At 35.4% G+C, this 65,750-nt stretch overlaps 1 protein-coding gene across 1 annotated transcript; it reads left to right on the top strand.

Moving 5' to 3' along the window:
• The first annotated feature begins 5,727 nt into the window (after window positions 1-5,727).
• On the top strand, window positions 5,728-64,006 carry LOC149802014 (uncharacterized). The gene is made up of 8 exons (XM_089956414.1): window positions 5,728-5,980; window positions 26,597-26,765; window positions 36,314-36,409; window positions 50,169-50,416; window positions 57,247-57,319; window positions 58,536-58,773; window positions 59,150-59,264; window positions 59,745-64,006. The coding sequence occupies exons 1-8, from the start codon at window positions 5,816-5,818 to the stop codon at window positions 59,880-59,882; spliced, it is 1,242 nt and encodes a 413-aa protein (XP_089812540.1). The 5' UTR covers window positions 5,728-5,815; the 3' UTR covers window positions 59,883-64,006.
• Window positions 64,007-65,750: the final 1,744 nt, after the last annotated feature.

Raw genomic sequence — 65,750 nt, 5'->3', positions numbered from 1 at the left:
CGTATTGAATTCTGACCTTGTCCGTCTGTTCGTCTGTTACCGATTTCTGCACAATAATTTAAGTAACTGTCAGCTACATTTACCAAACTTTGTGGATGGCTAGCATATGGGCTAAGGAAGAACTGCAATTGAACCATATCGATTAAGATGTCAAAAGGTCAAAGGTCAAGGTCATTGTGATTGAAAGACGAAACATGGTTTCTGCAAAACATTAGCCCTAAAGCACATACATGGACCAAAGTTTGTGGATGACTTGCATTTGGGGTAAGGAAGAATTCTCTCTGAGGCACCATTAAACAATTTCGCTAGCCATGGTTCCGATATGATAATCCTATCTACATCTTGGCGGATCGAACATACGTACTGGTGCTTTGTCCTAGCGACATCTCTTGGATCTCATGAGTTGCCTCTCTTAGTACATAATGCCAACTAACCAACAGCGTGGTGCATTGTACATCGGCCGAAAATGGCGAGGGCAATTGACATAAAAAGGATACTATGGAACTGTAATATCGAAAGTATGACTATGTAACAGAGGGAAACCATCATAGGTGTATTTGAGTGAACGGTATTTGTGCAAACATGGACTGGCACTGGAACATTGCTTATTTATCATTCCATTCAAGTCGTGTACTCCCTTTGTCTCGATCGTGTAGGAACGGTGTTCAAATTTGAACAACTTATCTTTGACTGGTTGCGGTGGCAGACCCGAAGCACATAATTATCTGATCGAAACGCCAAGGTGTAGATAGGGATATCACATCGGAACCTTGGCTAGCGAAGACGGCACGCAATGTGCATAACATTCCGTTCACGGTACTCTTGTAGCGGTTCATGGTCATTCGTAATGGTCCACAGTCTGACCTCTAGTAGGAATTTAACACAAAGGCTAAACTATTTTGTTTCAAATACTATCCTAAACAATGACCTCTAAAGGGAATTTACCAGGGGGATGGCACCATTGGACCAAAACGGAAATTTTACATGTGAATGGCGATCGAGACCGAAACAGGAATCGTTATTTTAAAAAAGAGTCTTTGGATTTTAGCGTCGAACGGGAAATTAACATTTGGCCGCCATTGTTTCTTGGGTTTTGGTGTTATTGTTGTTGTTATTGTTGTTGTTTGTGGCAATATGGCGACAAGGGGAAATTAAAATAATCTCACTATTTTTGTGGGTGTATTGGGTTATGGGGAAATCCTATTTTAGAAATATCCATACATAGATTTGTCATCTTTAAATCCTGTATGAAGCCGAAGAGGAGTTTAAGATTTTCAATTACTAAACATTGCTATGTGTATTATACTGGCAGTAAATTGTATTTCAAAGACTTTTAGTGTCAATCTCAATATGTTCATTCATCAGGTTTGTGACAAATGTTACAAATTTGCCGGCCCTACACTTAATTATTGGTCCATTCAACATTATGTTTCTCATTAAAGGCCACAAAGTCCCGCAATGTCAGATTCCCGTTGAATGCCATAGTGCTATTCCCACGTTAAAGTTCCATGGTCCGCAGACAGTCCCCACACATGCTAAACTATTGTTAACGTTACATTTCCCTTTGTCCATGTGAATCACAGACGGCGGCCCATTACCGATACCTATCTTCAGGTCTATAAAAATAGAACAGGAACAACCCTTGTACTTTCCAAGTTCTAAAATATATTATAGGGATGGGTGATGAATAGTAGATAGTCAATAATAGAACTTGAATAAGCTTTGTACCAATAGGTTATTTCAAACTTGGGTCTCAGGTAGCATTAGATGGGCTTATTTCGTTTTAAAATTTATTTTATTTAAATGTTGAGTTAGATAAAATGTGTTTACTGTTTTTGTTATAAAAAATGCTTTAACCTTTTACTCTCTCTCCCTCTCTCTCTCTCTCTCTCTCTCTCTCTCTCTCATTCTGAATATACTTTCTCTTAGATTTAGACTTAGAAAATATATTAGAAATACAATTAAGCGTTCTGTAATACCGATAAACAAATTTCATGATATTAAAGAGTGCATGATGCATGTTTGCATAATCTGGCTACTTCCGGTCCTTTCCAAATCACTGAAGGGTGACAGGTCAGCTTTGCCCCCCCCCCCTCCACCTTTCTCTCTTTCTCTCTCTGCATTTTCTTCGGGTCGTCGACCGTAACTTGGTTCTTGTCTGCACTCATTCCGGCAGACGAACTTGGACTGCCGAATTTCACAAGAGTAATGACTTAGAACATTGAACTCGGCTAGCGTGGGTACGTGGGAGAGCCTGCCAGTAGCTTCTCGTGGGTCGGTGGTTCTTTCCTGGGTTTTCCAGGGTTCTTCCTCCACCAGTTATACTGGCCGCCATATATGGCCTATCTTGTGCTGAAAATGGCGTTAAACCCCAGAACAACAACAACAACAACAACAACAGAACATTGAATTTTATCTGGGAAACACATCGTCGTTCAGTATTCTCTAACAGCCAAAATTTTAACACTCCCATCAAAATCAAAAATAATTTTCTTTATTCCGCCTTTATTAATAACTATTCTGGAAAATATCATTTTAACACACCTATTTGCAATGGCCGAAGACTTCCCAAAAATTGTCTCTGGCTTGTCTGAACTTTGTAATTTTCCTCTACATAACCTTACGCTAACTTTGCTCTCTCCAGTCTGTCTCACCACTATCCGAACGGACTCGACTTAAAATCTAATCATGCCGCCCAAACATAGCATGTCTCATCCTTTGTAGGCAGCAATGTATTTTGAGCCTTGCCCATATGTCAGTCTAAATGGTTACGCATCACGCTGACCACGATATAATGTGATGTGATGAAACATCTGTAAAATTTTTAAACTATTACAGGTGGTCTAATGTTAATTTTCCGTTTGATTCCTATTGTGTTCTGCATCGCTATTCCCATTTTAAAATCCGTCTGGGTCTAGAGTCCCATTCCCATATCCAATTTCCGTTAGATGCCAGGGTGTCATTTTTTTAAGAATAGAATGCCGCATTTGAAATCAAATATTATGGAGTCATTTTAAAATTTCCGCTAGATGCTCAACAGACCCATAATGTTATATTTCCCGCCTAACATACGTGTAATGTTACAATGCTGCATTCCCCACCCGTACTGTTAAACCTAATGAAACATTTTTAACAGAGAATTTCCCATCTTGTCCCCATAATCCCAAACCCTTATTAATATAGGATTCCCGTTTGGATCTCCATCGCCAGCCTATACAACTCGTGTACAAGTAATTCGTTTGGTGTTATACGGACCACCAAGACAAATGTGTTGGTTTTTTTAGGTTCTTGGTATTTAGAGTATAGTGTCTTGCCCCAAAGGACATCTGGGTAACCGACACGGTCTGATCTAACGGCAGGATTTGAAACAGGACTCTTTCCATTGTGAGTCCGACAGGCTAACCACTGAACCACAACAATTCCCGTCACCATTAGTCGCATTTAACGACATGGGTCCTATTTCTTTGCCCCAGAGTCGCAAGGGGTTGTACAAGGAATTCCTACGAAAGGACTTCTGTACCTCGTTACAAATAATTAAAGACCAAATTATCTTCCCGGAAAATGTCGACTTTATCCACGTATTGATATATAATCGTGATGAAAGTCTGGGAATTGTTTCTTGCGTGTAAAATGCCTGATCCAATATGGCGTAAACACGAACAGAATGCACATGTAATTATATGAAACACAAAACTCTAGAAAGGAAATGTGGCTATTGATTACACATAATTATGAATATGTTAAGAAAGTTCATATAAAAAATAAATTTGCAAGAACATTTTTCATACTAAACCTTCCGTTTATAATCGCCTATCAGTCCGGTCCAAGGATAACTTTCCGTATATAATCGCCTATCAGTCCGGTCCAAGGATAACTTTCCGTATATACTCGCCTATCAGTTGGGTCCAATGATAACTTTCTGTATATACTCGCCTATCAGTCGGGTCCAATTACAAACAATATAGACCCTGCTCTACCGTCGCATAATGCGCTAGCAGACCAGGTTCTACGCGACGGCACATTTGGATCAATGCAGTTTGCATTTGGATCAGTCTTTCACGCAAGTAAAGTCGGTATTTCTCATATATTTATACAATAACAAAATCTTCTGTTTACTGACAGTGGAGTCGTTGCCGTCATATTGTGAAACTTCCTTACAACTTTTCCTGGTTCTTAAGTACTAATTAAAACTTAATAAACGAGTTATTGTGCCCGGCATGCTTGTCATAGATTTGCCAGGAAATATAAGGACAAAAAGACCGTTAGGAAAAAGAGCAGACTCATATTCTGTTAAAAGCTGGCATAGCAAAAAGTGATAATACGTGAATCTGCTTAAGCAAATTGCATTTTATATTGGTCTTTGAGTCTTTTGTTTCTTTGTTTGTTTGTTGGGGGTATGTTTTGTTAGGATTTTTTTGTGGTGGGGTGGGGGTGTTTTTTGTTTTCTTGTTTCTTGTTGTTTTTTTGGGGGGGGGTGGTTTGTTGTTTTTTTCTCGGGTGTTTTGTTTTTTCCGCTGTTAACGGTCTTCCTCGATACAGAAATTTAGCAATCAACTTTGCTACAAGCGGCGTAAGTTCCAAACAGGATTCTTTAACTTGAATACCTACATCAGACAGAACGATTCCTGTCAAGATTCCACGCCTCCACCCGTCAAGAACTTTATTTAAATATTCATGTATTTATTTATTTCAGTTTTAATGGACATAACACTTTGAATAAACACGCTGACCACCTGGCTTTCGCAAAACCCCATTGTCCACATAAACTATGAGATAAATTCTTTTCCTTTTAAGTAGGAAAATCTACTCAAGGAATCTACTATGGATAGAAATGGAACAGCTTGCTATCTGTGGGAGTATTTGTTAGTACTATTAATAGCGCGCGTCATACATTTCACAGTCTAAGGTATGCAAACCCCGATTAATTTCCGAAATGACTTTAAAAGCATTAATTTCTCCAAATATTGCCTTATTTAAACCGATGTTTTCGTTTCTTTGAAACTGTTCGTCCATATTTCTACAGCTGAGAAATAAATATACGAAAAATACTTTAAATAACCTTTTAAACAATTATGTTTAAATCTGATCAGAATACAAATATAGTCTGCATATCATAACGGAACCACATTAAAACGGCACTGAGAATCAGCGATTAATACCATATCCCAGTACTCACGGTTGCTAATATAATTTGTTGTATTGTTCAAAGTATGCCTCACGTAAGTCATTCTAAATACATTGTTTTGTTTTGTCCTCTGCAAATATAAAACTCATAAAATAGCCATATTTCCAGAGGCTCCTAAATATTTATGTATTTCCAAATGGACTTTATGACTGTTTGTTAAACGACTAAATATAAAAAGAAACACAAACCTGTCAACGAACAACAAAAGGCAAATGAATTGAACGCTTGCATAGGTTTATCAGGCATTGAATTGACACAAATATGAAATGAATTTAAATCCTTTCACGGCGCATGACATCACGACCTTTCCTTTACCGTTTGTGAAAATTGCTGTAAATTACCACAAGAGCGAGCGAGTGCGACATAGTTATTGTCGTTGGAGAGTCGTAAATAAAACAAAATAATAACGTCATTTCTGGTGTAGATGGAAAGTATATGTGTTGTATTGTGTGTACACAATGAAACGCATTAGAAGTTCAACAGACATTTGCTGTTTGAAAAAGTTCATATCGATTAAGGCATATTTCATATAAAGTAATTGACAAGGTAGACAGGGAGTGGCGAAGAGCAGACGACATCGAGAAAAAAGCATATTTGTGTGTGGTGAAGGAAAAGGACAGGTGTCCAGAAATGCCCACTGCATCGCAAGCCCGACCCCGTTCCAGCCGAATCCCCACATGGCCTCAACCTCGCCCCTGGTCCACACAGTATCATGACGATTATAACAAAAGACGGCCCGGGTCAAGGATCTGCTACAGACCGCGGGGACATGCTCAACGTCCACAATCGAGACAGGTAAATTATGATTCATTATCATCATTTTTATTTTAGTTGTCGTTGTTGCAATTGTCATCGTCCTCACTACTATAGCCATAGCTTTCGCATCATCTCCATCATCGTTGTCCTCATCGGCATGATTATCATCGTCGTTGTCATCGTTAATGATTACATGAAGACAAATAAAACAAAATTAAATTGATGTCCTTTACATATGGATGCATCAAGAGTTGTACATGGTCGTATGGTGGAGACCACAGGGTCAAAGGGTGGGACGACAGGTCGCAGGGTGGGGATCGAGCTCAAATGAGCGTACAAAATGTAACCTAGATAATGATGTAAAGAAGAAAAGAAAGAAGTTGATTGGGTTTCCTTCCAACACGCGCTTTACTATCCGTACACACACGCACGCACAGAACAATAACACACAGTTAAACAGAACCGCTGTGGCTCAGTGGTTAGCGTGCCGGACTCACCGAAAGGGTGCGGGTTCGAATCCTACTATAAGATCCGCCTTGATCATTTACTGTGGTGTGTCTATGGGCAAGGCACTTTACTCCAGTTGCCTCGGCACTAAATACCCTACCTGTGTTGCTGTGTCGTTAAACACTAAACCAAATCAAATCAAACAGTTTACTAAGCAAACACTTTGACATCAGGACAGTACTTGTTTAAAGCACATGAATTTTTTCACTTTTTTCGAAATAATTACCTTGTTACTGTCACAATTACATAATATCAATGGACACTAATTTCCAACTGACACGTGTTTTTAATGCCTGCCTTTCTTAAAAAGTTCATTGTCAATTACTTTTCAGCCTTTCTTTATGCTATATTATCTTCTTGTTTTTCCATATTTTTTTTAGAAATTTTATGTTGAAACAGGAAAGCATTTGCTTGTTTTGTGTCTTTTGTTTAAGTAAGGACACACTATTCTCCTAGTCCAGACTTTACTATGCAAACAATTTAAACGTGTAAATTATATCAGTGTCACGAATGAAAATGTGACAAAAAGCAAAACCGTATATACTGTCTTATAAGTTGAGCACAGCTGCAAATTGCACATATTCAGATCTGCCTGAAGATTTTAATATATGCACTTTTTTAAGAGTCATCAGTAAATCAAACATCTGCCAGCACATAATACGACAGTAAATCATGGTCAATGTTATTTGCAGTTGACTCGATTTTTAAGCGAGTGTAATACATATGTAAAGCACCTGTTGACATGCATTGTAAAATTATGGTTGCTATAAGATAATAGATTAGAAATTTAAGAATATAAGTTTGTCAATCACATGGTATTTGTCCTTTATCTCAATTTCTTAATTTTCATTTAATATGTGACAAAGAATATGCGCATATCATTTCTGAAATATCGGAAACTATGTTGAGTTCTATATCCCCGACCGACCCCACCCTTAAAAAATATAAATAAAGGATCAATTTCTTTCTTCTTCATTTTTAGCTTGAAGGAATGCATATCACTTTTATTAAGTATTAATGACAATTGTAAGAGCTATACAAACGATATACACTTTTGTTTGTGCCTATTATTTCCGTAGCAACAAAATATATAGGGCAGATTAACAGGGCATATTGGCGGCTAAATTGCTTGATTAGCAAAATTAAAAATAAAAGCGAGAGTTATTAAACTAATGTGTTAATATTTGTTTTGAAAACAAAACAGCGTATTATGGCAAGACTAGTCATATGGTAGGTTTAATGGAGCTTTGTAGACTATATTTTACCAGATAAGTTTGAAACTTCTGCCCACAATTTAAAGATTGCCGGTACAAAATATTTGGCGATTGATACTACTTGGTCATATCAATAAACTCACAATCGAAAATGAATTATACATACAGGTTATTGACTAAGTATTGAAAAATTTTGGTTCCGAGTGCACGAGACAAAGGAGCATGTGAGGGCATCCTACGCCACATGTACGAGGGACCAATATTTTTCAATACTCAGTCAATAACCCTTTTATTATATACTTCTAACAATCATATTAATCCTTCTGGTATTTTTTTTTAAATGCAATTCAAACAATGCAATTATTTGTTTTATTTAAAATTTTTACGTGTTCGTCAATTTATGAATGGAACCTGAGCACCGCGCATTAATATACACTATTTTACTCCTATGAACGCGCGCTTCAGCAGTGAACAAAACGTAGCTTGCTAAAGAGAATGAAATGTTATGCAGCCAAAGAAAAACAACGAGATATTGATACGAAAAACAATTGATAAAATGTTTTTGTGTCCTGTGATCTGCATGATTATACTTGATGGCACTCCGGCTTTTGAGTGCGGTAACTGTTGTTTTCCTGATGGAGCGATTCGCGATTATACTCTTAAGTCCCTCATTTTCAACAGCAAAGTTCCTCAACGTCCCCAGGCAACTGCGTCCAATTGTTTTGGGAAATACATTAAAATAAGGAACGATATTCATTTTGAAGTCGCTGTGTTCCGCGAGATTCCAAGTTCGGTACAAAACTATGTAATTCAGAGTGAATGAAAGTGAACCGTTTACGTGAAACAGAACACGCTCATGCGCCTGATGACTGATACATTGTATCAAAGGTTATATACAGTATGACTTGCTCGCTCTCTCTCTCTCTCTCTCTCGTTTTTCTTGGAATTTTAAGTCGTTGAATATAGAACTATTCATGGTTTCTTTATTTAATTTTGGTGGTGGCTACATTATACATATATATATATTTTTTTAAATTTCAATTTGGACGAGAGCTACCTAGCCGTCACATTTGCGTATAGAAACCAAAAGTTAATTAAGACAGTCATTCGGTAGATCTGGGTGGATGTTTTATATTGTCCTATGGACTCTGTTCACATTCCATATCTATAGCTGGCCATCTTTAACATCTCGCTGCGTCGCCGCTTTATGGTATTGTACTTTTGCTGATTTTATATTTTTATATTTTCCACGTCACCTGGATTTATTTGGAGATCTCTTGCCTCCACCTTTGTCTCTTCTTCAAATAGTTAAATATATAACTGTAACTGTTCTGGGCTCATCTCGAGTAAACCGTTGAAAACGTCAAAATTTTGGATGCAGTCAGCTTTTGTTGCCATTTTTTATTTCAACATAGACAAAAATAGTTATTCGAATACGCGTACGTTATAACCATATAAGAAAATGGTGAATACTTTTACTTAACTCCGGTCAATACCGTTGGGTATTGACCCGTAGCAGCAATGTGAAACTAATGGGATTATTTATGAAGTATATAAATAAGTTTGTATATTCCCGAATCCTGCCTTTATTAAAGTGAAATCAACTTCTAAATACGCGACAACCTTTTCTATTTTTTCGGGGGTTAGGGGGTGGGGGTGGGGTGGGGCGTTCATATATCTGCTTGTTACATTTGTTTAAAACATGTCCGAGCACTACAGATAATCTGCATTATTAAATTGTTAATTTGTGTTTTGAAGTTCATACATGCTGAGTGATTAAAACATAGGTGTTTGAAATATGATCTACTGTGGTAGATGATTTAACTGCCAACACATTAGGCCATCAAAAATTAAATTTCTTTTATTCATTGTATAATTAGATGGAGAATGGTATTTACGGCATTATCGTTGACGTTTCATCGCCCTTTTTACAAATACTGAAATGTATCATAGATCAACACTCTTTCCCTTTTCCTATGACCGCAGTAATAGCCTATCCCATGTCCAACTCTATTACCCCAATACCAAGCCCCGCTCTATTAAACCTTACCCCTGCGGTCTTAGAAATGTAGAATAGACCAGTAAAATCATCTCGCATGTCGTATTAGGCGACTGATTGAGACGGGCAGCAGTGGTTCAGTGGTTAAATCAACGGTCTCGTGACAAAGGGTGCGGTTCGGGTCCTACCGTTCGACGTGTGGTGGGTCCTTTTGCAAGGCGCTTTGCTTAGATTACCCCTGCATTAAATAACCTACTGGTGTTGCGGTGCCATACAACACGAAACCGAACTATTGCCCCATATCCCACCACCATACTATTAACCTCTAAGAAACCTCCCCCCTCCCACGCTATCTGTAATCCCACTATTATAATAGCCTATGCCAAGCATCGTTCTGTCGGGAAACCCTCTTCCATAGTAACATATATCTGAGAAGCCCCTCTCTATCAGCAATTTCAATACCTTAATAACCTAAACCAAGCCACTCTCTATCCACAATCCCACAACCATAATAACCCACATCAAGCCCAATCTTCAGTAATCCCACAACCGTAATAACCCACATCAGGCCCAATCTTCAGTAATCCCACTACCGTAATAACCCACATCAAGCCTAATTTTCAGTAATCCCACTACCGTAGTAGTCCATACCAAGCCCTGCGCCATAAAGACAGAAATACAAAGCTACAATTCTATGAGCAATCTAGCCACCACTGTAATAGTCTGTATTAAACCCCACACTATCCGCAGTCCCACAGCCGTGGTAATGATCTCGACAAATATCTACAATCTATAACAAGTTCCACTCTATCTGCAACTCCATCACACCAATATACACGTACACCAAGACACACTCTATCCACAATTCCACCACAGGCGTAACAGCCTCTATTGCATATCCATTTAATCCTACATGATTGATCTGGAGTTCGATACAGCTATTCAGTCCTTATTTTCGCATATCACACCAACATTGGAACTATTTAGATGTTGTTCTTTTTTATGTCGGAGCATTGATAATTTTAGAGGCAATGAACCGAACTTTTATAAATCATCATTCCATTCCATTCAGCAAGAGGACGCCGCAGAGCTAACATCGTGGAGCACTACATATTAGCGTCCGCGTGGCGGCTATGCATTAGATCACGAAGATTGAAGAAATGATGAGCCACCAGTCAAACAAGGACTGATATGTTTGCCTGGGACGGCTAAGAATAGTGCAAGATTACTTCGCTGGAAAACTGCCTTTGCTGAACCATGGTTTTCTAAGGCGCCATTGAGGGTTTATTTCGGAGCCCCAGCTGGTGCTGTGACGAAGTTGCATGATGGGGGCATGGAAAGTATGCTGCACGAGCGGACAAAGGGACCTGCAAAACTGTGGCAGAACAAAGACAGTTGTCCGTCAATACCTACATGACAACGGGTCTCTACTATTGAATAAAAGTGGAGTATGCTGCTGTTAGTAAAAGGAACCTTACTCTGCAGTACTCAAGCAAGTACATACCAGCTGGGAAGTAGCGGTCCGGTCGTCGATATGGACCCTCAGGAGAGGCCTTTTCAAGAGTGGGACCAGCGACGAATGTGGGACTGGACGATAGCTCACGGTGAACCAAATGTTGCCTTACTTCTGAATACCCCGGGCATACTCGATATTGAAAAGTTCGAGCAACCTACCAGAATTGCCTCAACAAATTATGCAGTTTCCATTTGGCTGGAAACTGAATTCGATAAAATTTCTATCTTAGAACCTAATTCGATCATTTTGATACCGCGATAAAAATTTCATTACTATTGTATTGCTTATGCGTAATTCAAAACATTTTTTAGTCATTTTGATTTAACTGATTGGTATATTTCAGTGTTACGATGTACACTTTGTACACAAAATTCTAACTTTATTTACGAATCATTTTTGAACATTTCAGACTCAGTTTATTGGATTAATTGCACAGGTGCCTTAGATATTATTGGCATTTTTATGTCCATTATAGGGGCCCCGAGTGGCCGAGTGGTCTAAAGCGCTCACCGTTACGGATCACTGCCATCTCACCTCTGTCCGCGTCGGTTCGAGTCTCGGATTCGGCTAATGTGGTTATGTGAGAAAGCTTGCCAGTAGCTTCTCCTGGGTCGGTGGTTCTTTCCGGGGTTTATCCGGGTTCTTCCTCCACCATTAATACTGGCCGCCATGTATGGCCTATCTTGTGCTGAAAAGTGGCGTTAAACCCTACAACAACAACAACAACAACAACATGTCCATTATAATAACTGGACAAGATTTGGTTAAGTACAGGCTGGTGTTTGGGGGCCCTGTGTCGTTTGTGCCTGTTTCCGGGTACATCTCCTCCCTTGCCTCTCATGGACTATTGTACCACGACGGAGATGGGGAACTATTTCCACTCGTCTAACCTGGGTGTCCCGATGTGACGTTATAGTGGCGAAAGTCCTTTATTTAGGTCGTTAGAGACTTAAAAATAGTCGTATGACCTGATGGCTGAATGAAACAGTGTTCTGAGGCACTTATTCCTTCACCCAGGAGTAATTAAGCATCCTGATTTGCAGAAATAAAACCGACGTGCATGCCCTTGTTGGGTGAAAACGTCGTTAATTCAATTTAAGTAAGTAAGTAACTTTTATAAAACAGTCATTTTGAAACCAGCTAGAACAGCACATCAGTGATGGAAAGCAGTACTGCATAACAAGGCGCGGCACCAAGATAGCTGCCAGACATTGCAGTCATACCGGCACCAGTCATAAGAGCCATTAAGGCACTTGGGAAGAAACAGGCTACTAATTGGAGTCAGCCAGCTGCAGTTAAGAAAACAATGCTTCTATTAACCTGGGACACTAACATCGAGGGTAAGGACCTAAACGTCGAGGAATTAGGAGACTACGGTATCGTCAAAAGGAATAGCAATAGGAATCGTATCAGGAGAAGGAAACCTGCAAAAGGCATGGCGGCTATCCACTCCCATACACCGGCTAGGGATTTTGGCAATATACATGGACACCTACATCGGACGCAGGCTCCCCAAATGCTTAGTACAATAACATCTACCAAGACAGTTACTCGGCAGAATATACAGAAGGACACAGAAACTCAAACATACAATACCACTTCGGAAGCTTCTACAGAAACTGAGACACATATACAGCTGGACTCGGAAGAAGAGCAGACCTTAGAATTAGAGGCGGAAGAAGTGGGAGATGAGGATGTAGCTGATGAAAACCAAAAACTTGTGGAATGCTATGAAACGCTAGGAATGGTGGAAACCTTAACCAGCTATAAAAAAATCTAAAGATTTTATTAGCTCAGTGCAGTATATGGCCTAGAGGTCATTAAGGACTAAAAGAAAACCTAGCTCGCAACAATGGCTTTTTCCTCAGAAATCATCTCTCGGCATTATGATACAGCCTACCATGAACTTCCTCTCAGCACCCTCATAGAGTATGCCAAGGAGTTAACGCAAATGTCCGGGTTGGAGGCACTACCCGAGAAAACATACAAGGAAACACACACGGCGGCAGAGATATGGGACAATGAAAACCGCCAGAACACCTTCAGGCTGCCGACCTAAAAGTACTTCTTAGGGCTCCAAAATTGCCTCTTTTTTAAGGGAACAATTGTTGGTTGGTATCACAATTAGATAAAACCACTACATCTACTTGATCCTTTATCCACCAGTTCAAAATTAAAACATTTTACCTAATAGTGACGAAACGTTTTCTATGTCGCTTCGACATATTAGTAATTAGAAATTTGTAGGGAACTTACAATGTACACTATGTACTAGAATTCTTAGATTAGTCAGGATGTAGGAAAATTTTAAGACTCGTTTGCTTTGATCAAATTGCATAGGTGGCTAGCACATTATTGATATTTGTATTGTCCATTATAATAACTTGATTAAATTTGGTTAGGTACGGGCTGGCGTTTCAGGGCTCTATGCGTTTGCGCCTGCTGCCGTGTACCTCTCTTCCTTTGCCTCTCCCGGACTTCCTGTACCATGAAGGAGATGTGGAACCATTTTCACTCGTCTAAACCTAGGTGTCCCGATGTGACGTCATTGTTGCGACCAATCGCAACGGGCGTGACATACTGCTTTGGTAGACACCTGGCTTAGTCGACAGACTGACACATTCTTATTTTAACATGAGTGTGTGTTGGGTCCATTCTCACTCATGAAAGCTCTACATTCAGATCGTTAGGGACTTTATAGTCCCACTATCTGGAGCTAAATTAAAAACACTTATTGATTGCATTAACGCCTGTGGGGTGTGGCTCAAATTCCTTCCCCCCCCCCCCCCAGGAATATATATCAGCATGCGGTGCAGGCATTAAAAAGTGCCACATGCACGTATGTGCGAACGCCACTATAATTCAAACAAACAAACAACAAAAAGTTGTATAATAATTCATTTTGAATTTCATTCACACAGTAAAGCTAATACTATTATGAAAGCGTACAATAGGCGTGTTTTGAAAAATATATGCAAAACCGCAGTCGTGTTTTATTCCGAGTCGGGTGAAAAAAACTCGTATGATATGGCTTATGAATACGTCTTGGTCTGACGGCCTCGATGTATCCCTACGCCGTATCAAACTCGTTATTTCCGCCGACTCAGAACAAAACATGTATACAATTTGGTGTATATACAGTACTTGTCACGTCCTTTGCAACTATATTTGTTTGCGATATATAACAGGTCCATTTCCATAAAAAAAAATTTAAGTGAATCAACTGTCTATCGTACCTTCCCCTCTTCGTAATGTTTCTGTAAATCCATCAATTGTCGCTGTACCGTTTCGATTCGTATTGTATGATTTCGTGCCGAATTGTATGGTTTCATGCCGTATTGTATGGTTTCGTGCCGTATTGTATGATTTCGTGCCATATGAGACAGTTTCTTGATATTTGTCCATCTGCAACTATTGAAATTCGGTGGATGCTCTAATTCATTTGTAAGAAGTTCATCAATTCCTCGTAAATTTTGTTACAACTAGTATAAGTTCTTCACACTGTAACCGGTTCACATTTTTTTCTTTATGGTACTTGGTCACCTCATCGTTTCGTATCGTGTTGTACTGTTCCCAACCGTTCTAAACGGTGTAATATTTCCAACCGCTTTTGTACAAAATCAAACCGTTTGCCTAGGGTATCGTCTTCGTATCTTTTCCAGTTTTGTAGAACACGTTAAATGTACTGTACCAGTTCCACTTGTTACGTGTTTAGACTCGAATGAACAGTAACACAAGAAAGAGTGAAAACAACAAGCTTTGAAAAATATAACAAATAATTTATTTTCCTGGAAAAAATACTGTAAAAATGAAAATAAAATATGAGAACTTAGGGTTTCCAGAATCAAATCCAAAAATAATACAAGAATAACCCAAGAATAAAATTTTTGAATTCCTAATATTGAAATGTTCTAATGATTCCAAGTTCGAGTCCCGACGAAGAATCCAGTATGGAAATCCAAATAAAATTTTAAGAAATATCCTTGTTCAAAAATTCTGCATGAATGCAATAATATTTCCAGAGAAACGAATTAATCTTTTAGAGTTCAAATAATCTGAAGAAAAATTAACAAATAACTCAAAAACTCAACAATTCCTATCTGGTCACAACAGAAAAAACAACTTGACATCAAGTGTTTAAAAGCTCGGACTCTCTAAACGTCACTATTAATACTAAGTATTTTGCAATTTTGGAAATGCCTTATTGCGAAATAGAGGATCACGTGATCATGTTTACATATAAAATAAAATCACGTAGCCCCTTTATGTCCTTGATGAGAACCAATCATTTTACTCCGAGAAAAAGTTGTTTACTTGACCCTCAATCAAGGCCAGGAACTAAGTCAAAACTTGAAACAAGTGTTTCTATTTTTAGGTATTTAAGGAAAAATTCAGATCAAACTGAATTTTCTGGAAAATGTAAAATCTCATTTAAAAAAATTCATTACATTCATATGTAAAGAAAATAAAAAGAGTATAAAGCCCATAAACACTCAAATCAAATCAAACACAAATTAAATAAAAAATAAATTAAATCAAATATATGTAACACACTCTATCCGCAATCCCACCATAATAATAATCGCTTAAACCATACCATCGGCAATAGCACCTTCGTACTGGTAGCTCACTCTTCCTCTAAAGTCACAACCGTTTCTTTATGTTTAATTAGTACCAAAAGTATTGCGTTGCAAACAAGTATCCAGGGAAATACAAAGGCTTTCTTTTTAAAAGATAGATTCTAGAATATTTTGGAAATGTTATTCTTAATATTTGTCAAGCTTAAATTGTGCCTGAATATTTTTGATTTTTTATTTCGAAACTCGTGCCTTTTTCACATAGCAGTATAGATGATATTTGTTGTACAGACAGTCAGCACATATACCATTGTTACTATTATTAATAAGTAAGGTGTTGTACCAGTGATAAGTATTCCTCGATAAATCAAATAACATCCAACTTACAGCGATTAGTGTTGCCGTGTATATATGAATTGGTCATTACATTTTATATAAAAAATATTGAATCAATGGATTATTGAGATTGTTTGTGAAAAGACAGACTAAGATATGAAGGGGATAGCATTAAGACTTGAAAATCATTTCATGGCTGCCAGAACGTAAAGGTTCCTGACAGACGTGTTTTGCTCAAAGCCATTAGCAAATCCTCAAAACTGTTTCGCTAAGTTTACCTTTTTAGCTAGATGTAAATTGAAAATAATAAAGATTGGACTGTTTTCTATTTTCGTATCACTTAAAACGTATTACTGGGAATGTTCTTTAATAAGTTCAAACATGAATAATGTTGATTCAGCAGAAAGCACTGAATTTAGTAATTACTGTTTCCTCAAATGCAAACACGAATTGCAGTATAAATTCATCATGCTTGCAGGTGAGGCTAGAAAAAACACCGGCATTCAATATTTAAGTATTAAACTGAAATAATTGTAATGCAAAATCAGTGTAACAATTATGCAACATGTGATTCATTTTTAAATAAAATATTTTATTTTGTAAATTTTTCCGAAAATGAATTGTTGGGACTGATATAACTATTACAGTATTACTCCTAAAAGTACAATGTGGTGCCAAGCATTAGAGTTTCAGCTCACAAGGATCACAGTTATTTAAGAAATATTTATAGAATGGGAACATCAATATTTCTGACATTTTATAGTTTTGATTAATCTGTCTAAATTTATTTACTTTAAATTCTTTCCTCTTAAACAATAAACTTAGATTAACTTTTCATCTGGCTGACGTGATTAACTAATTGACGTGATTAACCTGATTAACTGATAGACGTGATTAACTGATTGACGTGATTAACCTGATTAACCGATTGACGTGATTAACCTGATTAACTGATAGACGTGATTAACTAATTGACGTGATTAATCTGACTGACGTGATTAACCGATTGACGTGATTAACCTGATTAACCGATTGACGTGATTAACTGATTGACGTGATTAACCTGATTAACCGATTGACGTGATTAACCTGATTAACTGATAGACGTGATTAACTAATTGACGTGATTAATCTGACTGACGTGATTAACTGATAGACATGATTAACCGATTGACGTGATTAACCTGATTAACTGATAGACGTGATTAACTGATTGACGTGATTAGCCTGATTAAAAAAGACGTGATAAATGGATTAACCTGATTAACTGATTAACTTGATTATTCGATTGACATAATTAACCTGACTGACGTGAATAGCAAACAATTCCAAATAATCATAAATACTGAATAAATACAAATGGGGATTATATCACTCTACATCCCCGCCCTCCAAAAAAAAAAACGAATAAAAAAAGAAGAGAAACAAACTTGATATAAAGTTGCACACTTTACAAATGATAGTATCAACATGTAAGTACACATGAAGAGCAAAAGGTTTAAAAGTGTTGGATGACATCGCAAGCAAAATCTGAACCTACGAACCAGAACCTTACTGGAGACGAGATGAGAAACATTAAACTAAAAGAATCGCTTTGTGGTTAATATAAGCATTTTGACCGCACGGACAATTTCTTCATTTGTTCTAAGTGACAGCAGGGGATTTTACAGTAGCGGTGTAGCTATTTCTATACTTTAGGATACGATTGTATATAAGCCTTGTCATAGTGCAATTAAATCATCTAGAAAAAGCAAATACAAAACAAAAATAGATTCCAGTCTAAAATTTGTTACAAAATTCATAGATTTTACATTGATTTCAAATTGAGCGCGTTCAGGATACAAATTGTATTACTTGTACAAAAATTACGCTGGACATGTACTTTTAGTTTTTGAATAATGATCGTATGAACATCTGAATTCCACAACAAGAATAAATACATCTCAGTAATCTTTCAGATTATGCTTGTCGGTATAAATACACACAGAACCTGAATTCTCATATCTAGATTACTGATTATATACATAAAACATACAATAACTTTTGATTCATAGCAGAATATTCAAAAGAATTGAAAGTTTAATGTCTGAAAAGCAATTGTAAACCTGAAGAGATGATTAAACTATGCATTTCAAACATTCCAAGTTTCGTAGGTCCATTATTACTGGGAGACTAGTTTACGGTCATTTACCGCACGTAGCGTTTTCATTTATTTTCAAAGGTCATGTTCAGTGAGAAACATGTGATTATAAACTGAATTGGGATTCCTCCAACCCGTTATAAATGGGATTTAACGATAACAATCTCTCAAATGCTACAATAAAGAAATATTTCATAAATATGTAATACAATTGGAGTGAAAGCCTGTGTAATGAAAGCGTACCAAAAGGATAAATAAAAATAGGATTCTTTGTGTCAAATTAATGGCAGCAGATATATCAAATGGAGACCTTTTGTTTGCATGGGGTAGATATCAGTTTATTTATATGGTGTCGAAATCGGTTCTGATTTAAGCAAACAGCAACGGAAACAAACGTCTCAATAAAGTGCAGGAATGCAATACTTTCTACTCTTTTAAATGTACAATATTTGACCCACTTCAGAGCTAAGTCATTTCCCCCATATCCACTTTACCCATACATTATTCCTTTGTAGCTTGCTGAGTTAGTTAGCTAACCTAATATACATCGGTAGTTACTTTGTTATATTCTCTCTCTCTCTCTCTCTCCATATATATATATATATATATATATATATATATATATATATATATATATATATATATATATATATATATATATATATATATATATATATATATATATATATATATATATATCAAGGTTAATATTTTGCTCTAAGGACAATCCGTTTAATATCCTCGTTTAAAACGGTCCGTTTCCGTTTAGGACTTTCGACAACGATTCCAATCAATATTTCCCATTCCATTTGGCTGGGTAAACGTATCTCAGATAAATATTTACTTTACTGTATGTAATAAATTGTAAACTATTTCAATGCAAGATTACTGTTGTACATTTTTAAGTCTCAAACATGATAGTTTCGTTAATGCCAAATTACTCTAAAAGGAATACAAAATGCTATTTGAGTCAAAGTGATGCAATTATTACTGACATAACCGTCAGCACTTCGTGACAAAGGTAAAGCATGGATAGTAGATGCACCTGGATTACTAATTTTGGACACAATGACTACAATACTGAATGCGCTCAAATTACGCAAAATAAAAGAAGGAAAAAAACACGTTCGGAGCATAGGGTTTAAAGCTGGTTCAACGTAGAAATGTTTTAGCCAAAAAGAGAACAAAGTCATTCTGATCTTCGAACAGTCAGCTTCTTGTGATATACGTGTTGCTTTGTTTACAATCTCCTTGACACAACAGCCTGTGATGTAATTTTCATGTTTGTTTTTCTCGATAAAGTTTTAATGCTGTTGACAAATGAGATTGTAAACGTTTCGAAATTACGATCGGTAATACATCCTTTTGGTTAGGTAGGGTATGTGGTCAAACGCGATTTGTGTTTTATATAATTTTGGGCATTATGGTAACATCAGTAACGTTCATTAAAGCATAGCGTTGAATAAGCAGGGCCGTCGCCACCAAATTTCTTTTGGTGCCACTACCCAACTCGCAGTGTTGGAGGAGAATTATAAATATATGTCTGTTATAATCGATGCAAAACCAATTATTCAACCCCTTTAGCTGGTGTAAATAATACAAATGCCCGCAGGCTCGGCCCAAGGATGTGCGGGGCCCAAGGCAGCATGTGACCAGCGCGGGGCCCCAAGCAAACAAATTGCATTGCGGAGTTGATTTCCTGAAAGTGCGGGGCCCAAGACGGTTGCCTTTCGCCTTGCCCTAGGGCCGGGCCGGATTGCCCGTAAATGTTACGGCTGATACAGACCTATATGCATACATGCGTGATTTGTTTGCTGTTTATATCTTTGCGAATTGCTTTGAAAATGGATAACTTTCTACCAATCTGATTAAAATCAGATCTCCACCATTATACATGAAGATCTGACGACCTATATTTTTACCATGATGTCGAATTTTATCAGCCAATCGGATGAAATCTTATATCATCGCGTTTTGAGTCTGAGCAGTGTGGATGAAAGCATGAATATGTACCGAACAATTTGATTCACTTTCAGATTTTTGAAAGCTGGATTTCTATTGGCTAAATTAATGGTCACCAGAACACGCCCCATAAGCGGTCGTCGTCAGATCTTTAAGGTAGGACAGCGGAGATATGATTCTAATCAGATCGACTTTCTACATATTGGTCTAAAACGGCCAAAGCAGTACTACCCGCAACGGCCTTGCTCTTACCAACTGTCATAAATGAATATCGTTTACTAATCAATGATTCCTTATAATTAGTTAATGATTTTGAAAGATTTAAATATTTCAGAGGTATAAAAGTCCAGAAATAACCACTACAGAATTTACATGGTAACCAATGGAACGTATTACCCAACGTTATTTCACAATTGTTATTCTGTCGTTTCTAATAAACTATGCAAACACTCTTTACAGGTCTTGTCTTCTTTTTCATGTGACATTCATTTATGTTAAGAGAAGAAAAATACATGTATCGAAATAAAGAATTCGGATCACAGTCTTGCATAACCATAGCTCAATATATCAAGTAATCGTAAAACACGTTATAAACAACTAGCACTTCAAAGGCTAGGGTAATTGTATTGTTCTGTGGGCCATACTGTTTCTGCAAAGTGTACAAAACTCGAAAAGAAAATAGGTCATCCAGTCAAGTCTTTGGAACGTATACGGCACGTAATTAGAGCCCATTCTAAGTATAGAAAATGCATCTGCAACACCTTCGGTTACCCTCGGCAAAATAACCGAGGCACCTTGAAAGTGGAGCTTTGCTGCGATTTGTCTATGTATGTATGTATGTATGTATGTATGTATGTATGTATGTATGTATGTATGTATGTATGTATGTATGTATGTGTGCGTGCGTGCGTGCGTGCGTGTGTGTGTGCGTGCGTGCGTGCGTGCGTGTGTGTGTGTGTGTGTGTGTGTGTGTGTTTGCTGCCTTGGGCCCCGCATGCTGCCTTGGGCCTCGCACATCCTAGGGCCGGGTCTCTGTGTGTGTGTGTGTGTGTGTGTGTGTGAGAGAGAGAGAGAGAGAGAGAGAGAGAGAGAGAGAGAGAGAGAGAGAGAGAGAGAGATTTGGATCTTTAAAGTAGCTTTAAAAAAATTCAGTCCTATTGCTACGATGTCTGCGGTGTGGCAGTTTATAGTGATGTCTAGCACTGGGGCAAAATTGACATGTAGCATGATGTCCCACCCAGTCACAGTATCCTGACACTGGGCCGACCAGTCCTAACACCAACCCCTTAATGCTGAGCACCAAGAGAGGCAGCTACTAGTATCACGTTTATAAGTCTTTGGTATGACTCCGCCTGGGTTCGAACCCGCGACCTCCCGCATCCGAGGCGGTATGTATGTGTGTGTGTGTATGTATGTATGTATGTATGTATGTATGTATGTATGTATGTATGTATGTATGTATGTATGTATGTATGTATGTATGTATGATTGTATGTATGGATAGATGGATGGATGGACGAACCTACGCTTAATAGCATACGCGTAGGTATATAGATCGGTAGTTTGGTAGGTGAAGAGTATAGACAGAAAGTTTTTATATATAGTTTACGAAGCCCACGCGTCGTCTCTAAATTTCAATATGCACACTCCAACACAAGTATCCCTCTGCACGTTTTAAAACCCGACTACACTTGTAACCCAGACAGTTGTTGAGACGTGTATGCAGTATCCAGGCACCATATCATTGCATCCATCCATTAAAATGCAATCTTGAACGTAATAACAAATAGGTATGTTGATATTCTTTCAAAAGTAAATTTGAATAGGTACAGTTTGTGGCATTTAAAATGTGGATTACGGACCCATGTATAAATTTGCAAGTAATTCTCTAAGAATAGCCAATCCACAAGAGAGAGACAATCGTCAGTGCATCATGTATCGTCTGACTTCTCGGTGCATTCATATTGAAAGGTAATGATTACCGGTCCAGGGTCTGTGTGTTCGGAACCCGCCTTTCCATGATGCTATTATATTTATCTGTCATAACTATCCCCACAGACAGGGAGTAATCTAGATTCTAACGGAACTGTTTACGTATTTTTCGGACACTTTGAAGCAGAAAATTTGATGGAAAACATATTATCTTTAAATAGGTCCAAATAAGGTATGAACTTTATGGTAATAATACATGTACAAAGCGCATCATGGTAAAGACTTGGCGTTGAGAAGATGACAAGATTTATTAAAGTAACTTACCTTTGTCTCGATTCGATAGAAATGTAAATGTTGATGCAAGCATATTAGCTGCGGGGTCAATCGTAAATAAATGAGCAGGATAGATATGGAGACCTGCAGGCTTAAGAACAATTGGGGGGTGCGTTTACCTCTGCATGTTTTCTTCACTGTATGGTATAGTGTATTATCTTCGCTACCTGTACGGATATCGTGCAAATTATCTATATGTTATCTTCACTACCTGTACAGGTGTAGTGCAAGTTATTCGTATGTTATCTTCACTGTATAGGTACAGTTCATGTTAACCGTATGTAATGTTCACTACCTGTAAAATAAATCTTCACGATGATTATGTCCACACATCCATCTAAAATACTCTTTCCATGTAATAATATTGATTTAGATTGTGATTAAATATCAGTACCAGTATCGTTTGCACACACAGACACGTGTTTGATTTTGTGTATTGCTCTCAGACTGCGCATGGGGCAACGACACGGGAAACCCATATTTATGTTCAGAATAAGTCGAGAAAAAAAATAGGTTAATTTTTTCATATCACAGCACAGAGCTTAATATAATGCAGGAATAAACAGGCAGTTGTCTCTCTTAAATTCTATGTCAAAATCCAATTAAGTATGCACACAGCCCATTTTCATTTATATATCAAAATATGTCAAGCATGTACCCAATCTCCTTTTATTTCTATGGCAAATTTAATCAATTATGTACCCATTCCCGTTTGATTTCTATATAAAAATTTGTCAAGCATGTACCCAATCTCCTTTTATTTCTATAGCAAATTTGATATTATGTAACCAGTACCGTTTGATTTCTATATAAAAATGTGTCAAGCTTGTATCCATTCCTTCTGGATTTCTATTGTCAGAATTCAATCAAGCATTTAGATTTATATGGCAAACTCAGTCAAGCATGTACCCAGTCCTTCTTGATTTATATTGTCAGAATTCAGTCTAGTATGTACCCGGCCCCATTTGAATTCTCTTGTCTGAATTTAGTAAAGTACGTACCCAGTCCCTTTTGATTTATGTATCTACTACTGCTTATTGTGCCGAAAAATGTGCTTACTCTTCAAAACTTCTGTTTTGGGGCAAGTCCAGTATATAATAAAAAGACAGTTTTCTTTTCCTACGTTAGTACCGGACACATTTCTTCTTTTGGTACCAAAAGCTACATATTGCTTCGCCACCGTTAAAATGTCATGTGCCATTCGATGATATATACCGGTATTGACGTACGAAAAGAAAATATCATCTATATATTACACCGACCGAATACAACAATTATGCTACACTAATACAATGATAAAATAAATATATAACACTGGTTGAATACAATAATTATATAACACTATTTAATACAACAATTATATAACGCTGACTGAACACAATACTTTATGTTACACCGACTGAATATAATAATCATATAACACTATTGAATACAATAATTATATAACACTATTAAATACAATAATTGCATAACACTATTGAATACAATAAGTATATAACACTACTGAATAAAATAATTATATAACACTGATTGAATACAATAAATATATAACACTGTTGAATACAATAATTACATAACACTGACTGAATACAATAATTATGTTACTCTGAATACAACACTTATATTACAGTGACTGAATGCAATAATAATATTTCACTGACTAAATACAGTAATTGTGTTACTCTGATTAACTACAATAATTATGTTACACGCTGAATACAATAACAATGTGGTAGACTGAATACAATAACAATATCATAGACTGAATACAATAACTATGTCATAGACTGAATAAAATAACTGTCACAGACTGAATACAATAACTATGTCATAGACTGAATACAATAACTATGTCATAGACTGAATACAATAACTATGTCATAGACTGAATACAATAACTATGTCATAGACTGAATACAATAACTATATCATAGACTGAATACAATAACTATGTCATAGACTGAATACAATAACTATGTCATAGACTGAATACAATAACTATGTCACAGACTGAATACAATAACTATGTCATAGACTGAATACAATAACTATGTCATAGACTGAATACAATAACTATATCATAGACTAAATACAATAACTGTCATAGACTGAATACAATAACTATGTCATAGACTGAATACAATAACTATGTCATAGACTGAATACAATAACTATGTCGTAGACTGAATACAATAACTATGTCACAGACTGAATACAATAACTATGTCATAGACTGAATACAATAACTATGTCATAGACTGAATACAATAACTATGTCATAGACTGAATACAATGACTATGTCATAGACTGAATACAATAACTATGTCACAGACTGAATACAATAACTATGTCACAGACTGAACACAATAACTATGTCATAGACTGAATACAATAACTATGTCATAGACTGAATACAATAACTATGTCACAGACTGAATACAATAACTATGTCATAGATTGAATACAATAACCATGTCACAGACTGAATACAATAACTATGTCATAGGCTGAATACTATAACTATGTCATAGACTGAATACAATAACTATGTCATAGACTGAATACAATAACTATGTGATAGACTAAATACAATAACTGTCATAGACTGAATACAATAACTATGTCATAGACTGAATACAAAAACTATATCATAGACTGAATACAAAAACTATGTCACTAAATATAATACAAAAATATCTTGCTCTAATTAAATGCAATAATTGTGTTACTCTCATTGATTTCAATAATTATGTCGCGTATTGAATACGTAAGTGTGTCACGTTGACTAAATACAATAATTATGTCACTGATTATGCTCTCAAGTGTCATAGGTCATCATCCAGTGTCTCACCAATTGTACGCTGATGACACCCAAATATACAAATCTAGCCACCCAACTGAAGCTGATGCTACCATCCAAGGTGTGGAGAGGTGCATTTCGGATGTGAAATCATGGATGACATGTAACAAGCTGCAAACGAATGATGATAAAACTGAGGCCATTCTGATCACAACACAAAGACTTTCTCATTCACATCCTTTACCTCAAACAATAAATATCAGCAACACCAACATTAAATTCACACAATCAGTTCGAAACCTAGGTGTTACTCTGGACAGTACTCTCACATTGCACCAACATGCCATGAACATATGCAAGGCTGCATATCTTTAGCTGTGACGCATCAGTTTAATTCGCAAATATCTTTCAGTTGATGCCACTAAAAACTTGTGTATTCATTAGTACTTTCAAGACTAGACTATTGTAACTCAATTCTGTCAGGTTCATCTCAATATATACTCCAAAAACTTCAAAAAGTTAAAACACAGCTGCTTGGATCATAATTAGAGTACCACGATCAGAGCACACCTCCCCGCTGCTCTGTACCCTACACTGGCTATCCATTCGATCCAGAATCAAACACAAAATTTGTTCTCTGTGCTACGTTTTCACTGTCGGACTCTAGTCCAACATACCTATCCGACCTCACCCATATGTACACGCCAACAAGATACTTACGCTCCTCTTTTGACAGTCGTATACTCATTATTCCCACTATGAAAACAAAGTCATATGGACAGCGTTCTTTTGCATACCACGGCCAGCAACGTAGAATGAATTGCCCACTGAACTTAGACACAAAGACACAGTGATCCCATTCAAGAGTGCTCTCAAAACTCACTTATTTCGACTGCAAGAACAAACTTAAAGACCTAATAATGTTTCCTACCTTCACTATTCTCAGCATGTTTTTTTTCTTTCTAATTTCATGGTGTTTGTTTTTGTAATCATATCATTATATGTGTTTTTATGTTATAGGTGTTGTCTAATGTTGTAAAGCGCTTAGAGCTTCTAAAGATTAGGCGCTATACAAAGTCCTCATTATCATTATTATTATTATTATTATTATTATTATTATTATCTACAATAAATATCTTTACTGTGATCGAATACAATAGTTATGCCATCCTAATGAAAACTTGGTGACAAGTATGTGTGAAAGCATGCATATTTATACGCAGAACACTTTAAATATTACAAAGAAAGGCTTACTTATTAAAAACAATATACAAGGATTAAACAAATTTAAGATTATATATAATTAATTTTAGTTTTAATTTTCGTGTATGGTTCTAGGATTTTATAGCAAAAGACAGCCCAACACAAAGCGTACGGTCACACAGTCACCAGGAGCCGCCAGCAGCTACAAAGTCATACCTGCACGAGGAATATTTCGAGCACGAGGCAAATGAGCAGGTTGATCCGGATTTTGTCATTACTGGAACTCAGATACCGCTGACACATAGTAAGTTTACCAAATTGACGCCATCAGAGCCAAAGTGATTGCATTTTCTAAAACCGACCAATGAATACGTCATGTTATAGACTTCATGATTTTAGATATTTTCTCAGACCGTTGAATGAATAGGTAATGTTATAGACTTCATGATTTTATATATTTTCTCAGACCGTTGAATGAATAGGTCATGTTATAGACTTCAGAATTTTAGATATTTTATATATGAATGTTCAAAATGCTTCCAAAGAGTTAGTTGTAATAACAATTTATTAAATTAGTTTGGTACACGCACTAAGATTGGTGTATATAACGGGAAGACTCATAATCCGTGAACTAGATATTGGTGTATGTAACGGGAAGACTTATAATCCGTGAACTAAATATTGGTGTATGTATCGGGAAGACTTATAATCCGTGAACTAGATATTCCACTCTGCGCACTGCAGCAAGTTTTACGAGTTTTCTTTTTCCAGTTTCCAGAATCATTAAGAAAGCTTCAAAAACCTCTGAAATATTATTCCTAGACCATGCGTACATTATTCTGGCCAAGTTGTATCGGGAGGAGAACCGTTTTGCCACGAAAAGTAATACAGCTATGTCTAAGTTAAAGCACCTTATTTTTTAATGAATCGTTTCCAAACAAAACAAGTGGCTGTAATTCAATGAAATTTTTTAAAGGAGTTCAACGTTTATAAAGGTCAGTACTAGAAGCTGATGCTGGCGATCTCTTTTTGTAGTACCTTAATCACAGAGTATAATTATTATCCGTCTGGTTTAGGTAATATCACAACACAGGACGAGTGTTTTAAGTCGCAATTGTTTCGCTCAGTGATGGGATGCTGTGAGATCCCCACTCCTAATGGTGTTTGGTTATCTCTTTTATGAGATGTTCGACCACGGTGTTATTGACCGGATCGACTAAACAATAAAATAAAATATGACATTAAAGGATGGAATAGCAGAGATCTTAGCAGATATACAAACTAGAACAACAATTTAATCAAGTACATAAACAAAATGAAATTAAATATGACATTTGAGTAGTTAGCTTTCTCTTAGAAATAGAGTCACAAAATGTGTGCGAAATTCAATTATCCGGTCTTATGCAATGGTAAAGCGAATTTGATCATAGAAATGAGCGACTGATCGAACCCAAATAACTGGCATGCCAGCATCACCTGGTTGCTTCCGGTCTTTTCCAAATCACTGTTCGTGATAGGTCCACGTTGCCATATTTCATTTTCTTCACTCTCTATCTCTCTTTACCTCTAGCCGGGTCATTTTTGTATACTGCGCTCATTTTCACTGTGCAGGGCAGGTATGGAGCTATTTTATTTCCAATGAATTATAATACCCATCCTAAATACGTGTCAGGTTTTTGTTTCCTCTTCTGGGATCAAACACTATTCCCACTCTCTGTTATGTCAGATATTACTTTATCGTAATTCAACAGAACTAAGCTATGATCACTTCAGAACCTGATACTGATACAGCTTATTTACGTTTATTTATGTTCTTTCTAGCGGCAACTCTCAATCCTACTGGAACCTTGACATAATTAGACCTCTTAGATAAACCATTACACCCCGCTGTAGTCTGCAAATTACTAGCTGTGACAGTTGACACGCGTTCCTAATGCTAAAACCATCGATTATCAGATAAAATGAAATCGCAGCGTAAATGTACCAACGAATTATAAACTGATGTATGAATATGGCATGAGTTCATTTATGAATATGGAATGGGTTAATGTAAGAATATGGAATGGGTTGATGTCTGAATATTGAATGGGTTGATGTATGTAAATGGAGTGGATTGATGTTTGAATATGGAATGGATAATTGTACGAATATGGAATGGATTGATGCCTGAATATGGAATGGATTGATGTATGAATATGGAATGGGTTCATGTATGAATATGGAACGCATTGATGTATGAATATGGAATGGATTATTGCATGAATATGGAATGGGTTGATGTATGAATATGGAATGGATTATTGCATGAATATGGAATGGGTTGATGTATGAATATGGAATGGATTTTGTATGAATGTAGAATGGTTTTTTATATGAATATGGAATGGGTTATTGTATGCATATGGAATGGGTTGTTGTATGAATATAGAATGGGTTGTTGTATAATTATGGAATGGGTTGTTGTATGAATATAGAATGGGTTGTTGTATGAATATGGAATGGGTTGTCGTATGAATATGAAATGGGTTGTTGTATGAATATGGAATGGGTTGTTGTATGAATCTGGAATGGGTTATTGCATGAATGTAGAATGGTTTGTTGTATGAATATGGAATGGGTTGTTGTATAAATATGGAATGGGTTGTCGTATGAATATGAAATGGGTTGTTGTATGAATATGGAATGGGTTATTATATGAATAAGGAATGGGTTGCTGTGTGAATATGGAATGGATTATTGCATGAATATGGAATGGGTTGTTGTATGAATGTAGAATGGTTTGTTGTATGAATATGGAATGAGTTATTCTATGCATAAGAAATGGGTTGTTGCATGAATATGGAAATGATTTTGAATGAATATGGAATGGGATGTGGTATGAATATGGAATGGGTTATTATCTGCATATGGAATATATTGATTTACGAATATGGAATGGATTGTTGTATGAATATGGAATAGATTATTGTATGAATATGGAATGGATTGATGTATGACTATGGAATGGATTGATGTATGAATATGGAACGGATTGATGTACGAATATAGAATGGATTGATGTATGAATATGGAATGGATTATTGTATGAATATAGAATGGGTTGATGTATGACTATGGAATGGATTGATGTATAAACATGGAATGGATTGATTTATGAATATGGAATGGATTATTGTATGAATATGGAATGGACTGATGTATGAATATTGGAATGGATTGATTTATGACTATGGAATGGATTATTGTATGAATATGGAATAGATTAATATATGAATATAGAATGGATTATTGTATGAATATGGAATGGATTAATGTATAAATATGGAATGGATTACTGTATGAATATGGAATGGATTATTTTATGAATATGGAATGGATTAATATATGAATATAGAATGGATTATTGTATGAATATGGAATGGATTGATGTATGAATATGGAATAGATTGATTTATCAATATGGGATGGATTGATGTACGAATATGGAATGAGTTGATGAACGAATTTGGAATTGATTATTGTATAAAAATATGGAATGAGTTTATGTATGAATATGGAATGGATTATTTTATGAATATGGAATGGATTGATGTATGAATATGGAGTGGATTATTGCACGAATATGGAATGGATTATTGTATGAATATGGAATGGATTGATGTATGAATATGGAATGGATTGATGTATGAATATGGAGTGGATTATTGTAAGAATATGGAATGGGTTGATGAATGAATATGGAATTGATTATTGGTTAAAATTATGGAATGAGTTTATATGTGAATATGGAACGGATTATTTTATGAATATGGAATGGATTGATGTATGAATATGGAATGGATTATTGTAAGAATATGGAATGGGTTGATGTATGAATACGGAATGGGTTGATGAATGAATATGGAATTGATTATTGTATAAAAATATGGAATGAGTTTATGTATGAATATGGAACGGATTATTTTATGAATATGGAATGGATTGATGTATGAATATGGAATGGATTATTGTAAGAATATGGAATGGGTTGATGTATGAATATGGAATGGGTTGATGAATGAATATGGAATTGATTATTGTATAATAATATGGAATGAGTTTATGTATGAATATGGAACGGATTATTTTATGAATATGGAATGGATTGATGTATGAATATGGAATGGATTATTGTATGAATATGGAATGGATTATTGTATGAATATGGAATGGATTATTGTAAGAATATGGAATGTGTTGATGTATGAATATGGAATGGATGATTGTTTGAATATGGAATGGTTTGATGTATGAATATGGAATGAATTGATGTATGAATATAGAGTGGATTGACGTATGAATATGGAATGGATTGATGTATGCATATGAAATGGATTATTGTATGAATATGGAATGGATTGATGTATGAATATGGAATGGATTATTGTACGAACTTGGAATGGATTGATGTATGAATATGGAATGGATTATTGTATGAATATGGAATGGGTTGTTGTAAGAATAAAGAATATATTGATATACGAATATGGAATTCGACTGATGTAAGAATGTAGAATGTGTTGATGTAAGAATGTGGAGTAGGTTGAAGTGTGAATGTGAATTGGGTTTGTCTATGAATGTGGATTGGGTTGGTCTATAAATATGCAATGTATTATATAAACGATTTCAATAAATGTTTCATAAAAAGCAAACTCCATTAAAACAAAACTATTAATAACTGTATTCATTAGTGTAGTGTTATATTTGCAAAATGGTCCATTATTGCTTATATTCAACATAAGTTTCTAAAATTTACTTATTATGTTCCTTTACTAACCTGCCTTCTACTGACGATTTCGTTGTAACTCCTCGAACAGTTCCCTTACAAAGAGATATTGTTTTATTTGGAGACAGACAAAGTCGTTTTTTTTTTGTTCTTAGTTCATATAATTCCTGTCTAGATTATAACTAGGTAAATTTGTATAATTAGATAAATTTGGTATGCACGTATTATTTGCTTGATTTAATCCTTACGATTGTTTTATTTTCAGGCTAACTTTGTTTTGTGTTGTGATCTTAACTGCACTATTTTATTGACTGAGAAGTTGTACCCAATCATGAATCTTAATATTTCAATCAATTATTCAAATTCGCCAGCAATAGAGGCAATGATTATTTTATTTATTTTACCATATATCACGTGTTTATGTGAGGACTCCTTTATTACGAAGCTTTACAAATTGAGGCCCACAATAAAGATTAAAGCCTCTTAAGATTTATGTTTTATTCCGTAGTGCCAGATGAAAATTAAACTTTACCTTATGTGCGATAACGTTGCCTTGTAATAATGCAATACCAACTAGTAATAACGCACCACTTGTCTCGTAATCATGCAATTTTATCTCGCGATAACGTGATGTGATCTCATAATAACACAATAATATCTCTTAATAGCACAATATTTTCTCGCTATAATGCAATACTATCACATAAAATGCATATTTTACTTTCTGCATTGGAGTTAACTGGCTTTCGTAAGAAACATGTATGTTTGGTAATACTTTCTTGTCAAGCATTGTATCCTGAAATAAATGTTATCGATAATATAAAAGGTCCTATCTGATAATTATACATATGTAAAGATATGCCAATCATCTTCAAATCCAGCTTCGCTAGCCAAAGTTTTGCATGTTAACCTATCTACACCTTGGCGGATCGATCAGATTACAGTGCTTCGCTTTTGTGCAGGGCTGGATTTAGGCATAAGGTAAACAAGCTACACCTTAGGGCCTCACAGTCTGAAGGTGCCTCTCGAAATTTAAGAAGTTTTTAATTTGTTACAGTTTTATTATAATTTATATTTAAGTAATAATTTAAACCGTAACTTTTTGCATATGTTCATTAATATTATTATCTATGCAAAATAATTGATATAACTTACATAATTTACATTGTAATAATTAGGGGGAAAAATTACCAAGTTCAGTTGTACACAGCTTTATTTTATGTTAACACTTAAAAAGTATGGCCTTACCGCTTACATAGCTTAGGGTCTCATCATGTTTAAATCCGGCCCTGTGTTTGTGAATTTGATTGGATGCGACGGCAATCCACCACATCCAATCAAAATCAGATTGTTCACATATGAACACTGTTCCTACACGATTGAGACAAGGGGAGCAAACAACTGGAATGGACTCCTAAATCAGCAATACTATAATGCGGATCCGTGTTTGCATAAATACATCCTTTCCTTCAAATACACATGTAATTGTTTCTCTCTGTAAACTCACAAAGTATTCTTTCTGAGTCACTTGCCTCCACCATTTATTTTTGCCGATGTTCAATGCACCGCTGTTACACGCTGTTGGTTAGTTGGCATTAGATACGACGGGGGGCAGCTCATGAATTCCAGTAGATGTCGCTAGGACAAAACACTTAAATTTGATCGATCAGGCAATGTGTAGATACGCTAACATACCGGAATCTTGGCTAACGAAGATCCTTCAAGTCACGCGTGTGCGTACCTGTTCGTTCAGCAATTCGTTTTTCCCTGATCCTCCTCCTCCCTCTCTCTCTCTCTCTCTCTCTCTCTCTCTCTCTCTCTCTCTCTCTCTCTCCTTGCAACACGAAGTGTCCATTTTTAAGAGAAAATCTATTTTAATGTCATTTAGATTACAGCATGGTAATTGAGAACTTAAACTAGAATTAGTAAAAAATAGTCAGAATCGTCTAGACTACATAACACTGTCAAAATCATTGTTCACTTATATTTTTCAAATGATACGAATTTTGATGAAAAGTTAAATAATATTGTTTGATCTTTGAAAAAGTTAGTCCACTATGGCAAGACGAAGTACCGCAAATAATATTAATGTGGCTGAAAATTTTAGTTACCTTGGTCTTGTTTTCTCAATAAATAAGACATTATCTAAAGTTCAAGAAACACTAGCCAATAAAAACACTGAAGGAAATGAATACTTGTATTTGTAATTTGAAAACAAAATATCGCTTAAATTATTTGATTGTCTGAAACTTTTTGACATATTTGTTGCCCTGTTTTGACCTAAGCCTGTAAGGTATTAGCGAAGATCATTCAAGTCACGCGTGTGTGTACCTGTCCGTTTAGCGATTCGTTTGTCCCTGACTGTTTGAAATTTTTTTACATATATGTTCTCCCTGTTTTGACCTATGTATTTAAGGTATGGGTGTTCTACAAGACTCAAGGAAAGTACAATGCACAAGTTTCAATGCACAACGATTTTTAAACATAAAAAATGTCTACTTCTGACGTCGGTGAAAAAGGTCGGCTTGGAAAAATACCACTTAAATATTTAAGGTTGTTTAAATTAGTTTAGTAACGACTTTGAACTAAAAATGCTGCAAATAGTATACTGATTAATGCATACAGACAGTTATGTATTGAAAGTCAATCAAATAATTATATTAACTGTATTAAACTACTAAAATATACTTTAAACACATTGAGTTTCAATACACGAAGCGATGCCTAGGAATGATAAGAAAGGACATATGACGTCATGTATGACGTATGAAGTCAATTTGTCTTGGACGTCAGGATGCTCATAACAATAGTTTGTAATTCGTCATTGCACTTCCTTCATTGAATTTTAACGCCTGCCAGGTAGTTACGTAAATTATCTATCATAACTCGGGTTGTTCATTCTTTCGTATAAAATTGAAGCTACCTTTATATTCAGTATTAATACAGTACGATATATTCAGTATTAATACAGTACGATTGTAATAGATGGATACCACTTAAAACGTTGCTAATTTCAATTTCTTGCTGAAGCGTCCAATCGCTTGAAGCGAAGCAATTGGGTAGTGGGTATGCAATTTGCTTTTCAATAACCGTAACATAACCTAACCAGGTTACAACATGCCACGTAACTTAAATTAGTTTACAATGTGTCACATAACTTAAATCAGGTTACAAAGCGTCATATAATTTTAAATCAGGTTACAACGTGTCACATAACTTAAATCAGGATACAAAGCGTCACATAACTTAAATCCGGTTACAACGTGTCACATAAATTTAAATCAGATTACATGGTGCCCAAAATGTGCAATTATTCAAATATAAGACTTGGAATATTACTGTCATATTGACTCCATAAGACACTCAGGAAATGATCATGTAATTAAGATTTTCAAAATTAACATTTTGATAAAAAGTAAATTAAAGATTCGTAGGCGTATACCAATGGTATGATGTATTAATAAATGAAGAATATAAAGGAAGGGGAATTAAATTTAAATGGAAAGTAGTCAAAGAGGGGTAAAGAGAAGAAATGAAATTATAGTGTTTCGCTCATCTGTGATATTTGAATACTATTCTCTCTCTAACCTCCCTCACCCCCAAGTGTTTCGCTCATCTGTGATATTTGAATACTATTCTCTCTCTAACCTCCCCCACCCCCAATTGCATTTTCTCTATTGATTTATATTATCATTACCCTCTCTTCTTTTATAACGAAAATATGAAAACGTTGTTCCTTGCTGGCCATTCTGGTGCCTCCTTCAACACACAGCGCAATGCCCGGAAAAGATAATAAAGGGCATATGACGTCAAGTTATGTTGCACGCCGGTATGTTCATAATAACAGTGTGTAATTCGTCGTTCCACATCCTTTACTAAGTTTTAACGCCTTCCAGGTAGTAATTTAAATTATACATGCTATGCCGGTTTTTTCATTCTTTCGTACACAATTGAAACTACTTTTATATTCAGCACTAATACAGTACGCGTTTATTAGACGCATACCACTTAAAGCATTGGTAATTCGATTTATTGCTGAAGCATGTAATCACTTGAAGCGAAGCAATGGGGGAGTGTGTATGCAACTTGTTTTTCAATAACTGTCACATTAGAACACACGAGGCAGGCAGTAGACTTAGTCAAACTTATTTACTTTGCCTCCCGCTTAAGCTTGTTAGTTATCAATAGTTTTAGAACCGTTGCAATAATCGCCAACTAGTTTGACGCACATGAGATCAATAAAAACGAAACGAAGTTAAAGCATGTCCAAAAATGGAACGGTTATGTATTTCAATAAATATATAATTAAGATTTGTGAATATCGTAGGTACAATAAAATCACAAGACATTTATTAGATAATATCACCAACTATAAAGACTGTAACATTATTTGACAGTTCTCGTACTGTACGATAGTTATCATATCGTATGATCATTCTCCGATCTACAAATGTCTATATCATTATAAATACACACGACTAAATAAAAAGCAATTGGATCTTGAGTTAGTATCTAATTGCCTCAATACATTATAGATATGGTTTCATATATCTGCTTTCCTCAAAGAAATGCAATTCATGATATTATAAATCACGTTTATTTAACGTGGGTGAGATATATAAAAACAGTCACAATGCTCGCCTTTGTTTAATTATTCTTCGAGTTTCCTTTATTTTCTCTTCTTTTGTTGTTTATCTTTAGAGAAAATCTGGTGATATACTGATGTGGCTTTTCAAAGACAAACATGAATTACGAATAACGCTTCCTTAATACGTGTCAATCCAGCCTGCACTTCGTAAGTCATTAAATCATTTATCTAGGCGCTCAGTAAGTTCATCAAGTAATTGACGACATTACTTGTTTGAGGTCTAATCCTCAAAGTACATTACCCCATGAGTGCATCCGTTTAAGATACACCGGTAATTAAAAGTGCACAAAGTCTTCGAAGCATAAAAATCTTAGGCCAGAGTGTCAAATATCTAGATTGTAGATATCCAACAATATTGTGTCGCATCATGAGGAAATAATTAACATGCTTGATTTAATCCCATGCATTCTCTAGAGAATTCTCCCCAATCCCTTTACAGGAGGTGAACAGGGGGAGCGATGTGTCAGTGCTTTACTCAGAGATTTGGGGATTGACTCGGACACGGACGAAAACATGGAACATACGGGCACAGCAGGTAATGTCTGAATGGGTCTTTACACAATGCAACAGGCGTTAACTAGTATTACACTTGAAAGCTAAGTCGAGATTTCGAGATATTATATCGAAATTACGTAATATTAAGTCGTAATAATGAAGTGGCCAGTGGTAATGACGATTTGGCAAGGAACTAACCGGCTTCAATAATATATAATTACCACAAAGGTGAAACAATATCGGTAATAAGTTCACACGTAATGTGGTTTAAGGCATGTCTTTAAATCGCTTATACGTGTACATGTATTGCCATATCATGTGGGATCAAAATTTAGTTCGTTGGCGATATAAATTCCTGATCATATATCAAAAAGAGAATTTAAGTTCCTTCCCCACAAACAAAAGCAAACCTTAGAAAATGGCACTATTGATAATCACTGCCGAGCTCTCGCTACTCCAACAAAAGATTTCACTAGCTTTCTTCACCTAAGTGAAAAATCCAATCCTCAGCGTTCAATATTACCCCAGCCTGCCCTAACAGAGATGACTCAATTCAAGAAGAACTTTTCCAGCTTTGCACACACGTTTTAAACAGCATTGCCTTAAGGCTTGTACTATTTAATAGATGTTGCTGTTGTCAGCAACCGTTGTTTCATATTAAATAAGATATTTCGCATGTTTTAACACTGGTGTATTGGTAAAATTTACATGTATATTTATCACGTATTTATTATGTGTTACTCTTTAAAGCATGATGAAAGCGACACATATCAGAGCAGAATGTTATTATCTGTTCATGACTAACGATAGAAATGTGAAATTCGGTTCAAATAAAATTAGTAATGCCTGTCGTTTAGCGGCTAAAAAGGGTAGAAAAGAGAAGGGTAAAAAAGACACATACTGATCAACATTTTGAATATACGTGACATAATGGAATTTTAAAAAATGCAATACACATCACTATTTGAGGTTACATGGGAACAAAAATCTTTTAAATATCAGCTCAATAAATTTATTAAATGCACTCTATTCAGTAAGTTAACATTTGTATTTTCAGCAACTCAGTAAATTCGCATATATTAACGTTGTTCTGGATACCTCTTACTTAAATATCATTTTCTTATTTCAGTATAATAGTTGATCTTTAAAAAGCTAGTGAAATTCAACACCTATATCGATTGAAGCGACTAATTCACATTTTCTATCCGATATATCAGAATTTTCCCACCTTCCAGTTTCAATTGAAAACTTCTCATTAGTTGTATGTAATTATATTAAAATTATGGTACACTTTTGCATATCGGGCTTTTGACTTTAGAGATTTATTAATTTATGTTTCTTTCGCCAACTGTACCTCCTGTATCGACATTTTTCACCACCATACTAAATCGTCTATACGTTGTACTTGAAAGTGTCAGGTTTGTAACAAGATCCGGCAATTGCAAAATTCCGACTCGTTTAATTAAATTATGTTTCATTCAGATTTACGCATTTGAACTTCGGCTCCAATCAATCTCTCCAATGGTTAATATAACAACTGGTGTTTGGGAATGCCGAAAATTAATTGCAGTTCGTGACAGAATTAAAAGGTGGACATTTGTGACGGTCATCTATAGTGTTAGGTTTAGCATGTTTGTTTCTGAATTGTTGAATGAAGGTGACAAGTTTACTTTCTTTCACCCTGACCATCCATGCTGACACCTAATTATTAAAACTAATAATAATAATAATAATAATAATAATAATAATAATAATAATAATAATAATAATAATAAATGTTTTGAAAAGAAATGTCAAATATACAAAGCAGAAGTAATAAATGCGTGTATTTAGCTTAAAAATTAGGTAAACCCTATTGGTCATAGGAACATATCTTTCCGAATAAGAATCAGTCTATCGAGGCATGTGTAACAGCTTTAATAGCCATGCATGCCTTTTAAGAACATAAATAAAACGTGTAGATATTTCCTTACAACCAAATGTTTTTCGAGTTGTTTCGATGTTTATTGTATAACCATGTATTTCCTTATTTAGCAAATACAGTCCAATGTTCATCATCTCCATGACTTGGGCTTGAAAAAACTTTTAATAACTATATGCAATGTTCATTAAGCAGCGGGGTCAATGGGAAGTAACCCTGTCATGTTTTGCTTAATTGGTTTTATAAATTAAGTGCTTGAATGCGTATCATTTATTTCTGCACTAACGCACGCAAATCTGTCAACCAATATGTATGTCCGTGTGTCTGTATGTAAGGACGATCTAATCCAAGTTTGTATGTAAGCTGTGCTTGGAATTTGCATTGAAAGCAATTTAGTGTGGATAGTATTAATGTGGACTTAGCTGAACTTTAGATGAGCATCCAATTATTTGCCAACTTATTTAATTTGTTTCAGCTTCATTCGCACAAATAAACAAGTTGTCTTCTTTTTCCGTTCTCATTTTCATCTTCCTCTGTTTACATAACACAATGGTAACTCTATGCAAGCATGTTGGTTTTTTTTTTACATGCGAGAAGAATCCAGATGTAACCGAGAAAAACAGAAGATCTGATGAATATAAAGTCTTGTTCTCCTTTTCGTATTTGTTGTGCTATTATACAATATCTTGGATACAAGTGTTTTTGTAAGCAAAGACTGTTTTTCTTCATGTTTTCTTCGCTTCTGTTGCTGTGTATAATGCGTGTACCACGAAACAAAAAAGGTCTTACTGTACTTGTACACTTTTAGGAGAAGTAACAACTATTGGTTGTACTTACGTTATCTTTAATATGATCTTTAATTGCAGCTAGATGACACAACATAAAATCTATCTTCTTAGAAATGACGGACACCCACGTTTTATAAAGTTTCTAGTAGGTAACAGTTTACACTAGATGTCGACTTACAAAGGCCGTTGTGCTGTTTTCTTTCACGTTTCTACTCATAATCAATCAAGCGATCAAACTATACATTAGCACCCCAAGAGAGTGAAAGTAATACGAGCAATCAATTAATCAATCAAAGAATGACGTGTGTCTGAAATATTTATCGACATTATATATGTAAAAAAACAAATGTTCTATTGTTCCCTGACACAATTTCTTAGTTATAATAATTTCCTTACGTTGAGCTTTATTTTTTTAAATATTTTTTTTGTTTCTATTTCATTCCTGGGCCCCATAATCGTTTGATGAAACAAAATAATCTAAAGACAAATAAATCACCGTGGTTTACGCTTTTATGCTTAAGCATCTGATACTGCGCCGTGTACAAGTCACCTTCCATTGCACTGACATGTCCTCGAAATCGATAGAAGAAAGCACGGATACAAATATCTGTCAAACATTATTTATATTTAGATCGGGGGCCTTTATACCAATTTAAAGATCTCTTTATATAACGCTACCAAACTAGATGTATACCCTCTGTTGCAAATGATTTACCTGTAAGCAGAGAAGAATAAGTCCAGCTATTAAATATATTGTACATGAACTAGCTCAATAAAGATCTCCGGCTGCTAAATAAAGAATAGGCTCAACATGTTCGTTCACAAAGTGCGTGTATTTTGCCAAGAGATTAGTGTAGACGATATATAACGTATTTAGACTTTACAACTTGCAATACTGTTACGAACTGCCAGAATACTGTACAGAAGGCAGGTGTTTAGAGTCTTAAACTGATTATACTTTTGAAGACCGACAGTAAAATCAAAATCTTTTGAAGTAATCTTGTAAAGAAATGTAAGGCATCGGCTCGAAGTATGCCGGGTTTCATGTGACCACCTGGTATAATGAAAACATGGCCAGTTCCGGTTCCGTCCCGGTCCTATCGCCGGTCCATACTTAAGCGGAAGGAAGTCACCGTTTTCTTTCCGTCCATCCATGATATCGGTAAGTGAAAAGTTGCTTATACAGCAGTTTACTGATGAAAATATTCTTCCAATGTGATAACATCTAGCTGGAATTACTGTTTTCCTTTTTTTTTTTGAAATTGATATCAATAACTGAAAGGTATAACTTCTAAACAGAAGGACAATCAAGGGTAGTTGCGTCATATGTGTGATTGTATCAAGAAAATCTTTGGTATAAACACTTTTAAGCTCATCAGGCTTTTTTTTTGCAATAAAAAAATCTTTATATACATATAACTGAAAAGTCATAGAGACAGAATTGTGTTCTCAGCCATACCATTTTGCAGATTCATTTCTCTCTCTCTCTCTCTCTGAAATCCGGATGGGCGGTATACAGTATTCAGACCTTTGCAGTATATCGTTTCAAGAAGAATAATACAAGTTAAAAAATCAGAGGATTACTGTATTTGAAATATTTACGTTTTGGAAATGTGAAATATCCCCTTGAAAATTGTATCCTCTCCCTCCATCAAATAAAATATTTAATCATATCGTAATTAATTGGATAATGTATGGCCAAAATGTATTGCACCCTACCACGGTTATGTACGATAAAGTACATCCTATTTAAATTCGATTTTCCTATGTCTATATCCTTAGCCATGCATACCATTAAAATTATTATTGTTTTGAATCCAATATATTACTGGCGTGGCATTACCATGGATTCTTCTGTGAGATATAAAGCTCTCTCACTGAAATACACTCTCAGTCTTGCAAGTATTGGAAAACCTCTGCCTCCTCGTTTTTGTCAGGGTGGGGGATATTTGCAGCGTTAGCACAAGATATAATTTTTATGATTCAGCATAAAGTCTCCTTCAAATACGGTTAGTTAATAACTGCTGTAAAATTTATTTGTGGTCTACCAATTTGGAATAATGGGCAAAACGTTCCGTATCCACGATTCGCGGAAGATAAATGTTTCAAATATCGACACTGTGCGCACCGTGTCGCTAATCCTGGCCTACGATTCGACTAGTTTTGTATATTTTGACTGGCCATCTGACTACAATCAAGATATTAGCATATATGTTGGAGATCTCAATTTCAATCAGATCGTATTACTGGCTGGTTTACGGGCTATTCATTTCAAAGGGATAAAACACAGATATTTCACAGACTAAATCCAGTCTGGGATTAAAAGACTTAACGTTAAAGAGTCTAAAAGGATTTAGAAATGTTGAAATATAAGTTTTTATGTAAAAGAAACAAATGTATGTCCTGGAAACTCTAATAGTTATGGTTAAATATAAATTCGACTCCATGAATACAGTCAAGCAAACTCTTTTATTTGATAGTATCATCTATAATTCATAGACTAGCAAGTCTGAATATGGATTCACTTGCAGAAGTAGACGAATCTGGTATTACAGTCCTCTCATTTTCAAACTGAAAATAAGAGTAAAACTTAATCAACATTTTAAAAAAAACAGATTCACTTGTAAAACATGACGAACTCGATGAACAATGAAATATGGAAATACAAATGCTATATTTGGCGACATATTTTGTTCCTGTCCTCGAAGTAAATTTTTTTGGAGTCAAATCTATCGCATTTTGGCGACCTTCTTCCACTTTAATCAACCATCATCCGTGCAAACATATTGATCCAATGTAACGAGCGTTCCGGCTTAATTCTAAACAGGGCAGAACACCAGTTCTCCAGAAACAAATGCACGGAACGCGTGAAATTCGTATTAAAGGGTACGTAACTTCGAGTCATGATACCAGAGACAAGAGATGCCAATTTTTTTTTTAACATAAAAAAATACCAGCTTAACAATATATTGTGCAACTGCTTTTAATTAGCTTTGCAAATTTAAAGTTAAAGAATAATACAACAGAAACGTATTTTTTTCTATCCCACACGCGTACATTTGATTATTTTCTGTTGTTACTGTATATGAGAAATGTTGTTTTAATGATAATGGTGAACGAAATGGACATCAGCCTTGTCACAGGCAAGTCGATGTAAATTTAATATCAGCAGATTTTCTCATTTGTTGTAATTTTCTTCTATCCCTACCTGTGTGAGATCGAGTTCCCAGTGTAAAAACCACGATGGGATGCAATTTATACGCATAGGTCGGTGTGTGTGTGTGATTTCGAGTTTTAACGTAGCTTTAACAGTTTTTCAGTCATATCGCTACGATGTGTGGCAGTTTAAAGTGATGTCTAGCACTGGGGCATTATGCCGCAGACATGTAGCATGATGTCCCACCCAGTCACATTATCCTGACACCAGGCCGACCCAGTCCTAACACTAACCTCTTAATGCTGAGCGCCAAGCGGGGCAGCTGTTAGTACCATTTTTGTACGTCTTTGGTATGACTCGGCCGGGGATGGAACTCACGACCTCCCGCATCCGAGGCGGACGCTCTAACCACTGGGCCACCGGAGCGCATAGGTCGGTAAGAGATATAAAAGTTAGGATGGGGCACAAACTTTAACTTCACGGTATCGTTATGACGTAGGAAACTATAAGTAACTTGGCACACGCTGTGGAAATGTCAATTTACATATAACATTGTATATCAAACTGTCAAATGCCCTTTTAAAAAAATAGAATCACTATGTTTAATTTGTTCTTTACTTTACTTTCTATGTTACCTTGTCTAGAGATATGGCTACTGTTGAGCGGCTTAAAAAGCGACTAATTGGATAAGTAGCAAAAATTCTAACAGTTATTGGTATAGGAAGGGAATAAATGTTTACTTTGTATTTTTCTCCTGGAAGATAATGTGACTAAAAGCTATAGGATATCAAACCATTTATTTCAATTATTTGCTCAAAGATTGTTATCAAAACTTCTTTTGTCTCGACATTTTACCGAGTCCGTGTCGTCCATTCACTTCAAACTCCAAGCTATTAGTCTTCAATCCAGGATTATAGATGCATACGAAGGTGCATAAGGCAACATTATTTACCCTTGGTAATATTTAGCATTGTGTATGTTACTTGAATATACTAGCTGCTCTCTTATTTTATATGTGAATGTACACCCGGTTTTGTCTAATGCATGGGGTCAGACGTCGGGCCCAGGATCAATATGATATTCCCGCAGATTAACACGGTTGATTTCAAGTGTATTATCGCCGTGAAAACCATGCAGCCTTCTACATATTTTATTGTATTAGAACTGCAAAGGGGAGTTCTCTTGGTAGACATATCAATTAACCATAGTTTCATTTTCGATCTTCGTGATCTTTTCAATAATAACGTGACTGGGGAGTTCTCTTAGTAGTCCTATAAATCGACCACGTTTTAAATTTAAGGGATCAGAGACCACTGCAGCTAAAAGAAGGTGGGTAGAGGAAGAGAATACATTGAAGTCACGTAAAATAAATTCAGACAGTGGTTTCTCTTGAGTTCTGCCTCGACTGCGAAATCACGCAAAAATGTATGTATTCTCCAAATACCTAAACTACACATTTTTTGTGTTGACGACGGCTCCTTCGTCGTTGACGGTAAATACTACATGTGCTTTGATACAGGCGATACAAAAAGTAATTTTCGTCCGATTATTATTTGCCCAGGAGATCATATTACTATTTGAGCTTGAGATTTTTTGACAACCAGTTATACGACTTGACATTTAAAAGCTCACATTTGATTGGATGAAACTAAAAATGAATCTCAATCTCAAGCTCAGATATTTATGATTTTCAGGTCAGATTTGCTACACGAACCTCTAAGTGAAAGTATTAGTGGCACTAAAGAGACAGAAAATACCTCATTGAATGGCTAATAAATCTGTCCGACAAATCGTTGCCTGGTTGGACAGATGACCGTTTTTGTAACGAAGGCGTGATAATATTCATTTCGTAGTACACGCCAGACGAGGGCGCACAGGTAAGTTTTCCTATCCTTTCTGCGGTGTAGTTGGTGAAAGAAAGTAACTGTCTCTATTGATCCTCACATTTCAAAACACTTATTTTTCAGGAATAATACCATGTAGAAAATATCCTGCTTTGGAAACAATAATACGCTAAATTACAGGCTCCAAAGCATTGCAGGAGTTCAGTGTCAGATATTTTCTGCAAACTTTTCATAAAGTGAGCAAAACCATCACGAAAGATAGGTTGTTTTTTAAAAAAACATTTCAAATATCTTTATCTTAAATTGTTTTGTTTTTGGGTTTTTTCTAGTTTTATGACATTTTATCCTTTCTTGATTTTACGTACCGTATTTATCTTCGCGAGAAAATGGGTTTTTGTCAACAAAATATTCAAATATGTGTTACTTCTACTAGCGAAATAAGACATGAAAACTTTGTGCGTTAAGAAACAAAGAACCTACCATTTTCAGGTTGGTTGTATTAGAAAAGTCAGCATGCTATAAAAGGTAAAATTTATCTCGCTTTCAATGTCCATTGTTTGGTATAATCTATCGCCTTCTAGACCATGCTTCGCTAAGAAATCATCACCATCAATCATTGTTACTAAAGACAATTTTCTACATTGCGGTGTTAAATAATTAAGGTGGATGCAAGAAAAAAAGACAGAATTGATTTAGAAGGATTAAAACTTCAAATAAAGAAAAAAATTCACTTGATAAAACAAACTCATGTAAAGGAATCTAAATTTGATCTAAATTTAAATAATAGATTTTGGTACATGCTATGAACTAGATCAATATAAAACAATCGCGACGTACTTCCTGTACTTTTGGGTGATGTGGGATATTGGGACGGTGAGAGTTTAGCCGAATGCATATTACTTTATCAGTGGTCGGATAATGAATATTGAATATTAACTTTTTTATAAAATAAAAAAAAACATTCTACTTGATATCGTTACCGTTTATTCAAATATGTCCGTATGCATTTTGATCCTGTTTAATACAAAGACTGCATCTCTTTCACGCGTCAAAATAACAAATACGTATTATCTTCATGATGTAGTACACACGTTATGATGACGTCTTCGTATCCTGGTAACGGTAAGGGGGAATTACTATGGCGGAGGATGACTTCACATACTTCAAAATATTCATTCCTTTTTCAGCGTATTCCAGAGTGTCATTTGGTGTTCCTAACATGTCTTTGTGAGTGTCATTTGGTGTTCTTAACATATCTTTGTGAGAGGGTATTTTTGTGTTCCTAATACGTATTCGTCAGCGTCATATGGTGTTCCTAAAATTAATTATTTTGCTTAATTGTGCATTCCCTTTTCCCTGGTTCCGAGAAAAGGTAAAATACGAACGCGGGGTGGCTCTTTAAAAGTGGATTCTACGAATTGAAATTGTATTCTGATAACAATAAATTATATCTGAAAGATTCTGTACCTGCTAGACTGAGTACGAGAATTCCTTGCCGAAGTAACATGAAATGACTTTGAATGATGATAATCCACGGCGGGGCTTGGTACTCATGACCTTGCATTAAACATCATGAAAACTTTTCTTCAATTCATCTATAAAAAAAAGTAATTTTAATTTAATGTCTCTTGACCTAACCGGGTACAAATTGGTTCGGCCGAGTGTCGTATGCAATGACACATTTCAGTAGTGTAGGCGTCATTTTGATGCAGATCCCTTCAAAGAGCTATTCTTCATCTATACGGGTCAGATCTCTGAAAAGTTAAGGGACAGATGTCTTTAGGTACGAAAGCTGAGACCATCGTAATTCTTCTTTCAAATGCATATTGCTGATATTTTCGTTTGGCAAGTGATTTCACACTATAAAACTATATGTTGGCGTCTATACTTTGGAGAGATAATATATTAATAAAGCTGCAAAGTTTTGAAAATACTGGCGATCTTATGCAATCTAACAATGGCAAAAAAGACGAGAATTGTCACATTTTGACATTCTCTGCTCTTAATTTCTTCCATAACTCATTAAAATATGTGAGGAAAATTATGACTCCTAGATCACTGGGAGGTTTCACTGTAAACACTAAGAAATCAAGGGCTATGTGGGCAAATACAATTTCTCGTATTACAAGCAATGTCTCTTATTATTATATACTATCTGAGGAGCCACGTGCTAGAACATATATTTTCATGGCTGTGACCCATTTTAGTATCTCACTTGCATGAGGTTCCTTAGTAAAATCCTAAGTTATGTAGTGAATAAGTCTACCGTGTTGAGCATAATGAGAACATAGGCGAATAACATGTATGTATGTATGTACGTACGTATGTGGGTGAGTGGGCGGGCAGGCAGACAGGCATATGTATGTATGTTATTTTTTTTAATGGTAAAGAACCATCATTAGATCCACGATAATTATCCATCATTCGTATAGGCGAGCGTCTGATCGACCTTCATTAATATAGCTCAGCATACGATAGGCCTTCGTTCATATAAGTCAGCAAATCATAGGCCTTCATTCATATAGGTCAGAAAATCATAGGTCTTCATTCATTACTGCTGTGTAATCCACTCCAGTACCATTGGATAGATCAGCAAAATTATTTAATCATTTTAATGGACAATTGTGTTTAATATGGTTCGTGCGATGTTAACATATTCTGAGACCGTGTCGACTTAAAGTGTGTGTGTGTATGTGTGTGTGTGTGTGTGTATATATATATATATATATATATATATATATATATATATATATATTCTTTTTAATTGATTATGTAATTAATTAATTAATTATGTCATTATTTTATTAAATTAATTCACTTTTTGGAAAGCTTATAATAGCATTGTAACGAATTTGATGCTACAAATTTTTTATTATTTCAACTGAACTATATATATCAGAGACGCGTTTATTCTCATAAGAACATATCATTGTTCAACAGATGCTGTGTTTTATGTTGTGAAGGACCGGAACTATAATTTACCAAAATTTTGCACTTGTACGTAAGCGTAATTTATTATTAGTTATCTGGCAAATAATATACATTAGAAAGTTCTGTCTCTCTTTAAAAACCCTGATCATTCTATGATATTTTTAAGACGTCTGAAACCTAGAAACCACGTTTAGGTCAAATCCCAATCAAGGGATATACTAATGTGTATTGAATGTCAACCGTTGCATTCATATCTGCTGCGGATTGTGACAAAAATGTTCATTTTCGTTTTTGGTTTACTGCAATACGTGTTTTCTATTTATCTAGACTTTTAAAAATCCCTGTTAACTGAGTTGTATATAATTTTACTTTACACGGTGTTGAAGAATTGATTATATTAATCAAATATGTATTTTTACTGAGTACAAAACACATTATACTACAAGCACTCCCATTAATCAAAGCGAATAATTACTGTTATTTATGCTAAAAAGACAAGCTGCTATAGGTTCAGTCATTCTTTTGGTAATAGTCTGATTAAAACGTTAACATTTAAATCAATATCTACCGTCGTTTTGTTTACCTTTGATAGTGTTCATAAAGAAATCTTCGGCCTGATGCCCTGTTGCCATGTAGAAATCCACACGCCTCAATAGAAAGCGCTTTTAAATTAATCAGAAACTTATTCAAATGTCTATGACAGTGGTATTATACAAAAACAATGCCAAATGTCTATGTAGCTGAGCAATGCGCAGGCTCAAGAAAAGGGTCAAAGTGTTTCAGAAAGAGTTGATATATGTATACGTTGTATATCATCTGGCAGTGGTATAATAGAGTTAGTGGGCTGAAGCCGGCGGTGAACTGTTATCGGCTTACGGAGTGTTGAAATCCCAGTGGACAGGTATTTGAGCTGTAACTCTAGGATACACGATCACCGTACGGGGGACACTACTATTGAGAGAGTTTAATAATAAATCTATTTGCCAACAACGCGTGAAATATTAAGTAAAGAAAGTGAATTTTATATAGAGTCTTTGATTTCTTTGGAAACAATGCATGACAGTCAACCTGTTCTTTAGCACATTCAGTTTCCATACGTTCGATTACAATAACACTTTTATAGAGTTTATGTCAAGTTGCAACCTATTACAAAGCTAAAATTCATTCATTCAACGGAATTGGCTGTGTCTGGTAACAAGGTAAGATCTGTTGTCTAGTATTAGATAGTTATAGACATATTATACGGAATTTACATCTATGTTGTCGAGTAACAAATAGATATATACGCACAAAACGGAATTTGTAATGTCAAATAAAAGTTGTTATATACATATGATGCAGAATTTGCATCGATATCTTATCAAATTGCAATTAGGTGTCAAAAACTTATTTAAATATAAATGGGGGGGGGGGTGTCATACTAAACATTCTCGTTATCCACGATTTTGAAGGCACTTTCCAAAATTCGTATCTTATTTACCAAAATTATATTTACTTCCAGGAACGGCCTTAACTACCGTTGGGTTCGATTTTGATCATTTTTACGGGGTCCACTGGATTTACGCGCAGGGCCTCGTGTGAGCACGGCATTTGGAAATAAACTTTGAAACAAGTTTGATATGATATTGAACTTAAAGTTTTCTTCCATAGCTTTAAAATTACTTTCTCTCTCTCTCTCTCTCTCTCTCTCTCTCTCTCTCTATATATATATATATATATATATATATATATATATATATATATATATATATATATATATATACATTTTTAAAAATTACTAACGCGCGGGGCCCCGTGGACGCGGGGCTCGATTGGGCCAAATTGGTGCAATCAGCCCAAGGCCGGTCCTGTTTACTTGCATATAGTTCCCACATTAATAACAAATCAATTAAATAACGGTCACTTTTGTTTCGGATTTCAATGAAAAGGGCAAATAATATTTTAAATGAGGGCTGTCATTATTTTATCGACAGCGTCAAAGCAAAGACTGAGTTTATATCGTCAAAGCATGTATTTTTAATTCATATTCCCTTACTGATTCACGACGTATGCTTTGAAGATACAATTTAGTAGTACACTGCATTCCTATTTTCCTCCTTCTTTCAAGTTTTCTCCGCCTCCTCTACATCTTCTATGCCTCCATATCAGTCTTCTCCCTGGGCCTCGAATGGCCGAGTGGTCTAAATGCGCTCACCGTTCCGGATCACTGCCATCTCACCTCTGTCTGCGTGGGTTCGAGTCTCAGACTCGGCTAACGTGGGTATGTGAGAAAGTTTGCCATTATTTTGTCTCGGTGGATTTCCCGGGGTTTTCCCCTATTCTCCCTCCACCAGTTATATTGACCGCCGTGTACTGCCTATCTTGTGCTGAAAAATGCCGTTAAACCCTACAACAACAACAACAACAGCAGTCTTCTGTCAGTAATTTTACAAAAATCCAAATTTGTACAGTTCTTTTTATATATGTTTTAATCCATTGCGTTCCATGTATATATAAGCGTTGAACCGAAGGATGCGGAATGTTTGGTGGGATAAGCTTATTGGAAGGTGACGTGTACCAGTGTCACCGAGTACTGGTTGCTGTTTGCTAAGCAGTACTTGTTTATAATTTTCGAGTGAAATTAAATAAGATTGAATTAAAATTAATAAGCATGTAGCATGTGTTGTAAATCTGTCCCTCTCTATTCTTGAATATACATTCGTCTTCTGAATTTCGTTTCGCTCCAGTGATTATGGTATTTTACATAAACCACACATATTTGATTGCTAGCATTCACGTGTGCTAAATATTCCAACTGATGCTACACATATTTGATTGCAGGTATTGACGTGTGCAAAACATTTCAACTGATGCTACATAATTTATTTACAAACTATACGGCAAGAAATGTATGGTTTGAAAGTATAATCTCTAGAATCTTGTTCTATAAGCGAAATCAAAATATTGCTGTTCAAGACAAACGTACAAAGAAATCAATTATAAAAGAGTTGGGTCATATTAGGGGTCATGGACGAGAGGTAGACGGCTCGTTTTGAGACAACGAGGTAAGTAGATAAATCTTTGTCGGAATGGAAAATAAGACAAAATTATAGGCAAGAAGTCCTGCTAAATTCGTTTCATAATGTTGCAAGATTTAGTCTGATTTCCTTTATTTACAGACGATATACCCAGACCCCCAACTCCAAAAGAAGTAGTAGATTCGAGTGACGCCCCGAAAGATCCAGATTCAGCACCTCGTTCAAAAACCCCGCCCCCTGAGCCTCAATCTCATTGGAGTCAGTGGCCCGACCCTGGGGCAGCAGAAAAACGACCACACACATCTTTAGGATTTGCAGATTTAAGTAAGGAGAAAGGCAAATACAGACCCTTAACTCCGGAGCCGAGTTATGCGTCTGGACAGAAAGAGGTAAAGGGTTAGCTTCTTTCATTTGGTCTTAAAATGATTTGCTAATTTGTTGGGATATTGAGTGGAGCCTTAGGAGTCATTATGTTGCTTTTATTTTGCAAGGTTACCCGCAATGGACACACTGACTTCATCCGTGTGAATTAAAGATTGGTAGGTGGGGTGCGTGCATCACCAATATCGATTTTCATCTGTTTATATGATCGTCTTATATTATGTCTATTCATCCGTCTGTTTGCGAGTTCACTTTCGTGCGATAACTTCGGTTTTTTTGAGACCTGATGTGCTGTAATAGATTTAATGGAAAACCTTTTGGAACAGACAATAAAAAGACTGGAGGTCTAAAGGTCAAGTTTACTGGAACACTGCAACTTAAATTTATTTTTTAAAATTGTTCTGCATGCGCATTATCCGATAGCTAATCCGAGTCTATGTTGTTTGCAGTTTAACCTGTCTTATGCTCGAGTACCGACGGTGCGTTTCATGTAGAATACTGAATACATGTCATTTATATGTAGTCATGGAAAGTGGACAGGTGCCAAAATAGTAACAGAATGCCTCTTTAAGAGAGTTTTAGGAGTCATTAGTCTTAATAAGTGCCTTACCTCGAATAACTTAAGTTACGCCTTGACTGATTATGCGGAAAAGAGTACATAAAAGTCGATATTTTTAATAATAGATTTGACTTATTCTTGGTTCTATCTTTCTGCTAGTTTTAAAAGTACTTACAACACATTATTCGTTATGTCACATTAAGGAAACGGGAGATAATTGCCTTTCACAGGTACACACCAGGGTAACCGTTCCGTGCTGGTCTGGTTGGGTATCGAACCTGCGACCTTTGGATTAAATGCCTGATAATCACCCCAAATCCCCAAACAATCCTTTGAAGTAATATCAAATGCCGTCCAGGGGCCCCCGAAGAATTTTTTCTGGGTGGTGGTGGTGGTGGACACATTTAATGGTCAGCTATTAATTTTTACGGATGTAGAATAAAACATGTTTAGAAGTGAAATAGCGAGGGTGGGGCTGAGCGAATGAGCGGGGACGTCAATGTTGCCGTTATAAATTAGAGGAAATACAATCTAGCAACGTTGCCACAATGTATCTAATCCTATAAACAGGACAAGTGTTATGTATTATTCATGATGTGTGCTTGATCCTTTCGAGGAACATAATTGTATTGCACAGAGAGCGGTTTCAGTTTGGCCTAAATGTCAGCTTCTTCTGTCGTCGTAGGAAAAAAACGTAATTGCTAATCCCATTTGTGCAATAGAATGAAATTATATAAAACTTTGTATTTTAGATGATATATAAACATCGGTCCCATACCCCCCATATATATATATATACGATTTATCAACAAATAGAGATAAACAGTTTTAGTAATATTAGTATTATGTATAATACATGCTTATTAGAAGAAAAGAAAACAAATTACACAAAAAGATAATAATTACAAAGATAAATGTAATCAACATATACACTAGTATAATCTTTACAGATGTTAAAGTGGTTATCAGAACTCAATTTATTTAATAAAAATATAATAAAAATATGGTGTGCATTACGGTTACTATCAAGTATTTTATAAATAATTAATCATATTATATTGATAATTAATTACAAATTCAATTTCATTTTTAAAGAATTAGTAAACTTATTTTTATGTTATTAGATTTTACTTTTACCAATTAAGATTTTCTGCAAAGTAAAATAATATGAAATATTCATATTTAATTGTAAACAGGGGACATAATTAAGAAAAAAAAAAAAAAAAAAAAAAAAATTAAAAATTAATAAAAAATTACTAAATGTCATATAGTGTTTTTGAATTTAGACCTTTTGGATATACCGTATTAAGACGGTGAATCCAATAGGTTTCCTTTAGTAGACGTTCCATTTCAGAATCAGCTTTAACAATAGGTTGGAAGGAGAAATCTTGCAATGTATGGGAATTTTTGTTAAAATGTGCGGCAACATGAGATGAAAATGATTGATCGATATAATTTTTTATATCTGATCTATGTTGGTTCATACGTTTAGATATTTGTTGACTGGTTTGTCCAACATATTGGATGCCACATTTTTTGCACGTTATCAAATAAATAACATTTGATGTTGCACAATTAATGTCACAACGCATATTAAAAATTTCTTTCGTATTATTACTATTAAAAGAAGTATTTTCATTAATAAATGAACAGTGTGAACATCTAGGTCTATTACATTTAGTTGATGATCCTATTTTATATGATGGTTTTTCTAATTTGGAATTAGTTAGGAAATCTTTCAGATTTTTAGTCCTTTTATAAGCAAGTGTGGGTTTGCTTTCGTGTAGCGATTTAACACTTGCTTTACATGATAAGTTTAATAAATCCCAATATTTATTGATAATCTTACCTATATTAGGCAAACTTGGATTATATTCAATAACAAAAGGAATGATATGTTCATTTCTATTTTTGATTTTATATTGTAAAGATTCAAGCTGTGTAAGAGAAGATACCTTTTGGAAAGCAGTATTAATGATGTCAATAGGATAATTTCTATTTAAAAAATGCTGACATAGCTCTGTCAAAGATGATTTAAAAACAGCATCATCCGAAATAATTCTTCTGTATCTTTTTGCTTGACTATATGGTATCCCATTTTTACATGATTTAGGATGGCATGAAGAATATTCAACATATTGATGAATATTCGTGTTTTTAACATGAACCATGGTAGTAATTTCATTATTTTCATTTTTCATGACATCAACGTCCAAGAATGAAACTTTAGTTTTAGAGACATTGAATGTAAATTTTATTGTTGGATGCAATTTGTTTAAACTGTCTATAAAGTAATAAAGGTCTTCTAATGAATAACTCCAAATCATAAAAATATCGTCTAAAAACCTTAACCATACATCCGGTTTTAAGAGGCATTTATTTAGAAAATCATTTTCTAATTTTCCCATAAATAAAGATGCATAAGCAGGTGCCATAGGACTACCCATTGCTGTTCCCATTTTTTGGAGATAGTTTGTATTACCAAATTGAAAAAAGTTATTTTCGAGCACAAGTTTTATCAAATCACAAATATGTTCTTTGGATAGTTTATATGTAAATTCGTTATCTTCAAGATAATATTTACACGCTTCGACACCATCATTGTGTGGTATATTCGTGTAGAGTGAAACCACATCAAGTGTAACAAGGAATGAATTTTCCGTTAGTTTCGGTAAAGATTTCAATTTGGTAATGAAATCAAAAGTATCTTTGACGTATGAAGGTAGTGATTTCATTAGTGGTTGTAAAATGTGATCAATATATTGCGATATATTATTTGTAACTGAGTTGTATGTAGAAATAATGGGTCTACCTGGATATCCTAAAGGTAGTGACTTATCAACAGCTTTATGTATTTTTGGTAAAATATAAAACTGAGGTGTGCGTATTTTATTTGGGAAGATATCTAGTTCATCATATATAGAACAGTTGTGTACAGAGATTAAATTAATACATTGGCTTATTTTTTCTTTCGTTTCTTCAGAAGGAATAAAGGAAAGTTTTGTGTAATATTCTTCATCATTTAATTGTCTTTCCACTTCTTTAATATAATCCTCCTTATTCATAATTACTATGGTGCTAGACTTATCCGCTTTTTTAATAATAATGCTTTCATCTTGCGATAAGCTACGTAAAGAATTTAATTCTTCTTTAGATATGTTTGTAAAATGTTTTCTTTTAGGACTGCTATTTAAAATTTCTTGTTTAGTTGCTTCAATATAAAAATCGAGATAAATATCACGTCCACTAGAAGGTGTAAATGTTGATTCTTTTTTATTGTAAAAGGGCTTATTTTGTAGATGGAAACTATTTTCATACTGTGAAGATGTACATGATTGTGAGAAAAATTCTTTTAATTTTAACGATCTTGTGTATTTAAAAAATGCTTCTGCTAAATTAATATTATCATGCACTTTGGTTCTAGGACAATATGATAATCCCTTACCTAGAAGAATGTAATCACTATTAGTTAGAATTCGTTTAGAAAGGTTTAACACAGTTTCTTTTCCTCTTTCGATTTCCTTTATTCTTTTCTTTTCTTTCCTCCATCTGTTCTTGTTTTGTATTCTAATGAATCTCCTATTCTTTCTTCTGTTTGTGTAGTTTTCAACAGATCCTTGAGGGTTTCCATTAGACTTTGTATTGTTGCTATAACCGTTCTGTTGGATTCTTGTGTAGTTTTCTTCGCCCCATTTTTTACTGCATCTGCATAGGTCGCCGTTTGTGTGCCTGGGGCTGTTACGTTTTTTGCTTGATCATTTTTGCAATTGTTTCGAATGGATGTATCATTTTTTCAATGAGATTTGGTTGATAGGTAATTTTTGCTCTTAGTGATGCTTGATTCATTTTCTTTTCATGTCTTGGTTGTAGGTTATTCCGTGTGTGATTTTTAGTTACTACACGTTTCTTTTTTACATTGGTGAAGTCAATTTCATCTGCTGATTTATTTGGTTGTTGATTAGGTTGTTGATTATCTCTTTTAGATTTTCCTCTCGTTATTTTTGATGCCGATGTTTCTATTTGTCCATGAAAATTGTTTTTCTCTCTCTGTAAATTCTGTAACTTTTTAAGTTGATTTGATAAAAGTTCGTCTTTTTTGGATTCCGTTTTTTTAAAAAGTTCTTCGTCAAAAATGCCCGTATTTCCTTTTATCAATGTTTTTAGTTCATCCCTATGTTCTTCTAGTTCCTTGCCTATTTTGATTACTCTTCTCTGATGTTCTTCTTTTAGTCTCTCACATATTTCCAAAGAGACCTTTTCCAAAAGGGAGTCAATTGATTCTTGGAACTTCTTTGATGCTGTATCATTTCCAATATGAACTTTTAATTTCAAACGCAATCCCTTTGGCACAAGATTGTCTTCCAGACAATTTTCAAGAAAGCGTGCGTGTAATCCATTTTTCATCTGTTTTTCCGCTAATCTCTCCATTGTAGTTTTTAAATAAGTCTTTCTATTGCTAATTCGTGGATCAGAAGTTGATGCCATGGTGTTGTCAAGGTTTTCTTGATAAATTATAAAATAAACAACACCAACACGTAGAATGTGTGACCGGTTTCGCTTTAATGCTTCATCAGACTATATATATATATATATATACGTGTGTGTCTGCCTGTCTGTCTGTGTGTAAGCCGAGCGGATGATGTATTGTTATGGCCACATTATATCAGGTTTTGATCTACACCCCTGTCCCCAATGAACGAAGCATCTACACCTTAGTGATGAAGTTGGCACGAAACTGGTTCACAAAAACGGTTTCTTACACGATCCTAAAACGTCATCATTTTGCCATCTCCAAAATGTTTTCAAGCAGCAGTCAGGTGAACTTACTATAGTTCATTCGCACTCGCTTGGGAGTTTACTCGCGTTTCGCTTTTTACCAACTGATTGCCGTATTTAAGGTTAACAGTGTCATTGTGTTGCAAGTAGAAGTTAAAATGCTTCGGTAGTGTCAATTTGTCACTGTAAGCGTAAAATCAAGGTATGTCAATGCATGTTTCTACAAAATAGGTATAAAAAAATATGCAACAGAATTTAAAATAATAAATAAACCTCAAGCCCCTTCCTGCCACAAAACAATCATTGTTTGCCTATGCGATGGAAGATAAAGGGAGGTAACTAAACACTAATTGTGCTTAATAGGAACTATCGTTAAGATGTTATCAGCTCCACAAAACATTGATTCCGTCTTAGTTACTGCATGAGACATGTGATACTACTGTAATACAGATTGGAATGTGCAAACCTACAGGTCCGAATAAATTAGGTGACAGAAAAGACAAGAGGGCGGAAAATCTTTCAGTTCCGGTGATGATAAACCAATGGCAAAACCCGGTAAGACGTAGGGCAATGAAAATGCTGACGTTTGATAATTGTGTCTTGTACTATCTGTTGGGCAAACTGCCTTGCTGGAGTACTGATATTATGTAAACGTCTCACCTTGTCATGCTTTGATTGCTACTATAATCCTAATACTATTGTTTCTGATTATCGGGTACATGTACCCTACCTCTGTACGTCAAAAGCTTTTAATAGAAAGTGCATGTAAACTGTCCACATTCCAACCAGAGTTATGGCTTGATCTGCATAAACCATAACCTGCCCGCCTTCGGATCACGTGAAGGAGGATCACGACCCATGTGGTGTGTAATAAAGCGTAACCTGAGTGGCGTCTACTTTTTATGGTCTTTCATATACCGTCATTACTCACTCATAGGTCGAGTTAAACTTCAAGTAATAAAGATCCTGATCTGCCGTAGCATAATGTACCTGCAGATCAAGTTGTTTTGTTTGTTCCACTGATTACCTCTAGCAAACTGCACAGAGATTTGCCGGTGCATTATGAGACGGCAGGTCTGGGTCTGTTCAGTTTACAACTGGGCTCCTGCTATAAGTGAGTAGAGACGGTACAATAGGCAGAGCTAGTATAGGCACTTTTTAAATGCATTGTTTTCTATTATATCTGGCTGGGATACCAACAGTAGCCGCTAACTGTAGAAAAGAAGAAATAAATTTAGATGATATGCCGGACCAGTACGATTATAAAATACTTTTATTGTCCGTCTTAACAAAAATTTCTCATCCCGATATCGGTTTGTTCATTTAAACATTATGTCTGCAAATTAAGCAAACATTTCGTATAATTTCGAAACATACTTCGAATCTATGTATATCATATCGGTGTGCCTTTCATTGTTGTCGTAGCGTAAAGTCTCTCAACTTACTTGATATACTTTGGTCCTAGATACGTACTGATTGGTCGATTGTTTTTTAAACTTGCAGTATACAGATCCAGGAGCTTCTATGACCTATATTCCGGCCCTAAAGACTTGGATTAACGCCAATAACGATTACCGTAAGTAAGCATTAGATTGGAGACCCCACCCCACCCCCGCGTAAACTGTTTGGGAAAAAAATTAGAAGCCATGGACCAGTTGAACTTTGAATGAATGAACTGATGCGTTCAAGAGTCACTGTGTGTCTAGAACAGTTATGAAACACTGATTTCACCGTCACTGATAATGAAATTTAAAGATCCATTTTGTGTCGCACTGTAGTTATTACCTCCAGTCAGTCCATCTTTTATTTCGTCATACCGGTATCATCAGTGAAAAAATACACATTCTTTATTCAGACCTCATTGACACACCTCTACCCCACCCCCATTTAATTTCATTTTAGCCGGTTTCCACCTGGATCAGCTACTGATATTGAAGACTTTATTGACTCGTTTCAAAAGTAGTCACTTTTCTAACAGAAATTTTACTTACAGACCCTGAACAATATATGCTCCCCCCCCCCCATTTCCATAGGTGTTATGTCTTGAGGATTTTAGGTCAGCGTACATAGTTTAAACGCATGATCTAAATAGCTGTTGGCACATTTATAAAGGGACCGCTTCAGTGGCCTAAGTGGTTGGAGCGTACGGCACAGATGCGGGTGGGTTCGAACCCGGGCCGAGTCATACCAAGTACCTATAATATTGTACTAGCAGCTGTCTCGCTTGGCGTTCGGTATTAAGAGGCTAGTGTTAGGACTGGTCGGCCAGGTGTCAGGATAATTTTACTGGGTGGGATATGATGTTACGTATTTGCGGCATGATGCCGTAGTGCTAGACATCAGTATAAATCGTAACGATATGACTGAAATTGTTGAACTACATTAAAAATCCAAATCACACACACACACACACACACACACACACAAACACACACACATTTATAAGTGTACTGTTTAGGTCATTTGAATTTAAGAACTGAAACCAAAGTATCACTTGTGTCGATTTTTAGAAATACATTAAAATGAAAACACGACTTACCACGACAATATGACGATGCTTGAAATATTTTACCTTATGAACAAAATGTACCTGCAATTTTTGCTTCGAATAAAATCGTTGTGTGATGCAGTCTATAAACTATCCGCCCATAATGCATTTATGTATGGATTAATGTCCCACGTGGCTTTTCATCCGACACTTTTTCCTAATGTCCATTTTTACTCTCTGTGTTTCGTAAGCAGAAAACATTATATGAGTAACTCTGGAACTCCTACTCGCATTTTATTCACAGAGAGAGCAGTAGTAGACAAGATGCTGTCGTCAATGAATAGAGAGAGAACGTTCCACCACTACCAGCCATCTTATGGCGGTAACACCCCAAGGGACTCTTATACATACTTCAACCCCAGACCTACTAATCCACGTGCCGCCAACCATGGTTACTATAGCAACAATGGCTACAGTTACAGTCGATACGGCTCACGTGAAGATGATGGTGTCATACGTGGGATGGGCATACAACTGGGAGAGTAAGTGTTTGAATCAAGGGGGATAAAAACAGTTGGTTATCTCTTTTGAGAATGTACCTAAGTTAAGATAAGTTTGTTCATTAATTTCGACTTAAGTGTAGCATGTTTAATAAGGGATAACTAAGCACTAAGGATGAAAATGTACAATGTCCTTTTAAGTGTCATAATTTACAGAGAGTCCAAAAGTTTGGATTCCGTTATGTTCATCACCATCGTATTTAGGATAACTGGCCACCTTGCGAAGATATGCAATATTTTATCGGAATATATGTGTTAGACAACAAGAAAACATTTCTCTCCTATCGATGAAGTGTAATTGATTACTTTCTTCTTCTTCTTCTTTTAGTAGTACATTGTTTTTATTGTTATCTATCAGGAGGGAACCATTGCCTAGTATTTACTCCAAAAGGATGGAGGGTGTTCCGTTTAATCGGCGGACTAAACAGCTGCCCAAGTCAGATGACTATGTACACGAACTCAGCATGTTTATGGTAATCTCTCTCTCTCTCTCTCTCTCTCTCTCTCACACACACACACACACACTCACACACACACACACACACACACACGCAAAAACTGGTTAAGTGACTGTAATATTTTCGTGGTATTAGTTTCCCAGTCATGAAAAGTGCCTATAATCAGTACTTAGTTACAACAGCAACAATATGTATATAGCGGTTGAAAAGAAAAAGTAGTGTAATAAACGTTTTGCAAGCTACGAATCTTGCGAAAAAATATAAATTGAATTAAAACAAAAGTGATGAAATTTCTTTCGAATCTTTGGAAAACATAATAGCGGATGATGATTGCAGTTGTCATGAAAATATGTATAAATGTCTACTCTAATTTGTATTTCAGAGATTATAAAAAAATGAACAAGTAGAAACTAAATATTCTCTCTCTCTCTCTCTCTCTCTCTCTCCACTAAATACGCGTGATAAAGGTTAACATAAGATAACATTCCGTTGCAGACAACACAGCCACGAGTCTCAGGACATTTCATCATCCACCCCGACTGGGTTTCTGAACGGATGGGCTTACGGAGGTCACACACGATGTTCGAACCGCGAAAATCCTCCAAAGAAGGACTTCGTTACAGCAGCTTTTAAATATTCTTCCTCGGTGTGTAAATGTAATTCAACAACACATTCATCATGGAGATGTTGTGTGTATACTTTATATAGTCTGGTTCCCTATTTAAAAGTTTTGCTCATAAGATAAGCGGTGAAAAACAGAGCCAGCATAAACATCCCACGGTATATTCATGCCATCTCGCCAAAAAAAAAAAAAAAAAAAAAAAAAGAAGACAGCATTGGGAGTTATGTTTAGTTTGTAACGTAGGCTTTTTGCGAACATTCTTGGTTTTTATGATATTGCCAACTTCCCGAATGCATGTTAAGTGTACTTTATTAAATTTGTTTCCAATTTTGTGAAGAGGGACCCAAATAGCCATGTCCACTCATTGGCATAGCTATTTCTTTTAAACATGCTCGAAAGTTTTTTATTTAAGCGATATTATACCTTAATTCTCTATGTGTCCTTGATAATCATTCAGACACTCATCAAGTTTAGTACACACTCAAACTCACTTTCCGATGTTGAATACTAATGAAACTGTTGTACTTAAAATAGTTAAAGAGTTACCTTTTATTTCGTTCAATAATGTTCTAAAATATACACAATTGTTTCGTTTTTTATTGCAATTATTCTTATTTTTCGGGGTTGGGGTGGGGTTTTTGTTGTTTAAAATTCAGGCTTTAACAGATATGGCATAATCCAGTGGAATAATATTTGAGTGAGCACTTAACTTGAGGAGTTACGGGACATGGAAATCGCAATTGACGTGCATAGATTCAGCGTAGAATTACCTTAAAAATATGAATACTGGTCGGTCGCAAAAAATAAATGTGTTAAGTTTCAGGGATCGCAAAGTAAATTGATATGCATGTTAACGTGTTATTGAAATGCAGAGTTGTACAAGATATTGCATGACTTTGTCCTTGGTTCTACAACTATGATTTTCGTTGAAATGATATTTGTAACGATTAGATTGCTGATACCGTCCTACCTATCTTAGTCAATATTTGGGTAGATTCTTATGATATCGTACTAAACAGTTTTCTAAATTTATCTTGGTCACACACACGTTTCTTCTTCTTCTTTTTTTCTTTAGAAGTTCCAGATGGTAAATATTTCGCGTAAACTTTAGACCAAGGGAAATAACTCGCGTAAAGTTTAGACCAAGGGAAATAACTCGCGAACGATTGGCGTATCTAACCTGACATTGAATCATGAAATTTTGTTTGTATTCGCTTGTAAGATGAGTCCTACTGCAAACTGCACAAACCCAGACCTGCCTTTGCCCTGGGTCTGTGCAGTTTGATAGGAGTAATCAATAGAACAAACAGCATAGACCATGATCTGCAGTGCATTATATTACAGCAGATCAGGATGTGTGTTGTTTGCAGATTGACTCAACATACAAGCGAGTACAGACGGACTGCTATAACAGGTAGGGGGGAGAAATAAAATCCAGTTATAATTTTTTAATTCGTTAATGAGGTGTTTATAATTGTAAGAGTGGGGATTATGCAAGAGCAATGCTAATATTTTTGTATCGAGTGTATGCTTTTAGTTTTTGTCTTCTGCGTATTGCGAAGGTTTGAATTAAGCAAATATTTAATGTTGCTGAACATATATTTAACAATTCGTAATTAATGGCATTTGTTGGGTGAATTGCATATTACGCATCTAAAAAGTTTCGTCTTTTAAGACTAATTTGACCGAGTTATCGCCCTTTTTCAGTCAATATTTCCACTTTCCTTCTGACTATCACAGAGCTGGAATCATTCAACATACTCTGATGGGATTTGGTGTGTTCATCATTTCGTAGCATTATATATGCCTTTTTGAGATGTTGTTGTGGTCCTCGGCAATTAAATTTATATCGTCACACGACATGTTGCGGTTACCCGGCATAGCTATGTAACACACTAAACATTTTCTGATGCAGTTTGGTATTAACACCGTATCATAACACTACATGCGTCTCGTTTAGAACAAATATGGTCCACTGATTTTTCGTTCTCCAACTTTCCTTTCCACATGATAACATCACAAACATTTGTTTGATGTCAATCGAATTTGAAAGGTAGCATGTTATTAATGATATCTCGAGTGAGTTTTATTTCCACCATTCACAACATCATTTGCAGGAGTTATAGCCCCTGGTTAACATGCTCTAGTCTTTACTAAGGCGTACTAACCATATTTGGCAGGCATCTTTATGTCGATGAGACTTTGATTAAAATTAAATTCAAGCGTTCCGCATCAATTAGAAGAGTTATGGCCCCGATTTTTCCTTCTCATGACTATGGTTTCCACAGCATAAAGTGTCTAAGGAATATTGCCTTTAAGCCAGAGTTATTGTGCAACGTCATATTGATAAGACATTTAAGTAAATGAGTTTCCAGCATTTCGCTACATCATTCAGAAGAGTTATAGCCACTGATTGCCAATCTCCAAGCTTTGGTTTTTAAAAGCGAGACCATTTGCCATGCACCCATCGCTGCTAGTTCTGGTTCTTTGTTAAGATCTTTAATAAATTAACGATAAACATTAGATTACGATGTTTAAATTATTACAGAGATGTAAATGCTCATTAAATTCGTCCATTGTATTTGCTCAAGTTAAAACGGTATAATTTGTTGACATTTATAGAATTGATAGAATTTGAACATTTCTTATCTATGCACCTGTTATTGTAGAATGAAATATCCACGTTTGAATTTCAATGCCTCTTCAATGTTATGGTAATGTATGCAATGTATTGCAACAAATAATGTCTACATGCATTGCAACAAATAATGTCTACATGTATTGCAACAAATAATGTCAACATGTATTGCAACAAATAACGTCTATATGTATTGCAACAAATAATGTCTACATGTATTGCAACAAATAATGTCTACATGTATTGCAACAAATAATGTCTACATGTATTGCAACAAATAATGTCAACATGTATTGCAACAAACGATGAAAAGGCAACAATAATAACTGTGTGCATGTCTTATCTGACAAATTGTTGTACATACTTGTGACATTTATTCCTCGATAGGATGAAGCAGTGAATGCCATAATGAACCTAATGTCAAACTCGGCCATTTTATTTTAGTTTCATTTAGCGGTATAAAAATAATTTATGTAAATCGTAACAAATTATATACACACATTTATTGGTGCAAGTAGATATTAGATCTACCTGGTACGGTATCCACTCTCCACCCGCACCCCACCCCCATCGAGCCCATCTTAACGGTACGGCCATACGGGCAATACATGTCTTAACTGTACGGCGTACCTGACAGTACCAGCTTACTTGCATCAGTGACAAAGAGATTGCCATTTCAATAGTAAGAAAACAAAGTTTTATGCAGGATTTATCTACACCCTGAAGGCAATTAAGGTTTATTAATGTAAGTGTTTATTGTTTTTCTAGTCTTTTTTATTCACAATTGTACATAATTTTGTATTTTGTTTAATGGCGATGAACTTATTTATTTCACAGATGATACCGTGTGTCGTATGTTGCATAAGGTACAAGAGTGGCACGCTCTCCGGCCGACAATAACGCTTCACACACACACACACACACACACACACACACACACACACACACACACACCATTCTGATACCATTATATACCCAACACCCTTAGCAAAATATTCTGTATAGACTTTGATTTTATTTTGATCTTTCGTTTTCCCCACATCTAAAACTTGTATCTCAAAATTCCTTATATGGTATTAAAGATGACGTATCATGTGTTACATCAGATATTTGTAAAAATAATCAGTGCAGAAATTTTATTTTAACAGTTGTTCTTTAACTTACTCTGAAATGTCAGTTTGCCATGATTTTATTACTACATATTAAAGAGCTGGTTTAATCTGTCAGCTGCTAACGATTTATTCCTAGTTTTACTCTAGCTGTGAGGTTATCAATTTAATCCGCAAAATCCACCACGAGCCTGCGGCCGGTACGGCGTGCACTCTGCTTTACCGCTTCAGTATTACTATGTACAGAACGTTTGGTCCGGTCATAAACATGGACGTGTAATATGGCTTTCTTCCTAGTTAACTAGAAATATGCATCGCTCCGTGTTCGATTTTCCATATGTTGTATCCCACACTTGCATGGTTGTGCTCAAATAAATTATTAAACTACTGATGTGTTTATCCTTTTTTAAACGTGTATCTTAGCACAGAAGCTCATATCAAAGGCTAATAAGAGATTATCAGATTAGCGGATCAACACTTCCTTAGTAATCTTATTTATCATCACAGACTTTCTCGAATGTATTTTACAACTACATGATATCAAACGGAGACTGAATGAAAAGTCTTTACTTTATTAAATACTAACGCATTATCGTCATTCATACTGGAAAATTACTTTTAAGTTACCTATTCTCCATGCAAATTACAAAGCTATACTGATCTCCTCTAACAAATCCAAAACCATTTGCGAACCAGTCATTCACATTTCAGTTCATACCCAAAAATACATTTTTACTCGGGCATAATTATGGTATATGCAGAAGGTCACTCGTATAGAACCTCATTTAAAGTTTAAAAACTCTGTGTGTTGTTTGCCTAACTGTCCATCTATTTTTCCAACCAGTAAAAAAGCTTAGAAATGTGAAATAAAAGATACTTTGCTTTTTTTCTCATCAAAGTTTTGCCATAACATTTTTAAAAAGAATTCACAAAGGAACCGATAATACTAACATTTTAGTTTGCCCAAGCATCGTTCCAGTATTTCAACCTGCAAAACACTTGGAAAATGTGAAATAAAAGAAACTTTGATTTTTTTTTTCTTCATCAAATCTTTACCATGCCATTGACAAACAAAGAAACCAATAATACTAACATTTTAGTTGGTTCGTTAATGTTCAATGATGAATACTGCTCAGTCATTCTAAATAGATTTCTTCAATTTGGTAGGGTCGCATCCAAAGGACAGGACGAATTCTACCTTTCATTGCTAGTTTCCTTCAGACGAAGAATTAATCAAATTATTAATATCATAGCTATAGGAGAAAACATTGACACATTTATTCTGCTAGGAGGGAGATTTTTTTATTAATGTTTTTTTTTTCTTCTTAGGACTGTATCAAAATAAAGGACATTGACGTTGGAATGTTTGCCTCTTCGCGTACTTTTATGTAAAATGTTTTCAAAAAAAGTTTTTCTAATGGAATAATGTAGCCTCAAAAGTCAGAATCATTGCTTCTTAAAACAGTGAAATCATTGAGTCAGGCATTCAGAGCTAGACTACTATTCTCGTTATTGGTATCTTGAGAAATATTATTACGAAACTAAGATCATCTTGAAATAGTTGTCCAAAGTCATTTTCGTCTCCTTATCTAATTCTAGATGAGCATATTTAAACAAAAATAGTGTTCAGCAATATTTATTTTATATATAATAATAACGCCATTGTCCAAATTCAGTTTGAACGTTATATTTTTTACTTAGTACAAGAGTCATCCAGTTTAATGTTTTAGTATTATTATTTTTTAAGGGGCTGGACAGTGGTGTTTTTCAGCAATAAATATATTTCTGACTATGACAATCATTTCCCTTATGTAATTCTTCTGTTGATGAAGTTAAGGAAGCGAGCAACCATTGGCTTTGATATACTTTATGGAATTAGAATATTGTAGTTAGAGGGTCAAACATGGACACACATTTTCCGAAAATGAATGGAAACTTTTTATCTCCGTCGATGCGATCAAGCGAGTTTATTTCAACTCTTTCCATTTTAAAGCATTTAAAGACAGAACTTTTTCCTTGATGGTGACCATAGTAACGAGGCCATTCATTCAAAAATGTCTCGATTTGACTGAGGTTTAAAAACAAAGAAAACAAACTTGATGGGACTTTTACAGTATTGTAATGGACACGAC

The sequence above is a fragment of the Sinohyriopsis cumingii genome, chromosome 4, assembly GCF_028554795.1.
Source record: "Sinohyriopsis cumingii isolate HCF-2022 chromosome 4, ASM2855479v2, whole genome shotgun sequence".
NCBI lineage: Eukaryota > Metazoa > Mollusca > Bivalvia > Unionida > Unionidae > Sinohyriopsis > Sinohyriopsis cumingii.
The sequence above is the reverse complement of the archived record's forward strand: the minus strand, read 5'-3'. Positions and strand labels throughout refer to the sequence as shown.

Coding starts and splice junctions, on each gene's coding strand:
- LOC149802014 (XM_089956414.1), top strand. CDS start 5,816: ATGCCCACTGCATCGCAAGCCCGACCCCGTTCCAGCCGAATCCCCACA. Junction 26,766..36,313: donor TCAGATACCGCTGACACATA/GTAAGTTTACCA, acceptor ATCCCTTTACAG/GAGGTGAACAGGGGGAGCGA. Junction 59,265..59,744: donor ACGAACTCAGCATGTTTATG/GTAATCTCTCTC, acceptor ATTCCGTTGCAG/ACAACACAGCCACGAGTCTC.